At 57.2% G+C, this 67,901-nt stretch overlaps 1 protein-coding gene across 2 annotated transcripts; it reads left to right on the top strand.

The window, feature by feature from the left end:
* The first annotated feature begins 21,909 nt into the window (after positions 1 to 21,909).
* ITGA3 (integrin subunit alpha 3) lies at positions 21,910 to 66,171 on the top strand. 2 transcript variants are annotated; one of them, XM_074941030.1, is made up of 26 exons: positions 21,910 to 22,181; positions 41,517 to 41,644; positions 42,273 to 42,355; positions 46,173 to 46,416; positions 47,038 to 47,121; positions 48,214 to 48,418; positions 48,992 to 49,185; positions 49,987 to 50,075; positions 50,465 to 50,601; positions 51,449 to 51,535; positions 51,766 to 51,833; positions 52,571 to 52,707; positions 53,048 to 53,194; positions 53,878 to 53,975; positions 54,249 to 54,414; positions 55,219 to 55,287; positions 55,648 to 55,727; positions 56,437 to 56,514; positions 57,038 to 57,140; positions 57,218 to 57,394; positions 57,843 to 57,950; positions 58,526 to 58,639; positions 59,466 to 59,564; positions 60,196 to 60,321; positions 62,062 to 62,216; positions 63,739 to 63,880. In XM_074941030.1, exons 1-25 carry the CDS (start codon positions 21,937 to 21,939, stop codon positions 62,170 to 62,172), a joined length of 3,177 nt encoding a protein of 1,058 aa, XP_074797131.1. In that variant the 5' UTR covers positions 21,910 to 21,936; the 3' UTR covers positions 62,173 to 62,216; positions 63,739 to 63,880. The 2 variants fall into 2 exon arrangements, with proteins under 2 accessions (XP_074797131.1, XP_074797130.1); XM_074941029.1 differs by lacking the exon at positions 62,062 to 62,216 and having other exon boundaries at positions 63,739 to 66,171.
* Positions 66,172 to 67,901: the final 1,730 nt, after the last annotated feature.

Raw genomic sequence — 67,901 nt, 5'->3', positions numbered from 1 at the left:
GGTATGTCTATACGGGTCTGTAGGAGTGTCTGTAGGGGGCTGTGTAGGTCTGTGGGGGGTGAGTATGTCTATAGGGGTCTGCGGGGGTGTCTGTAGGGCTATGTCTAGGTCTGGCGGGTGTTTTGGGGGAGGGTGTGTGCCGGGGTGGGTGAGGGTAACCACCTCCACGGGGTGCCAGTAGTTAAAGCTCTGGGAGGCTTTGTCCCTACCCTCTAAACCCCCCCCCCCCCAAATGTGCCCAAGTTTCCAACAGCAGCAGCCCAGGCAGGTGGCCCCTTGCCAGGCTGGCCGCTGCACTTCTGGGCCCCGCTGTGGGTTTGCCCCTCGCTCCTGTTTGCTCCTCTCATGAGAACATCTGCTCCTGGAGTCCTTTCACCCAGGCCGGCCTGGCCCTGCCGCAAGCCCTGCAGCATCCTTCAAGGGCAAAGCTCCTTGTCCTGCCACTCCCAGTACTGGGGATCCTTTGGTCTCTCCCCACCACCAATCTGGCACCTGAACTTTCATTTTCCCCTCCAAAATCAGATAAACTAGAGCTAGTGGGCTTCACTCCGGCCTTCCCTATGCCCTGCTTTGAATGGGCCGTACTCCTCCTATAACGCCCTGGCTTGCTAGAGGCACGTTCGTTTTGCGGTCGGAACTCTTGGGGAAGTCCTTGCATCCCCCCGTCTCTTAAAAAGGGGAGGGGGCATAATGAATGTGTTTCTCTGTTAATTCATGTCCTTGTTTCGTCATGTGGACTCTGAATGGCCCCGGGGGGAGGCCGGTTCGGACACTCACTCGTGGTCCATTTTATTTCTCTTTCCAGAGAGATCTCCCCGTTTTTTTTTTTCTCTTTAAAGTCCTTCTCTCTATTCCCATCCGATCACACGCAGACCTTCAGTCTCTACCTGCTTCAGAGCAGCAGCCGTGTTAGTCTGTATTCGCAAAAAGAACAGGAGGACTTGTGGCACCTTAGAGACTAACCAGTTTATTTGAGCAGAAGCTTTTGTGGGCTACAGCTCACTTCATCGGATGCATCCTGTCTTTCCCTTCCCTAAAACTCTCCCTAAAACTCTCCTGGTGAGGATTGGCCCTGCAAGATACAGGATGCACAGTGCAATTCCGCCACCTGCTGGGCACTCGGGGGCACTGCCGAACGTGTGTTCTCAACAGGTCGCACCCACCTGGGAAGGAGGGAGGCACAGTATCGCCCTCCATTCAAAACCCACCCACGTTTTGTCCTGGCTTTTTACAAACAGGCTCCAGGTGAGGAGCACAACCAGGAAACAGCAGAGGAAGAATCTAGCAGGGACGTAGGATTTTTGTTCTCTCTCATCACACAATCAATAGGCACCACCCCGGTTTCAGGTATTGAATAAACGGAGAGATGGGAATAAATAAGAGCTTCAAATGAGCACGGAAACCGGGGCTTGGCGTATTTGGCTGATCCAAGGGAAAGTTAAGAGGTGACGGGACTGAGGTCTATAGCGGGGGGGGGGGTCCTCAACCTTTCTCTTTCCGACCCTCCCACTGCCCCCAATGTGCTGTAAAAATTCCACGGCCACAACTGGCACTAGGGGGTAGCACGCAGGGCAGTTGCCCAGGGCCCCACGCCACAGGGGGCCCCACAAAGCCACATTACTCAGGCTTCAGCCCCGGTTGGTGGGGCTCAGGCTTTGACTTTGTGCCCCAGTGAGTCTAAGGCCAGCCCCTCTCTGGTTGGCGGACCCCCTGAAACCTGCTCCTGGCCCGCCAGGGGGGCCCCAGACCCCCTCGTTGAGAACCACTGGTCTACAGCTAACTCCCCGGGGAAGAGATTACAGAGAATAGCAGAAAAAGCCATAAGGAGAGCCTATGGCTGGAAGGTGAAGCTAGACAAATTCCAACTAGAAATAAAATGCATGTTTTTAACGGTGTAATTAACCACTGGAACAACTTGTCTAGGGACATGGGGGATTCTCCATCTTTAAAGAAAGCCAGGAGCTCTTTCTAAACAGTATGGAGGCTTGGCAGAATTCAGGTTTTGTTTTTTTATAGCTTTGACGGCTGATACCAATGGTTATTTTTAAGCCTTTTTTTATTTTGATCTAGTTACATTTTCACAGCTGTGAGAAATTATGGGGTTTAAGCATTTTTCTGGCCAATTTAAATGTTCACAGTCGCCGGTAATTACCAAAGGTGGAGGGGGTCAGACAGTGGCGGGGGTGGGGGGGAACAATAATTATTGTAGCAGAGATTCAGAAAGTTAAAGCTTTGTAACTATTAAAACAGCATCAAAATATACAAAGTAAATATCCTTTAATCCCTAATAACTTCTTAGGAAGCATTTTGCTTACTTTGCCTGTCTGTACTTTTAAATGATTATTGATGGGGAAAAAAATTCATCAGTTTGTGTGTGTGTACAGTGACTTTTACGGATACAAATCGAATCCTTCCAAGCCTAGTGATATGCTATAGGTCAAATGGAAGTTAGGGACTTGATGCAGGAATTACCGGGTGAGATTCTCTGGCTTGTTATGCAGAAGGTGAGACTAGACAATGGGCCCATAGATAAATACATCTAGCTGGGATCAGAAGCACTTTTCCCTACTTTGTATTCCAGTTTTTACTCTCTGTATGGCAGTAACACCCCAGAGCCCGAGTCATGGCCCAGGTGCTCCCTGCGCTTGGTGCTGTACAAATGCAGAACAAAGACATGGTCCCTGCTCCAGAGCGCGAACGATCTAAGTATAAGACAAGAGACAACAGGTGGATACAAACAGACGGGGGAGTACAAGGGAAACACATTTCAAAAAGTCAGACATTCTCATAGGACAGCAGCAATTCTGTTTTCTGGCCCAGGGGCTGTCATGATGTGCGTGGCCAGTAGTTACAAGACTGCAGCACGTGTAGTCACCTGTGTGCACAGCAAAAAAACACCCGGCATGTTACATCTTTTGACCAGCAAAGCAGTAAAAAAAAATCCAGCCAGGCCAGTTAAAAACTGGCCAGGTGGCAACCGTATATGTAACTGTGACTACCTAGAGATGCCAAGGGGCAGCTCATTGTAATGCCAGATGCCAGCCTGGCGGGACTAATACACAATCTATTCAAAGGGATCCATCCTCAGAACAATGGGTCTGCCACAGGGAATGGTCAGTGCAGGGAACTGGACTTCCCAGTTTGGTCTGGGGTTGGGGGGGGGAGTAGGGTGGGGAATAGGGACCCACCCCCCAGCTAAACCACCTGACTGAGGTTCTGAAGCTGACCAGTGATGTCACATGACAGAGGGGACTGAAACTTTATTTAAGGGCCCATTCTGCTTCACTGCCTCTCAAGGGCCAACCATCAGCCAATGATAGAAGCAGGACTGGCTTCCCACCTGACACTTGGCCAGAACTCCTCAGCAGAAGGGGTGAGTAGTTTCTCCCTCAGGGGGCAGAGCACATGGGGCCTTTGATGTTTTACCTAAAGATGTGTAACTCCTGTGTACGCTCTGAGAGGCAAAGTGCCTGTGGTTTTAGGAACCTGGTGTTCCTTACCTGGCCTGCTATGTGGTCACCAAAGGGGGAAGTTATTAACCAGAGCAGGGACGCCAGGGGGATCATGCAGAAGTGTCTAGGGGGGCTTGGGAGGTTCAAGCCCTGGTTTCAGGGCCTAGGACAGCTGGTCAAGGAAAGGGGCCAGACAGGTGGTCTGCCCCCCAGAAATGTGCCGTGGAGGCCCAGAGTTACAATGTTTGGAGCTGCTCAGACCCGGCTGGCTTGGAAGCATGTGAGCTCCAAGGTGGGTCCAATTTCAACAGACTGGTGACTGTCCACTAGAGGAACTCAGCCAGGTCTGTATCACATGGCCTGAGCACACAATGCCAAGAGGGGGTGGGGAGCTGAGAAGGTGCATGCTCATTGCATGCCACAGATCTACAATGCAGAGACCAGGGTGAGGAGCTGGGAATGGGCATGCTCCCTGCCTGGCACAGTACAGAGCACTTGGATCGTAGCTGGCAGCTGAGAACAGGTACCCTAAAAGCATGCACCAAGCACACGGTGCTGAGACAAGAGGGAGGAGACGAGCACGAGCAAACTCAGTGCATGGCACAAGCACACAGGTGCTGTAATCATGGCTGGGGGAAGGGGGAGTGAGTCCACCCCCAGAGATGGACAGAGAAAGCCAAGCTTCTTGGAACTATTATCAGCTCCACGAAGTGTCCTCAGTCAGGGGACAATCTCTCATGGAGATGAATGGACCACTTCACAATGACGCGCAAAGGTATGTAGAGCCTTCTCCGTGTACAATAGGAACGGATTTGGGATTGGGTCTCTGCATCTCCCACTCTCCTGGCATTGCCTGCCTCCGGCTGGGGCTACAGGTTGAGACGGGCCTCATCTGAGCTGTGGCCGGGGCCGGGGAGAGCCCAGGAGAGGAGCAGCCCTGGACCAGAACAGCAGTGGGGTTGCAGGTTAGGGCTGAAGTCTATTGTCCAGCACACACGCGAACTAAGACTGGCTTTCACTGTTGCTTCCACTTCCCCACTCGCATGAGCTCCAATGCCAAGCTGGAGTTTAAAGGTAAATAAACAGGGCGTGGAGCAGCGAATCCATGTGCCAAGGAGTGTCCCGTAATCCAGGTTTGAAAGGAGCACAGGATGGATCTGGTGGCCCTTGACTACAAGCCTGAATCCCCATAGGACAGGACACAGGTACCCGTGTAATTTATAAAACGGGAACGTAACGCCGCTTACCCCAGTGTCAATGATTGGTACGGTCAAAGCAAGAACCACCCTGCCAGAGCCCTGTGCGAAGGGGCAGCAGCCAGGTCCTCAGCTAATGGAAACCAGCAGATCTCTATGACTTCATTGGCGCTATGGCTGATTTATACCAGCTGGGATCCAGCCCCATTGACTTCAGTGGAGCTATGGTGATTTCACCAGCTGGGGATCTGGCCCAAGATTTTCCCCTGTGTCCCTCTGTCCAAGCAGCTGCTGCTCTGTTTGTTTCTCTGTCCCTGCGGTGGAAAGGGATCTCTCAGCTCAGTAACTCTCCCACCAGCGACCCAGCTGCCAGACGCCCATGAGCAAGTCCCCGTGGGCCAGAGCAGATAGGATGCCAGCAGGAATCCCCGACACTCATCTGCCTTTCTTGGGATCCTGCCTTCTGGCAAGTTTTGTGCCTGTGGATCGTGGGGAATCCCTGGAGGATGGGCAGGACCTGGCAGGTTCGGGGCCAGTGGGACTGCATCCCTCTGTCTGACTTTTGTGTGTTGCTCGGGGAACCAGCTCCATCTAGTGTCCTCTTTGGTGCCACACAAGCCAGGGACAGCTCCTCATCGGCCCCCTTCGCTGAGAGCTGCCCACTTGCGGCGAGTGACGGGAGAGGCATGGGGGTGCCTCTCAGGACTAGCAGGATCAAACCAGAACCTCACCTCCTAGCTCTGTGGCTTGGGCTCATCCTTGCTCCGAGCCTCCGGGGCCTGCAAAATCAGACCGGGATTGTCCCACGAGCAGGCTGTTCTCACAGTCTGTGGCATTCCCTGCTGTAGGCTGGGCTGGAAATAGCCTTTCTCGGAGCGTCTCTCTGCTCCAGACCTAGGGCGGGAGCTGGGGGCTCAGAAGCAGCTTGAGGAATTGGTTGTCAAGAGGGCAGGGGGAGAGAGAGGGTATTTTAAACCGATCAGGGTGCCCAGGGAGTTTGGGATCTGGTTTGAGTTTGGGCCCATCATCCAGTCTGGGTTTTAATCTCCTCAGAAGGCCCGGTTCTTCCATTGCGATTAGAGCTGGGCCTGATGATGATTCCTTTATGGCAGTAATGCCCCAAAGTCCCCAGCCATTCTAGTCTCTCCTGCTCTAGTCGCATTCTTACAGGTGGTATCTGCGTGCCAGGATACTACACTAATGGGTGTCACTCCGAAAAGCTGGATAAGGCAGACAGGGGCCCCATCGCGCTAAGCTGGGGAAAGAGACAGCCCCTACCTCAAAGAGCTCACAGTCTAAACAGACAAAGGATGTGTGTGTGTGTGAGAATACAACATACAAGCAAAGGGCCTGATCATGCGTGGTGCTGAGTGCCCTGTAGGCTCATAGGAATCAGTGGAATAGAGGATGCTCAGTGTATCATAAGCTAAGGCCCAAAGGAATCAAGAGGGTGGTGGGCTGCTGACATGTTAGCCCCATCTCCCTCTCTCGCTCTAGATTTGTTTTAGTGAAATCACAAACACTTAGTTTTAGGGGTTTTGTATATTTTTAGAGGGTCAGTTTGGGGTAAAGGAAAAGGGAAAGAGTCAGGAAACCAAGAGTGAGACGTAATGGGTGACTGACACAAACAGATGAGACAGAGAGAGAGTTAAGTGGCTGGAGGAATATAAAGGGTAGAGCTGGTTTTAATTAAAAAAATCAATTGTTTTTGTGGGGTTTTTTTTGGGGGGGGGTCTTTTAAGCAAACCATGAAAAATTGTCCATTCACAAAACATCTTGTGATTTTTAAAAAAAAACAAAGGTAACTGGATACAATTAACTTAGGCTTGAATAAAGACTGGGAGTGGATGTGTCATTACACAAAGTAAAACTATTTCCCCATGTTTATTTCCCCTTCTACTGTTCTTGTAAAGTGCTGGAAATGGCCCACCTTGATTATCACTACAAAAGGTCCGTCCCCCCCCTGCCCCGGGCCCTGCTCTCCTGCTGGTAACAGCTCACCTTTCCTGGTCACTCTCGTTACAGTGTGTATGGTAACACCCATTGTTTCATGTTCTCTGTGTATATAAAATCTCCCCACTGTATTTTCCACTGCATGCATCTGATGAAGTGAGCGGTAGCTCACGAAAGCTTATGCTCTAATAAATTTGTTAGTCTCTAAGGGGCCACAAGTACTCCTGTTCTTTTTCCATCCCTTTTCTTTTTTTCTTATTCATTCTTTGACAATCATTTTTTTTCTTCTAAAATTAAAAGGGGAGTGGGGGTGTGTGTGTGTGTGTGGAAAAAGACCAAGAAAAGATGGGAAAAAAAGAAATGAGAATGGTCTTGGAGGGAGACAAACGATCGGTCACTCTCAAACTCTGCAAAAGGACCATGTCAACATGTCGAAACTTGCCCCAGAATTTTTTACCCGTTTTTCCAGGAGCTCTAAGAGTGGGACAGTGACAACTCAAAGTTCACATACCCAATATGCCATCGCCACCGAGAACTTCAGGCTGTCTGGGACTAAATTTGTTTGCCAGAAGCGGGGAATGAGCGACAGGGGATGGATCACTTGATGATTCCCTGGTCTGTTCATTCCCTCTGGGGCGCCTGGCACTGGCCACTGTCGGAAGACGGGTGACGGGGCTAGATGGACCCTTGGTCTGACCCAGTGTGGCCGTTCTTATGTTCTTAAATTAATCCACTACTGTACTGTCTTTAGGAAGCTATGGCGTATTTATCTGTAGGAAGCCACAGCAGCCACGAGGGGGCGGTAGAAAGAACGCTTTGCACTTCGATAAATCATCCAAGGATCTGAAAGACTTTTATAGACTCTAATCCTCCAGCTGTTCCCATGCAGCGGGTTAGGATTTTACAGATGGGGCAGCACAGAGAGGGGAAGTGGCTTGCCCACGGTAACACAGCAAGTTAGCAGCAAAGCAGGGATTAGAAGCCAGGAGTCCTGACTCCTCGTTCAGTGATTTAATCACAAAATCATCCTTTCTCAACCAGCAGAGAGAAAAGGAGAGAGGATTAAAAAGGCAGCGGGGAAGGATGGAGCGATAACAAAGGGTCAAGAAAAGTCTCTTAGTGGCAGTGTTGGAGGGGAGAGAAAGTTAAAGGGAAAGTGTCGGGTTGATTTATTATTTAATTGAGGCTGCATGGCCTAGTGAATAAAGCAGGAGGCTGGCGATCAGGTTCCAATCCTGGCTCTGCCACGAGTCTACTGGGTGACCTTTGGCAAGTCGCTTCACCTCCCCATGCGTCAGTTTCCCCATCTGTAAACCCGGGATAAGGATACTGCCCATCTTCATAAAGCACATTGATATCTACTGAGGAAAAGCACTCCATAAAGGCAGGCAGTATTCTCGTTAATTACGTTTATTTGTATTACAGTAGCACGTCCTGGCCTTACGCAGGATCAGGGATCCCTTTGTGTCAGGTGCAGCATAAACACACAGTCCCTACCTTGAGGATCACCCCATTTAATTTTAAGGGACATTTGGTAAAACCATCCTTAAGAACAGCTATAAATGTTTCCATGATTCTAGTAAAATCAGTTTGGATCTAAACATCCCCCTCCTACCCACCCCCACCCTTGACCCTGCAGGGAGACAGACCACCTTGAGTCCAAGGAGGAGAAGTGGAAAATGAAACTGACTAGAAATGGAAAGTGAAACTCATCATCCTGCTTTATATTCCTCCAGGGAACCAAGTGACAACCAGAAAACAAGCTTCAATATTGTAACTGACGCTTACACCCACTGCCAAATGTCACTTGATAACTGTGCAACAAAGGGTCCTTCTGCTCAGATTGGATTTATGTCTTGACTCGATTTCTCCCTTTTACACATTCATTCAGATCAGAGGCCCGGGTCACCTGTAAGAGCTATTGGGAGCCACTTCCAGGTGAGACTGGCCAAGCCACTGGGAAACTTACTGTCGTCCTGATTGTCTTGGAGGAAATGACTCAAACTGAGACTGGCTCAGCACAGCTCCGGATGGCTTGGCCGGAGGGGGGAAGAACTCTACGGGGACCAGCTCCACACCTTCCTCCTTGGCCAGGGGGCGGCTCCTTCCTGACTTGGCATGGGAGAGCTGCAAGAATTGGCTGTGGGAACACTTAGGACGAACATGCAGTGTAGACCAGGTGGGGTTGCCTCTGCCAACATTTTGATCTTCTTTGATCAGCAGAGATCTCTGAGCCGGTGACTGTCCCAGTTGCTGGGTCAGGTGCTCACGCCATTTGTCCCATGAAGTCATTGTCTCCAGCCATGCCAAAAGGCTGCATTGTTGTAAATGCTTCTTGCTAAGACTTCCTGCCTCTGGGATGCAGCCTCCTTCGCGGAGGGACGCCTAGGCCAAGAGGTGACGTCAACAGGGAAGGAGAGCAGGATGTGCTCTGGGGATCCGCTGTGCAGTTAACAGATCCTTCAGCATGGACTAGGGCACAGAATGTCCTGCATCGTGGGATAGGTTTCCTGGAGCCAGCTGGGGTCACAAGGAGGTAGAGGATGCTGTGAACAGCCAGCTCTCTAGCGACCCAGAGCAGGGACTCAGACCTGAAATCTTCGAGGCCAGGAGCTATTGCAGCCTGGCTTGTGAGCCCATCAGCTTGCAGGACAATGAGTTTATTCCAGGATGCAAATATGATTGTGGTTGGGACTGGATCCCAGGCCAGGTCCCTTTCTAGTTGCAACATAACTTTGACTCCTGGATCAGCTGCTGTGCAGAGTGAAGGCAGTTTTCAGCTTGGCTGACCTTACCCCCTGGGAAGGGGCTGTCTCTGGGCTTCCCCTCTGCCCTTCACAGACACCCCCGCTGACCCCACCCCTCCCAAGCAGAATCCAGGATGCTGCGTGGAACAATAGCATATGTGGCGAGCCTGCTGTGGGCTGGGCCCCAGCCCTGCAGCTCTCAGTGGTCCGGAGCTTATGGATTGACAAGGCTTTCCACGCTCAGCTCTTTGTGTGTCTGGCCGGTCCTGGAACCAGTAACATAACTACCCCTGCAGGTGGGATCCCAGCCTTTGGCTCTAGGCTCCTGCAGCCAGCCTCATTCTCAGCCCCGGAGCTGTGAGTTCCTGGGCCAGGTGCCACACAGAAATCACAGCCCAGGGAAGGGGGGAGGGTAAAGGTGGCTTTAAATCACCTGAGTGCTCCCTGGATGCTGGGCTGCTCCAGAGTTGGTCATAGATTTGGAGGCCGGAAGAGACCATCAGATAGTCTAGTCTGACGTGTATCTCGCAGGCCACTCCTGCATACCAAATCCAACAACCCTGGGTGTAAGTTAGACCCGCCCCGAGGCTGCTCCAATTTACAATGGTCTTGGGCAGCTCTGCAGCCCAGGGCGCACCAGCCATTCCCCCTCACACCAGGGGCAGCAGTGCAGGGCTGAATATCTGATGCCGGGCCTGCCCTGCACTGGGGAGTTCCCCTGGGAGCTGCTCCTCCCCCGCTATGCCCTCTGTCCACTGTGGAAGCAACACACCGGCTCTCCGGCAGCCGGCAGGGAGCTCCTCTCGCAGCATTTGGGCCTGACCCTGCAGCCTTCCACTGTACACGTAGAATCCCTGGATTTGATAGCTTCCGGGGCTCGGGGCTGCAGGATTGGGTCTGTCCCAGCTTGTCACACCAGGCTCATCAGTAATAAGCCGGCAGCTACTGGGCATGGCTGGGTCTCTGCTTAAACAAAGCTGGGGCCAAACAGGTGCGGAGAGGCTGGACATCGCAAAGGCCAGTGTCTTCAGTCTGGGCATGGGTCCCTTTTGGCCCTAGGCTTGGGTGAATGCCCCTTGGCTGCTGTGTAACCATCCCCTTCCTCATCCCTGCCCTGTCACCCGAGCTCCGTGCAACCTCCCCTTCAACCAGAGCTAAGCAAGGGGGGGGGGGTGTGGGACGGGGGGGCATCACCACCTTGCCTAGTACCAGGTGGCATCAGGTGGGGGGGGCAGTTGCACAGCCTCCCGCCAGGTGGGATGGGAGTGGGCCTTATCAACCCATCGCATTCCTGACGTTCCTCCCTGGGCAGGGGAAGGGAGGCGCCAGCTTGGGGTGTATTTTTAAAGGCTCTTTAATATCCTGTGATGTCGGGTCGTGGCTCTCCCACCCCGTAAGGCCATGCCCGCGGCCCTCCCCAGTGCACAAATGCCGCTCTGCACGGCAAGCCCTGCATGCTGTGGCCGAGACCTGTCATGATTTGGGGGGTGACTCAGTTTGGGGGGGGGCTGGAGAGGTGTCTCATCTTGTATAGGGGGCTGAAAAGCTCCCTGAAAAGCAGGGCCGATTGGGCCCCCCGAGTCATTAATCGATGCTGTAAATCATAGTCTCCGCTAGCGAGCCGGGTGCGAACAGCGTCCTGGGTCTTCTTTTGGTCAGTGTCAAAAGCTGGGAGCCTCATAGGGCAGGCACTTAAACCCCCCTCCCCCTGCACTGCCTGGGGCTGCCTCTCTTCTGCCTTCCAGGCTGCTGGGGGATTTCGTCTCAAGAGGAAATGCCTGCCCAAAGCGGAGTTAAAATCAGTGTTTATTCCTTTGCGTTCTCAGTTAATATTTGGCGTCCCAGGCCTCTGTGCACCGGCTGGGGGCTTCGTGAGCATCTCTGCTGTATCCCTGGCTGGGAAGGGTGTAGGGAGCAGGAACCTGGGTTTGATTTCGTGAATTGCATCGTGGTAATGCCCCGAGGCCCCAGCCGGAGGATCAGGACCTTGCGGTGCCAGATGCTGTGCACACACATAGGGATAAGATGGTCCCTCTGCTGTATCTCCAGCTCCGCACCATCGACTTGCCATGTCACCTTCAGGCGCTGGGAGGGGGGGCGACGGAGAAGGCGGACGCGTGTTAGTCCAACAGCGTGAGGGCTGGAGGGGCTACAGTGCAGCTTGGCGTGCCGGCTGGTGCAACAAGCCCGGCGCCATGCCCCCCTCTCAGCGCTGCAGCTCGCCCTTTGCAGATCCCGCTGAGCTCCCCCTTGTCAAAGATCTCGGCGCTCCCGGCTTGTTCTGCAGGACGGGGCCTGCCACCTCCTCCCGTGCCCCGACACGTCTGGAGTGGGGGCGAGATGAGCTGTTTCCTGGGGGGGGGGTGGGCAGAGGGAGGGGAGAACAAACTGCCACTAACTAGCTGAGTTGGGCTGTGTGGGCCTGATTCTGCTCTCCCTCAGGTCAGCGTCAAGGGCTGGCTCCAAAGCCCATGGAAGCCAGTGGACAGATTCCCATGGAGTCCAGCGGGCTTGGGATCCGGTCCCAAATCAGAGCAGCTGCAGGGGAAGGCCATGCCATCACCTCAAAGACAATTGGGCCCGAGACCTTTACGGAAGGGACGGGAGCACACCAGAGCCTCAGCGCCGAACCCCCGCAGCCTGCGGCCCGTTAGTTTATAATAGGCCAGGGAGGGGTGTTTCTGGGCCCTGGCATAGAGGGATTTGTTTGATCATACAGTGCACAGGAAAGAAATCAAGCGAGCAGGTCAGAGCAGAGGTGGCAGGCTGCATCCTGGCTCCGATGGCTGTGGCTGCTGCTTCCCTTCCTGTCCTGGCTGAGAAATGCCAACCCCCCCCTCAGCTCTGACTCACTTTGGGACTGGGTCCCAGTCCTGGCAGCAGGTGAAAACAAAACCTGCCTCTGGGTGACTCAATAGCTCAGGGTCGTTCCTGTAGGTCGTTCCTCCCCCCAGCCCCGTGTGACACATCCCAGCCCTGTTTTTCCAGGCAGCTCTGTGCCCAGCTGCTCCCATCCCCAGGTGAATCAGGACTGGATGCCAGGCAGGCTCAGCTCAGTGGAGGGCCCCCAGGCGAGCACAGGCACGGAGGCTGTCTTCTAGCACAGGGGCGTGAGCACCAGCACGGGGCAGGGAGGTGACAGACAACCAGCTCTGCAGGCTGGTCGCTGGCCTAACCAGCCTGACCAGTTCAGCAGCAAGAAACAGGTGAGAGGCTTTCATTGTCCTCTGGTGCCCGACTCCCGGCATGATCCGGGATGCGGCTGACGTATTCCATCACCGGGGTGGTGAGAAACAGGATCCATTTTGAAATCCCCCCACCTCCCTTCCCCCCAATTCTGTTACTCTCAGGCCCTTTTAATCCACTCTGGCTGCACAAATGGTGTTAAAGGAGATGGAGAAGGCCCGCTGGGCCGGGGCCCCCCAAGCCGGTGGGAGGGCTCTGCGTTGGCCCTGCTGGAGGCCAGAGGTGTGTCTTGGGGGCACTGAACTATGGCTGTTCTCTGCAGGGCCCTGACATGCCTTGTGAGCACAAAGTTGGCTGAAAGCCGCCTTCGCCGCTCCCTCCAGCCCTTCCCCAGCAGCTGCGCAGGCGAGAATTGGGCCCCGAATTTCAGCAAGCTCTCGCTTAGCTTACTCCAACTGTGCACGAACTGTCCCAGCCACCGTTGGATCCAGCCCTGGGAATTTCCCAGGGGGAGGGTCTTTCGTTCCTTTCCTCCCCCCACCCCTCCTCTCTCTCCCTCTGCTCTTACATGAGGGATCAAAATCTGCCTCATAGCGGACTCTAGGTGCAACCTTAACTCTGCCAGGAATTATACACCAGCAGAGCTGGGGCTAGACCCCTTGTCCTTCTGCTCTGCAGCCCGAGGCCTTGCCCACTGAGCTAAAGGAGAGCCTCACGCCACACGTGTGGCCACAACGTTCACAAGAGTGCACTGGGCACTCCCTAAATGGGGGGTCTGGCAGGTAGCTATTTAATGCTACAGCAGCATTGTGGTGCTGGTTTTCATTGCCTCGTCCCCTCGGTGTTTCCCACAGCCCATCCCCGTCTTCCTCGCATCCTGCACCCCCACCCCCAAGGGAAACTAGCTCATCTTTTCCATCGCCAGCCAGTCCCATACCCTCCTGTCATTCTCAGTAACATCCAGGAGCGCTCCATAAACACAGCCCGGAGAGGCTGCTACTGTAAATATCCTTTGCAGATGAGCCCAGGATAAGAAACAGGAGCTGGGAGCGATGCCAGGACGGGGCACTGGGGATGATTCCCAATAGGCGGGGAAGATCTGTCAATTCCCAGCTCCCGTGCCACGGAAGTGAGCGGTATCCGGGAAGCCTGGTTTATCCCGGTGGGACTGCAGCCTGGTTGCTGGCCATTTTGCAGTCCCCCTGGGCTGCTGAAAAACTTTGTACAAAGGTTGATCCACCAGATATAATGTGGCCCTTTAATGCTTTGGCCCCGGGGTGATGCATCTCCCTGCCCCGCAGCCAGGGCTTCTCCAGAGCTTTGGGGCAGGTGCGATTCTGCTTCCAGGCTGTCTGGAGTGGTTGGGTGGCTGGGGTCTCCACTAGTGCCAGGTGGTCCATGGACAAAGGAGGGGGAGGGGAGCTCAAAGGGTACAACCTGCTTTCTTTAGCATTCAAGGCCAAGAAGACAATGATGGTCCTAAAGGGCATCTCCGGGGCTGCTGGAGTTGGACGCTTGGGGTGCAAGCACAGGGGTGGGCAAATTTTTGGCCCAGGGGCCACGTCTGGGTATGGAAATTGTATGGTGGGCCATGAATGCTCACAAAATCGGAGGTTGGGGTGCAGGAGGGGGTGCGGGCTCTGGATTGGGGCCAGAAATGAGGAGTTCAGGGTGCGGGAGGGGGCTCCGGGCTGGGACAGGGGTTTGAGGTGCAGGGGGAGGGCTCTGGCTGGGGGTGCATGTTCTGGGGTGGGGCTGGGGATAGGGGGTGTGGGGTGCATTAGGGTGCTCTGGGCTGGGACCAAGGGGTTTGGAGGGTGGGAGGGGGATCAGCCCCTGGGGCACGGGAGGAGGTCAGGGTGCAGGCTTCGGGCAGTGCTTACCTCAAGCAACTCCCGGAAGCAGCGGCATGTTCTTCTCCAGCTCCTACACGGAGGCACGGCCAGGTGGCTCTGCGGCTGCCCCGTCTGCAGGCACCGCCCCTGCAGCTCCCATTGGCAGTGGTTCTTAGCCAATGAGAGTTGTGGGCTCAGCACTTGGGGTGGGGGCAGCGTGCAGAGCCCCCTGGCTGCCCCTACGCATAGGAGCCAGAAGGGGGACATGCTGCCGCTGCTTCCAGGAGACGCACGGAGCCACGGCACGCACGGAGCGGGGCAAGCCCCCAACCCTGCTCCCCGCTGGAGCTTGGGGGCTGAATTAAAACATCTGACTGGCCAGATGCGGCCCACGGGCCATAGTTTGTCCAACCCTGTGCTAGCACCTGCTTCACGGATGGAGTTACAGAACCCTTGTTCTTTTCAGTTCTTTGTCCTACCAGTCCCTGGGCACATTTCTTCCACCAGCCTCTCCCAGGGCAATCTCCTCCTGCAGCTGATTATATCAAAGACCCCCTGTGACTCTTTCTCAGGGCAGCCAGGACTGAGAGTCACCTTGTTATGCCCCATCTTCACCGTGAGGGAGTCCTACTTGTGCTTAGTTGGGTGACGGCTCCTGGACACCTGTTGCCTGGCAGCCACCCCAGCACTCTCCGCGGGGCTATGCCAGCCCTTACTTTGCCTTGTCGCTTAACAATAGGTGAACCCCAGTCCCCGAGTTCCTCTGATATCCAGCCCCTGTCACTGGCTACTCACAGTCATGCCTCCTGTCTCCAACGGGACAGTAAACACGGGAGCTTGGAAGATTCAGCGATAGATTCAGATAGTGAAAACAAGGATAAGTTTAGTCCCAAAGATTCAAGCTCGAAGGGGGAGTGAGTCAGGCTCTTGGAAACAAAAGGTTCCGTATAAAACAAAATCGTAACACGCTTTCTAGCACCTTAAACGGAACGTAGGCTAACCTCTCATCTAAAGAAGTTTTATCTCAGCCCCAACATCTTCCATCGTGTTTCAAGCAAAGATTTTTGTTCTCATGAATGAAAACGCACTCCCTATTTACTTCCTCGGTAGAGGAGGGGGGGTGTCTTCTTTGTCTTCTGCCCCCACCGTCTTGTTGTCTCAGCTCAAAAACGGGACAGCCGCCCCGCCCCGTCGCCACCCGGCTTGTTTCTCTGTGTGCTGCTCCTCTGTTGACTTCTCACCTCCTTGTGACCATTTGAGTCGTGTGTAAATGGACACCCCATTGTGTTAACTTGCAATGCTTAATTTACATCCAACAGAGGGGGACAGGTAAATAAATGTCTCCTGTTTGAAAGAAAACCATCTTGTCAATGACTTTTTTGCAGGCTTTCCAACTATATATACATAATTTCTTACATAGTTTCAGTACCTAGACTTCACAATGATATTAATGACTGGAGTGACCTCAGCTTTCATTTAAGACCTGAGATGACGTTCTTGGCTGAGCCAGAATGTACGTGCCAGAATCAGGACAGTCCTGTGACACCCTCTCCCCGCCCTCCCGCCCTTGCCAGCTGGCATTAAGGGAGTCTTGGGTCCCACCCCCAAATAGCCGTTGCTTTTGCTCCTGCTCCACAAGGCAGATCCCGGCACACGTCCCCATTCCAGCGCCTCCCGGCTGATGTTGGCTGGGGACGGTTTAGCCCTGCTTGGAATCGCTGCCTTTTCCCAACTTGCTCCCCAAGGTGTGAGGCTCACCTGAGCCAGAAATTCCAGGGATTGTTTTTTGGGCACTAGACCCAGCCCTCTTATAGGGGTGGCAGATGGGGAGAGGCAGGGCTGGATAGATCAACAGCCCAGACCCTGCATGGCAAATCCTGCAGGGTCTGGGCTGCGTTCACCCGAGGGAAACCAGGACTCTCATCTCCCTCCCACACCACTCAGGTCCCCATTGACTACAGGACCGGGATCCCAAGCACCTGCTTCCATGGAGGTCCCCTTGTTCCCTGGCACTTGACACACAGGCCCCCACCTTAATCTGAGCACCCCACCACAGCCACACCCCATTCAAGACCCAGCCTTGGTGCACGGTGCTCATGCATTTCAGGAAGGGCATCTCTTTCCTGGGGCATGAAGTCATCCAGGAGTTTGCTGGGGGGGGCTTTGTGTGCAGGTGGGGGAGGGGGGGAGCCACTGCCAGGCAATTACAGGCCTGTCCTTTCCAAAGGGGATGTGTGGATGGAGTGATGCTGGCTACATCGTGGGGGAAGTGAGTCACTTTGTTACAGGCCCAGGAATGCTGGGCATCATCACTTTCCTTTCCTAGGAAGCCAGAGAGGAAACGGATTCATTGCAGGGTGGGGCACCGAGGTATCTGGCAGGATATTAAATGGGCAGTGTGCCTATTTGTATTGGCACATGGCAGCATACCTGCCATAGCGTTCAAGCCGGCTTTGATTGGCTATTAAGCCTTCTGCTAGAGCCCTGGAAGGATCCCAAGGCCAAAGGCTTTGAGGCATCTTTACCTGCCTGTGATTTTTTTTGCCTTGTGGGGCTCGGGGGGCCACTGACTTGCTAACACGCTCTGTGGCCGTTCCCACAGTGCCTGAACTTGGGAAGGCAGAGAGCTGCTGCATGCAGGCCAGAGCAGATGCTGCATTGCCCAGCTCCTCATTTACACCAGTTCAGAGTGAGTTCACGGCCAGGTGCTCTTTGCACAGGCGTAGATGACTGAACAAGGCACAGGGTGCTGGGGAATCATCCCAGGGACCTGCTGCCCAGCGGGGCCGAGTCCTAAGTCCAGCTGAATTGCAGGAGCTTGGTACTTCTGAGAATCAGGCCTCACTTCCTTGGGGCTCGATCGCCTTCCCCTTCACACATTTCCTTCCTTCTTTGCTCCATAATTCAAGCAAGGGCAATGCTTTAAATCCACAAAGGTGGGGCCAACCAGCCAGCCCTCCCACACCCAATGGCATGGACAAATATTTGGAAAAGCGGGGAAGAGATAATAAAGACATAGCCCTAAAGGGCCCTGGCGGCTGTGGCTGGAAATGCAAAGTCTCCAGCCGTCCCCTAATGAGGAGACTCGAAGGGTTGGGCCGGGTGTATGAAACACCATGCAGTGGCTCCAAAGAGAAGGAGGGAAGAGCGAATGAAAGAACGGGGCTTGGCGCCTGCTCCTGTGGTCTGTGCTACCTCTGTCACCAGTGGTTTCAGGCAAGTTATTTAAGTTCCATGCCTCAGTTTCCCCACCTGCAACACAGGACATTGTGAAACGTGACTGGTAGGTGCAAAATGCTTTAAAATCCTTGGATGAAATGGGCTAGAGAGGTTAGCCAAAGCCCTGGTCATCTAGGACGTTACACGTGTCGCGGAACGACATTCAGAGCTATAGTGGAAGTAGAACTCAGCTCCGAAAGCATGAGCCCCGAATCACTGGAGCTCAAGGAGATTCTCCATCAACGTCTGTCAATATAGGGCATATGACACACAGTCGAGCAGTTCTGATTCTATCCAGTGAAGGGCAGTGGAAGCATATACACCATAGCCAGTTTTCAGAGTAACAGCCATGTTAGTCTGTATTCGCAAAAAGAAAAGGAGGACTTGTGGCACCTTAGAGACTAACCAATTTATTTGAGCATAAGCTTTCGTGAGCGACAGCTCACTTCATCGGATTGTAGGGAGAATCCGATGAAGTGAGCTGTAGCTCACGAAAGCTTATGCTCAGATAAATTGGTTAGTCTCTAAGGTGCCACAAGTCCTCCTTTTCTTTTTACCATAGCCAGTGTTACTGTTATTAGAGATTGGCCTCGATTGCAAAGTTCAGCTCCAAACTTGCCCTGTTTCTGTTTCAGGCCTAGCTTACTATTAAGGACACATCAGCTGTGCCCATGTGGCTCCCTTTTCCTAGCAAAATATTATGATGTAGTATTTGTATTAACATAGTGCCTCGAGCCCTCGTGGTGGACCAGACCCCCTTTGTGCTCGGTTCTGTACAAACCCAATCTTGGGTCCTTCCAGGTCATAGAAAATCTGCCTTGCAGCAGTGATTTGAGGGAGACGGAGAATGAAGCGGCCAGGGCCAAGGTCCAGGAAAGATTCTCGTGAGCACCAGACCCTCCTGGGTCCCGTTCCATGTAGCTGCTGCTGTTTTGGTTACAAGAGACAGGCCAGAGGGCGAGGGCGGGGGTGTGTGTGTGTGTGTGACAAACTAAACATGACTTCGCCTTTTATCCCTGTCACTGAAACAATACGCTTCGACTTGTACAATCAAACCGCACGCTTCAGTGGAGCCATACTCTCTGCCCATGTGCTCGTCTGGAGCAGAGCAGATGTGATGCAATCGTACCTTAGCGCCGGCTGTTCAAGGATGCTGCATGCAAATATACGAGAGGTAACGCAGTCGTGTCTGAATGCCGGAGACAAGAAGCTGTGTTATCATGGAGGAGATGCCGTCACGTCTCAGGGCTAAGGAGGGTGCTGTGGTGATGCCGTCACCGTGTGCAGTTACAGTCTCTAGGCAAACACCCAAACACAAATTTTTCCCGTGTGGCATGTAGTTTAGCCTGGCAAAACTGCATGCCACCCTTTCCTCAAAGCTTGGTGTTAAACACACTCTTGCCCTAAAGCAGCACAGTGAACCGTTCAAAAGCCAGGGCATGCTGCCTGTTTACCCTTAACTCTGCCCCTTGTGTGTGGGCAAGTTTCTAACCACGTGACGTACTGCTAGATTTCAGCTCCCCTGGTGCTTTGAATGAGGCAGGGGTGTGAATGAGGTAGAACAGCAGGGAAGAAGGCAGATGCCCGCAGTGTGATTGCGGTCTCGCTACCCACCATGTACGAAAGAATCAGTTCTGTGGAAATTAAATTCCCTCCTGATGACTTTTCATAAATAGAAACAATTGTTTGCATATCATTCTTTTGGTCAACGCTGGGCCACGCGTGCACCCACGGGGACCATTTGGGAGTCCGTGCAACCAAAGAGGTCTGTGAGAGATGGTGAACTCTCTGTCTGTGTCTGTCTTTCCCAAGCTGCAAACTCCCATTTGCCTCCTCCATGTGTAAGTGGGTGGCAAGGGGCTAACAGGAAAGGGTCGTTGGGTTTAAGTGCTCACGCCGCAGTGTGTTACGTGCTACGCCTACCACATGCCTTGTGAGAAAGCTGAACTGTAACCCAGAACGCTCATGCCTTTGGGTGGTGGTCAAAGAGGGTGTGTTTAAACTACCTGGGGTTCAGTGTTGGTCCTGGGGGCTGAGGCAGATGAGCTGAGGAGGGGCTCCATTCACTACACACCCTCCCACCTGGATATTGGAGGAGGCTGGGGTCCTGTGGAAATAATTGTATGTGATCATTCAATTAAAGACTGTAGTATAATGCATACACACCAGGGGATGCAGTTAAGGTTATGTAAGCAACTTTAGCCTTGGTGTTTCCTGGCTTTGTTGAGCAATTAACTTTGCATGCTTAATGCTCTCCCGAAATCGGTTGACAGAGGAGCTACTTTTGTATGCAATTTTGCATTAATTTGCCTTACTTAATATTTATTAATCAGCGTTCAATGCAGCGCGGTAGATGTATAGGGTATATTACAAAACAAGCTGCATGGCTTGGCAGGCTGGTCACGGGACTCAGGGTCTGGTTTTCAAAGATCTCAGCTGCAGGCAGGTGCCTAGGGAGATTTTCAAAACTGCCCAAGCTGTAGAGTAGGTTGGGAATTGTCTGATGAAATGACAGATTTCAGAGTAGCAGCCGTGTAGCATCCGATGAAGTGGGCTGTAGCTCACGAAAGCTTATGCTCAAATCAATTTGTTAGCCTCTAAGGTGCCACAAGTCCTCCTTTTCTGTTTGGTAAAATGTTTTCCATCCAGAACCACTGATTCATGAGAACTGAGACTTTTTGCGGGAAAGCGTTGGTTTTGACACATTTCTCAACTCGAAAAAAAAGAAAAAAAAAGGAAAAGTGAAAGGAAAAAACCATCAGAACGGCCCGTGGCTACATTTTCTGAATGAAACATTTTGGTTTTCTGGTTTTAAATGTTTTTTTACTTAGACATGTCAGCGAATTTTAGTACAATTTTTAAAAGGGGGTCAAAATCAAAATGAAATGTGTGGCAATTATCTAAATGAAACATTGATTGACACAAACCAATTCCCCCCCACACACACACACCAAGATTTTTGCAAATGGTTTTGAGATTTTTGACTTTTCATCTTGAGTTGGGATGGGAAACGTTTTCTGAAATCTTAAACTTTTCCCAGGACTGGAAAACTGCTTCCCACCCATCTCAGCAGGGTGGGAGATGAACTTGGGGGACTTTCCCTGATAGGCTGCCAGTTTGAATTAAGGTCAGTACGGATGGAACGTTATTAACAGACGAGCGGCCATATTGGGTCCGACCGAAGGTCCATCCGGCCCAGTGTCCTGTCTTCCGACAGCGGCCAATGCCAGGTGTCCCGGAGGGAATGAACAGAACAGGGAATCATCAAGTGATCCGTCCCCTGTCACTCATTCCCAGCTTATGGCAAACACAGGCTAGGGACACCATCCCTCCCACCCTGGCTAATAGCCATTGATGGATCTATCCTCCAGGAACTTATCTAGTTCTTTTTTTTAACTTTTTTTGCCATCTGAGGGCTGTTCCATGGTGTAGGGGAGAGGGACTTGGTGGGTTTCAGTTCAATCTTCAGCACAGCAGCTTCCTTCTCACAAACACCAGTACATCTGGCTTCGATTAGCCCACCCCGCAGCGGCCTGCACTAGGCCGAGGGCTGAATGGGACCAAACCTCCCTTCCTGCCCCCAGGGGCTAGCCTGTTAAGCCAGGCTTGGGTGCATGTTGTTGGAAATTGCGTGGGGATCGCTTGGTCTCAGAGCCCTATTTATTCTCGGTGTCTCCGGGGCTGTGAACCCGACCCCAAGGCCGCCAGGCCAAGATAAAACGTCCGGGGTTCCAATAATTCTGCGTCCTCCGGCTTTCGCCACAAAACCCAGTCACAGCAGAGTTGGACTAACCGCACGGGGCGACTTCCTTTTCCCTGGCAGGGCGAGGGGGCTGGTGCCCGAGGGCCTGATCGCGGCGAGCCTTGCCCCGGGCTGAGAGTTGTCACTGGCCCCTGAGGGCTTTGCTCCAGGGCGGGGGGGGGGGGGCAAAGCATCCCTCCAGGTGGTGGGATGGAGCAGGAGGCGCTTGCAATGGCCACCCAGGGCTGAAAGCTTGTGTCCAAACGCCTGTATCCGCCTGCAAAACGCCCTGAGCATGGGGGGTGGGGGGAGACACACACACCAGCCCCCCCCCTCCGGCCCTCCCCTCCCACCTAGGAACCAGCGCCCCTCCCCAGTGGCACGGCCCCTTTAAGAATTAAACTCTTGGGCCGCCGCGATCGTGCCTGTTCCCCGGAAGAAAAGGGCCGCGCAAGGTGGGGACGGAGGAGGCGGCCCGCTCGGCCCCCGCCCGCGCCGGCTGGAGCCCGGGGACGCGCTCGGCGCAGGGGCGACCGGAGGCTGCGGGCTGCCGCTGCGGACCTTGCCCCGCGGGGGACTGGCCGGGAAGCCGGGGACGAGCCCGTCATGGCTCCGGGGGACCTGCAGCTTTGCCGCCGCGGCAGGGCTGGCCCCGGGCCCCGCCAGCAGCCGCCCTGGGGGCGCCGGCTGGTGCGGCTCTGCCTGGTCTGGGGGGCTCTCTGCAGCCCGGGCGGCTCCGCCTTCAACCTGGACACCAAATTCTTGGTCCTGAAGCGGGGGGCGACCGAAGGCAGCTTCTTCGGCTTCTCGGTGGCGCTGCACCACCAGACGGACGGGCTGGACAGATACCTGTGAGTACCCAGCCGGCAAACCTGCCCCCGATCCTAGCTCATGGGGATCCCCCCCCCCCGCTTAGGGGAAAGGCGGGATGTTGGTGGGATCAGCTCCCCCCCCCCCGGTCATTCGCAACCGGGGATCATTGCTGGGGGGTCGCATTCGAGCAGCTGCTGGGGTGGGTGCAGCCCCCCTTCAGCCTGCTTTGCTTGCCCGCCCCGGCTTTGCTTGGGAGGAGAGGGCGGGGGGTGGGCTGTGAACTGGAAGTCTCGGCTGAAAGGGGATCCGAAGCGTTTTGGGGGGGTGTGGAGGGGAGAGGGGGTGCCAACTTTGCAACTGGAGCAATGGTGCACGACTTTATTATTATTTATTTGCAATTTGCACCCCCCACCCCTCCTCCAGCCTGTGGTTGCATGGGGCTGCCCAATCTTGCAAACCGGGGGGGGGGGGGGCTAACTTGACTCACTCCTCATTGAAATCCCTGGGTCACCGTGAATAAAGTTTACACACCTGGGTAAGGTTTGCAGGATCAGCCTTAGCAGCTGGCTGCAGGGGCATCCCTGGAGGCCAGCTGCCGATGCAGACCGGACCCTGTTCCTGTGTGACACAGTCAGCTTTGCCCTCCAGAAAGCTTTCCCGGGGTAAGGCAATGAACAGGAGCTGAAGTCCAACCTGCACCCAGAACCTCCTAGCCCAAGAGGGTGAATAAGAGCTCTCCGGCTAATCTTGGCACATTCCCATTTTAACCCAGGCTGCCATGGGAGCAGCCCTGGGCCTTTACCGTGTTCGTCCCGGATCTCTCGGCAGAGGGAGGGTGGATGGAGCTTTTTAATGGTTTCCTCTGTGGTCCTTGCCCTGGAGTATAACTGCAGGGCCATGAACCCTAAAAAATCCCTCCAGCGTCTCTGGAGATGTATGAATGGGTGAGAGGCTGGTGGCGAGGGGAGGAAAATTTCCCAGGGACCTGTTGAACATTCCTGTGATTCTTTACTAAACCCTTGCAAAAGAGCCTTTCAGTCAGTGGATTCTCTCTTGATTAACTAGCTCCCCCCTTACCCTGGACCCCCAGCTCTCTTGGAGAGCTCTATTTTGTGCTCTCAAAGGCCTGACTCCCTTATCCCTGTGTAAATCAGGACTGGCTGATTAGAGTCTGTGAGTCGTGGGAGAATCCAGCTGTAGTATTTTTGTACAGTCGTGGCAGCTTGATTGCATTGCACCCATGGGTGCTGGAACTGCTGTCGCACCCCCTGGCTTGAAGTGGTTTCTGTTATATACAGGGTTTACAGTTTGGTTCAATGGCTCTCAGCACAAACTGTTCCAGCACCCCTGCCTGTACCTTGGCGGGGGGGTCACCTTCCTCTGCAGTGTGTGGGTGACGGTCGCTTGCCAGGATTTCTGGGTGTATCTCACTTGGTCAATTCCCTGCCGTTATGGGGGCCTCTGGCGCTGGTGCCCCTCACTCCTTCCTAATCTCTGCCTGTCGCACATAACAGTCTAGGCTCCTGTATCATAGAATATCAGGGTTGGAAGGGATCTCAGGAGGCCATCTAGTCCAACCCCCTGCTCAAAGCAGGACCAATTCCCAATTAAATCATCCAACCAATTTTTGCCCCAGATCCCTAAATGGCCTCTTCAAGGGTTGAGCTCACAACCCTGGGTTTAGCAGGCCAATGCTCAAATCACTGAGCTATCCCTTGGTCTATCTTCAGTTGTTGGGTTTGGGGTGCGGATGCTGGGTGGTGGTGGCCTGTGGCAGACAGGAGGTCAGGCTAGATGACCCAGTTGGGTCCCCTCCACCCTTGAACTCTCCTGGTGGCCTTATGCTGTCATCGACACCAGTGCAAAATGCTCCCCTGATTCCGTAGCGTGGCAGGGTCATTTTGCACCGGTGTAGATGTCGGCAGGAGGTGCGGGGCAGCGAGGAGTCAGGTTCCCCCGGCTTTTGAAGTTGGGAGCCAGCTGAAGGGTCTGTTTCCATTGCACGAAGCGGGGATTGGGTGCCCTGCGGAGAGCTCTCACTGCAGCAGCTGCATGGGCTGCAGGCATCCGCTGTGCATTCCAAAGATTCATTGGAAATGCTCTTGATGAAGTGTGGGATTTTTATTTATTTTTTTTAAAGGGGGAGTGAAATGGTTTTCTCTCTCTCTCAAGAACAGCTGCTGGGGAGGAGGAGTACACGGGTTGCGGGCTCCGCGCTGGGAAATGTTGGCTCACAAAGTGTGTTGGGGAAGCCTGGTGATTGCTGGGCTCTACCCCGCTTGGGAGGGGTTGTTAGAGAGGAAGGCTGTCCCAGTGGTTAGGGCCCTAGCCTACGATTTGGGAGAGGTGGATTCAATTCCCTGCTCCGCCACAGACTTGCCTAGGTGGCACTGGGTGAGTCACTGAGGTCTAGCTCCACAAAGGTATTTAGTCACCTCGCTCTGTTGTGGATCTGGGCCTTCGCCGCTCAGGACACTGATCCCTGCCCTGCCTCACCAGGGTGCTGGGAGAAGAAATCCATTAAGGACTGCAAGGGGGTGGGGGACAGGTGAGTACTGAGAAACAGCTAAAAGCCCAGAGGGATCGAGAGCGGAGCTAAAATCCAGACTCTCGCGAGGTTCTTCTCTGCCTCTATCCCCCTAGGAGTCCATATGCTGCCCATGATTCCATCACCCCAAATCCTCAGCCACGCCCAAACCTTGGCGACTCGGGCCTTTCTGCGGATAAAGTGATGCACCGAAGCCAGATTCCACAGCAGCCCCCTTTACGCGGCTCACCCAGGGTGAGGATTTGGAAGGTGGACACCGGAGCCTTCTCCATGTTCTGCTCCGGGAAGGTCCCATGGGAGTGGGCACTGAGGGCTCTGGAAGGACAGAGGTGTTGTAACTGGGGCTCTCCAGAGAAAGGCAGCAAAGAAAAGTCCGAAGGGCAACAGCTGCTTTTGCAACCCTGACCCTGGGGCTGAGCTTTTCTGTCTCACCTGTGTTAGCTTTGGGATAACAAGACTGAGCAGACTGCAGGCCAGAGGACATGCTTGGGGTGCAGAAGGGGTGGGCCAGTGGTGGCTGTTTGCACCCCATCTGCTGCATTGCACACTTGGTGAGGGATTCGTGAGTGCAGTTTGCTTTCCAGTGAAGCATCCGGTGTCAACCACGCTCCAGTCACCTAGCTGCGCTGGTCGTCTGACATGAACGCACTTCCCCCTTTACGCGAAGAAGCAAACTGACCACCTGGGTCCTCTTCCCTAGTGCTCGGATACAGACAGACCCTGTGGGTCTCTCTGGCTCCCAGCCTGCACTGCCCACGGGCACCACAGAGGGTCTCCTGAAATCCTGGCTTGGATTCAGTGGGTGTGGAAGGGACAGCTGGTTCTGCAGCTGGTGGGGCTGGGCTGCCAGGAGAGCAGGGTGACACAGATGGGAGAGAGCGCACTGGCTATCTGAATCATTAAGGAGCTGGATTTCCAAGTCAGCTCATCATGTGCTTAGCAGGAGCATACAATCACCAGGCCAGATCAGATCAGTGGTCTACCTAGTCCAGTTACCTGTCTCTGACCATGGTTAGCACCTGCTGCTGCTTCAGAGGATGAAACAGTATAATGGATAATTATGGAACAACCTGTCCATAAGGGAAGTTTCTTCCTGACCCCTGTCAGTTTGCAGCCAGCTTATGCCTTGAAGCATGAGTATTATGGCTCTGATCCAGCAAAACACTTAAACACATGTATGCTTCTTAGCTCAACTCATCTCAATGAGACAACTTGCGTTACTTAACGTTTCACCTGTGTTTTAAGTGGCTTGCTGGATTGGGGCCCGTACTAAGATGTGCTTTCATCCACTTGCATTTTATCTCTTGAATTTCATCTGCTGTCCTCTTTTCCTTTTGTTGGGGAAGAGGGAAGGGAGAACTGACAGGCATTTTCTGCACCAGGCATTATTTTTGACGCTGCTGCCATGTCTCTTCTATTCCCACATTAAATAGCTCTCGGGGAAAATTTTCCAAAGCGCCCGAGTAACTTGGGAACTAATTTTAAAAGGGACATTGGTGTTTAGAACCCTGATGTTTCACTGACCCTGTGAGTGCAGCGGTAAGCTCACTTTTGAAAGGGACTTTCATAGATGCCAAGGCCAGGATGGACCAGTGTGATCATCGGCTGACCACCTGTAGAGCACAGGCCGGAGAACTTTCCCAAAATCATTCCTACAGCAGATCTTTGAGGAAAAACATCCAATCTGCATTTAAAAATTGTCAGTGATGGAGAATCTACCATGGCTGACCCTGGGTAAGTTGTTCCAGTGGCTAATTGCTCTCACTTAAAAAAAAAAAAAATTATGCCTTATTTCCAGTCTGAATTTGTCTAGCTTCAGCTTCCAGTCACTGGAGTGTTATACCTTTCTCTGCTGGAGTGCAGAGCCCGTTGTTAAATGTTTGTTCCCCAAGGGCCCAAGTCACTTCAGGCACTCTGGAAAATGTTACTTTTCACCTTTTCAGTCTCTCCTTTGATCAGTTCAGCTGCCTATCGCTGGACCGCTTTGGTTTCTGAGTGGCCTTGTGGTTAAAGCACTGGGCTGGCATCCAGGACTCCTCGGTTCTCTTTCTAACCGTGCCGCCGAGCTGCTGGGTGACCCTAGGTAACTCACCTCGACCTGTGTTTGCAAACGTGTTCACCAAGTCTGGTTGTGTCCACTTCTGGGCGCCCGCTCTGAGACATTTAAGGGCTGGATTTTCAGAGGTGCTGGGCACCCCCAGTTGCAGCTGAAGTCAACGGGAGCTCCAGGAGCTGAGCCGCTCTGGAGATCGGGCCTTAAGCATCCCAAGCTGGGCGCCCAGAGGTAAGAGGCTACTTCAGCAAATCAGGCCCTTGTTTCCCCTGCCCAGAGCGGGGGGTGTCTCACTGACCCTGAGCGTGCCTCAGGCCCTGCCTTGAAAGACTAGATTGGGCAGCAGCAAGGTTAGGTCCTTCCCTGTGCCCAGCTGCATAGGGCACAGCGGCGTTGCTCCTGTGAGCGCTAGGCCAATAATGTGTGGGGAAGGGCCCGTCTCTCAGGGAATGCATATCTGGACAGCAGGGCTTAGAGATGATCTCTTGGCATTCCTGGTGCTCAAGGCAATGACAGCCTATGCAGGGGAGAGACTCCTTATCCATGGCGGATGCCTGGCTGGTATCTGGAGGGTGCATTGGCTCTGTTACCCCAAAGCTGTGAGAAATTACGCCTGTGGACTGGGGCGGCAGGAAGGAAATCCAGGAATTGCCCAACTGATCCATCCCAGCCTGTCTACAACACTGGAGGCTACAAAGGAAGGTGCACCAAAGAAACCACAAACCCTAGCACGCCTGGCCTGTACAATGCATCGGGGGGGAGGGGGCGCGGGGGGATTCCTGCCTGACTCCATGCCCTGAAGCATGAGGATTGACACCCAATTTACTGGTCGAGTCCAATAGCTAAGCTCTTAGACATTAGCTCCTTCTGGCAAGACGATGTAACCAGTGGGTAAGACAGTGGGGTGGAGGAGACCTGGCTCTGCTGAGAGACACTGGACAACCCATTTGTCCTCTTTGTGCCTATGCTCTCCCCGCTCTTGCCTTGACCATGAGGTGTCTCAGAACGGATGCCCAGAAGTGGAAGCTGCCAGCCTGTGAGCTCTTCAGGGCCATCTCTTTCTCTGGCTCTGTATGGCACCTGGCAAGCTGGGGCCCCGCTGTCTGCTGGATACTGTAATGTAAATAATAAAAGTGAGCATGGGGACGCAGTGTCTGGTCGTCTCAGAGATGTTCTTTTTTGCATCTGGAGTAGCAGCAATTGTTTAATTTCTCCGGTACCCCCCGTCCCCCCTCCCCCAAAGAGGATTTTGCTAATTCAGGAAATTCTTTTACAAGCCTTTTGCAAATAGCCAGAATTCATGCTGCTGTCAGTCATTAGCTGCCACTTCTCACTTTCCCTCTGCCCCCTCCCACCTCTTCTTGGGCTGGAGCCCTTCCTAAAATCTCTAGGTGTTTAAAAACCTGCCCATCGCCTGCCTTCCAGCCATCTCCTGGCTCGCTGGCAGGCCAATAATGCGTCCTTTCCAGTAATTACAAAGCGTATAAACTGATTCACTCTCTTTATCGTTGCTCTGGGATAGTGACAAGGGATTGCGAGCTTCAAGGAAGATGCTTTCCCTTTTAGAGGAGAGTGGATCCGTTTGTTTCTTTAACGGGATCGATGGTAAAAAGCCCCAAGTAAAGCTCTGCAATACAGGGATGGGTCTGCCACAGCGTTCAGGGAGGAGGAAGAGAGTGCGGGTTGGGGATGAGGGGGTTGGTCTGGATTTACTGTCTGGACAGCAGGTAAGAGAAGAAAAAGAATTGAGAAGCTAAAATGCCAACTCTATGGGTAAAGCAGCCCTGGACTGCTCAGGGTGCTGTGATAACGGGGACCAGAAGGGTGATAGCTACAGAGTCCTAAAGCACATGGATGGTGAGACTAAGGCCTGGTCTACACTAGAAGATTAGGTGGTCATAACTACAATGCTCACGGGGGAGGGGGGGGGAACAATCCACAGCCCTGAGCGGTGTAGACATTGCTTGGTTAGAACATAGGAATGGCCATAGTGGGTCAGACAGCCCAGCCCAGTGCCCTGTCTTCCGACAGTGGCCAATGCCAGGTACCCCAGAGGGAATGAACAGACCAGGTCATCATCAAGTGATCCATCCCCTGTCATCCACTCCCAGCTTCTGGCAAATAGAGGCTAGGGACACTCAGAGTATGGGGTTGCATCCCTGCCCACCCTGGCTGATAGCCCTTGACGGACCTATCCTCCAGGAACTTATCTACGTTGATGGAAGTGGGCCGCTGTAGTGTTTTAAGTGTAGACAAGGCCTTAGAAAGTGACAGGAGGGCAGACGCGGAGCGGCGAAAACGAACCAGGGTGCGGGGTGAATCACGCAAGATTCTGGGTGGGTTCCGTGAAGCAACATTCATCCGAGCATTTGGGCTGGGGACTGTGGGGGAGCGGCCGGGATGGATCAGGAAGGACAGAGGCTGCTTGTAAATCTGCACCGGTTCCAAACGTAAGAGAAACGTGTGTGCACGCATGAAGTTTTGCGTTGGTTTGACAGCCCCACGGGGCAGGGACCCCGTGTGTATTTGCTCAGCAAGGCCCCGATCCTGACGGGGTGCTGGGCCCAAGTCAAGACCTCTGGATCTAATCCCAGGCCAACACTGGGGGAAGTCTGTATCCAAGCTGATCTAGGGCCTGTCTCAGTGCCCTGTGCGGTGAGGTCTGTTGCATCCTGGGAGCTGAAGGGGAGCTGAGCGCTGTTTGATGGGCAGGCACTAAAGATAAAGGAGGCTCGGAGTGGGGCCGCCTCCCATTCCTGTTCTGCCTCCTTGGCAAAGGGGAGCTGTTGAGACATGTCACATGGGTCTGTCGTCACCTGGACCCGGGGATGCAGGGGGCAGAGTCCAGAGTAGCTGGAGGCCTCTTCAAACGGGGACTGAAAATTGCCCAGACGGCTGCTAGGGCAGGGCCATCGGGGCCTACTGCATGGGGATGGCAGGGATTCTTGGGGGGGCCCCGTTGCCCCATTGTGCACTCAGCCCCATGGCTTCCTGCCTGCGGGAGCTGAGGCTGTGCACGGTGCTTCCCTGCACCGGGTGTCTGCGGAGGACACCAGGGGTTGCTTTGCTCTGGCTTGTGCGTGGAGGCTGAAAGCCGCACAGTGCAGGGATTGTGTCATGTGCACGGTCTCCACTTCCTCTTTCCTCCGGGCCCGGGCTCTTGCCAGGTGGGCAGATGCTGGGCTAGCAGCCCAGAGGAGCTGGAGATGATAAGGGGAGAGAGAGAGAGAGAGCAAGACAAGTTAAAGCACAGATCAGGGTGTCCAGGCCAAATCCCGGCTGGTTCACTTGCCGCCACCCTCCCCAGTCATTCTGAGTGAATACAGCACTGGCCCAAAATGTAGTGCAGCATAGCTGCATGCTGGCGAAAGAAGCTGCCACGTCCCACCCCAGAGGTGGCTGCATCTTGGTGGTGGGATTGCTGTTTGTAAAGTGCATCGGGGTGAAAGGTGCCCTGGGGGGGTTGGATCTTAGCATTAGCAGGGAGTGCTCTGTCCCTTGGGTGGAGGCGGCTGGCTCTGCTGAGAGCCCAGGGCATGACAACCGCCTGGCTGAGGAGAGCCGTGCCTCGTGTCCAACCCATTGTCCTTCTGCAGGAGCGAGGCCAGTACAGCCGGCACGATCCACGCCCCTTTGGCTGCTCCAGCGCCCACGTGCTCCTGGCTTTTCTGGCGCTCCCGACGCTGCCAGGTATTTGGGATTTTTTTATAGCCGGGAGCTAGGGGGAATGTCAGCGGTCGAAGCGTGTGCTGGCCTGCCAGGCGAGCAGGGGCAGCGCCCAGCCCGTGCCTTGAGCGAGAGATGGGAGAGAATTCCAGGGGCTGGGGCCAGATGGGAGCCTCTCTGCCTGCATCCCCTCCCCACCTTGCTCCCCTCCCCCAGCCAGGGCCTGTGGGGGAGTCACCACCGGTCCCTGCCGTACCAGCCAACACTGGATCCAGGGCAGCGGGGAGGTGGGGGCGACCTCTTGCATTCCTGCCTGCTCCCTTCCCCGCCCCCCGCTTCCAGCGTGCTGCAGCCCTGCCTGCTTCAGGGTGTGGGCAACCCCCCTTCTCCCCTGGCTAGTGAATCCTTCTGCAGCCTCCCCGAATGGGCGCCTTCCTCCAGGAGGATTATCCCCCGCCTGAGGGATCTGTGTTTACCCTGACAAAGCCACCAGCTTTGTCTGCCCTGATGTCCCTCGGTGCTGGAGGGATTCCCAGCTGCGTCACCCGCCCTGGGAAAGCAGCTCATGCAGGAATCCTGCCCGCTTTAGGTGGTCTGTTAATTCCTGGGGAGCAGGGATCCAGAACGGTGGGGGTGACCCTAACTGAAACAAACTTTCTTCCCCCTCCCCACCCCAAATATCGGAGGCTTTTTGGACTGATTGGATATGGGTCCAAACTCTTCAATTGGTCCCGCACCTCCAGAGCCAGGAATAGAACCCAGGCGTCCTGGCTTCTGTCCCCACTGCTCTAGCCACTAGACCCCACTCCCCTCCCACAGCCAGGAACAGAGCCCAGCTCTCCTGCCTCGTAGTCTTCTGCTTGGAAGAAATCAAACGAAACCCCTAACTCTGAACTTGGGGCCCAGAGGTTGAAGGGGGCTCTCCCCTACATCAGGGCTTGTCATCTGCTTACATTTCCCCGCCGTCCACTTCCTCTGCACCCCCACTCTGCAGCTGAGGCTTCCGCATTCCCGGAAGGAGACCTACAAAAGTCTGGGGTCGGGGCAGGTGGGAGGACAAAGCTTTAACCACCCGTCCTAAGGAAAGGCAGCTGGATTTTTCCCAGAACGGCCTCACCGGGACCAGAGGGGAAGAGCATCTCCAGGCCTCCCTTGGCAGGGGGAAGCCTGAGGCTAGAAGCGCTGCTGAAAGGGGAAGTGGGGGCGTACTGTCCACATCCACCCTCAGAGTGCTCTGTGGGGGTTGCTAGTTTGGCTGAGCAAACCTCCCTTTCCTCCCAGTGCTGGTGAGCGTCGCTCTGCCGTACGGGGCTCAGCCCCTTGTCCAGCGTCTGGGCGGCAGGTGGCCTAGCAGGCAGGGAAGCCGGCCTCGGAGTGGCAAGGGGATAGTTCTCTCTCCTGAAAGCTGTGCAGCAGTGGCAAGGATCAGGCGGTTGCTCCCGCTGCCGGCGTCCCGGCAGGCTGGGGGATATGTTTATAATGGGGAGAAGAGTGAGTGATAGCCCTGCAGCGGGGAGGAATGCGCTCGCTCCACGCCGAGATTCACGCGGCTTTAGTGCTAGATTTCCCCCCCCCCCCCCCGCCCCAACCCTCCCTCTGCCGAGCCAGGACCACCCACTTCGGGCTACGAGGGGAAGTCAGTCCCTGCCTTTGCGCAGCCTGGAGATTCCTCCTCACTAGCTGCCCCCCACCCCTTCTGCAGGAGAAGAATTTGTTCTCTGCGACCTTTTGAGGCTAATGTGGGAGCCTCCGTCCTCAGCCAGGCCCCCGCTGTGTTAGGCGCTGTACAAAAAGCCAGCCCCTGCCCCAAGGATCCAGTGCCAGAGATGGCTGAAACCAGATCAGGGAGCACAAGGAAACAATGAGTCAGTAGCGGTCCCAGATCACCCCACTGCCTAGGTTACCTTTGCCTTGCTTCACAGATGGACACCCCCAGCTCCACCCTGCCCCCCTGCTCTTGGGGCTGGGAGGCGATCCACGTGCATTCAGTTTTGTCTTCCTCTGCGGGAAGATGAAGAGGCTCTTCTGAAGTAGGGGGACCAGACAGCAAGTGTGAAAAATCAGGGGGGTGGGGAATAATAGGTGCCCATATAAGACACAGCCCCAAATATCGGGGCTGTCCCTATACAACTGGGACCCCTGGTCACCCTATTCTGCGATATTCTAGGGCCTCCATCAAACCATCCAGTTGTCACGTATTTATCCCCCAGCCCACTTTGTGGGGCAGGGCAAAGCTGGTATCATCCCCCCCATTTCACAGATGGGAGCTGAGGACAGAGAGACTGAGTAACTTGCCCAAGGTCAAACTGGGTGGCTGTGGCAGAGCCGGGAATTGACGCCAGACCTCCTGAGTCCCAGGCTAGTGCTCTAACCACTGGACCATCCTTCCTCCTTCAGTTGCTTTCTGTTGAGGGTTAGTTTTATCCCTGTTTCTGTAGCCCACCTCACCCCTGAACTCCACCCTTGCCACCTTCTCCTGGGGACGGGAAGCGATCCACGTGCATTTGGGCTTGATTGGCATTGTCTCTCTACCCCACTTTCCTAAGGGATCTAGTCCTGCTCTGGAAAGCCCCCCCTTCTGTGCTCCCCCCGGGATCCTACACCACCTCCTTCTTGGTCTCTCAGCTGCCTGAGGGATGTGCACGCCCCCATTCCCTGTTTGGAGTTGTTATTGTCCTTTGCCGGGTGCGGGTGCATGAGCCCTAGGAGGAAGGGATTTGCTTTATCTTGCCCTGCCAGACGTGTGCCCGCAAGTTCCTGCGTGGATGGCGCCCATCCCCTCTGACATCACGGCCGCTGCTCTCTAGGCCCCGCGGCTCCTTCTGCTGATGAACGCCCCCTCCATCTGCTTGTGGCGATGATGTTCGTGTCCTCGATGCCCCGACGTGGGGCTAGTGGTTAGAGCAGGTAACTAGGACCCTGCACTCTTGGGTTCTGCTTTTGGCTCTGGGAGGGGCCGTTGTCTAGTGGTTAAAGCAGGGGACTCCAGGACCCTGGGTTCTAGTCCCAGCTCCGCCACTGACTGGTTGTGCGACCTTGGGTGAGTCCTTTCCCCTCTCTGTGCCTCAGTTTCCCGTTTCGTAAAATGGGGATAATAATGACTTAACTCCCACAGAGGAGGGGTGTGTGTGAAGCTGAATTCCTTAATGGCGGCAAAGGCGATTCCGGTTTGGAAGTAGCTGGAGATGGACAAACTGCCCTCTCGCCTCCCCGGCTGCCACCTCCCATCTCGCCCCAGGAAGGGGGTGGGTGGCACCTCTTGCCCAGCGGATGTGGGGCCGATCTGCAAGCTGATGTGCTGTTAACTACTGACTGCTGGGGTGAGGCTTTGGCCCAGCTCCTCTCTCCGTGCCAAGGGCTTGGCCCGGCTCCAGGGCTTTATTTGAACAGCTCGCTCTTGGCTTAGCTGGCACAGGGCAGCTTTTTCAGCCCGGCTCTGCCGAGCAGTTGCCTTGGAGCCGGGTTTTCTTCTTGCTGTGCAGGAGGGACCCCCTGACTCCTGCAGGCTGGTTCCCACTCAACCTGCTTCTCCTGCTCTGGGGGGCAGCTGGCACGTGGGATGGCTTCCCCCAGGCCTCGGGGGATGAAGGCTCTGTGTGGGCCCCTGGCCCAGGTACTTTGGCCCAGGCACCTCCTGGCTGCTTGGTCCTGCTTGCCCTGCGCCAGGCCACTTGCCCTTTGGCAGAGCCGCTCCCCCGGCCTGCTCTTCCACGACTGCAGCCCCCTTCCCACGAACCCCACCCCACCTCCTCCCCACAGGAGGCGCCTGGGCCTGCCCCAGGGTCCAGGCCAGCCTGGCACTGATTCCCGTGGGGAGGGGCGGAGAAGAGGCAGAGGGAATTTGCTCGGGGGTTGATAGGTAGAGAAAGGGGCAGTGCAATTCTGGGCCCACCTGGCCTGGGCTGAGCCTCCAGACAGGGAAGGGGAGTCTGATTTCTGTGATGGGATGGGTTCCTCCTGCTGGGAGGTTCCCCGGATGCCTTGAGATGGGCCAAGCCCCGGCTGGGGGCGCATGACGGAATCTGACGGTGCGATCCCTGAGCGCTGCGGTCCCACCGCTGTCCAGCAGCCAGGGCTTCCTTCCTGGGCATGCCAGAAACCACTTTCCCGCAGGGCCCCTCCCTGCGTCAAGGTCACGGCGCTGGTGCCCGGGCTGCTCTCGGCTCCCAGCGGGCTCCCTTTGGTTTCGGCCCTGGCCGCAGTGGGCAGGAAGCCCGGGCGGTGGCTCCTTCCAGCCCTCTCCCCTGTGCTCCACGCACCAAGGACGCAGGGTCTGGCGTTCACGGGTTCACTGCGGATGCCGCCCTGGGGCGCAAACACAGACCACTCAGAGACTTGAAGGCCAGCAGGGCGCATCGTCGTCATCTAGTCTGACCCTTGCACGTCGCAGGCCGTAGCCCCTCACCCGCTCAATCCTGCGGTAGGCTGAGTTGCTGACCTCCTCAAATCATGACCGAGAGACTTCCCGTTACTCTGGTTCAAACCAGCAGGTGACCCGGGCCCCATGCCACAGAAGAAGGCGAAACCTCCCCAGGGTCTCTGCCAATCTGACCTGGGGGAAAATTCCGTCCCGATCTGAAATAGGGCGATCAGTTAGACCCTGAGCACGTGGGCGAGACCCACCAGCCAGACACCCGGGGAAGAATTCGCGGTAGTAACTCAGAACCTTCCCCGTCTAGTATCTCTAATGGCCGGTGATGGCACATTGGCTACTAGCAGTCATGGATGGGCTGTATACCATTGTAGGCCACTTCTGCACACCGTCCCCTCCATAAACTTGTCAAGCTCCATCTTGAAACAAATTAGGGTTTGTTTGTTTTTGTTAGTTTTTTTTTGCCCCCACTGCTCCCCTTGAAAGGCTGTTCCAGAACTTCACTCCTCTGATGCTCAGAAACCTTGGTCTAATTTTAAGACTAAACTTATTGATGGCCAGTTTGTATCCATTTGTTCTTGTGCCAGCCGTGGTCCTTAACTTAAATAACTCCTCTCCCTCCCTGGTGTTTATCCCTCTGATGTATTTATAGAGAGCGATCAGATCCCTCTCAGCCTGTGTGTTGTTATGCCAAGCTCCTTAAGTCTCCTCTTGTAAGGCTGGTTCTCTGTTCCTTCGATGGCCCTAGTAGCCGTTCTCTGCAGCTGTTTGCCTTTTGCACCCGAGTTGTTTCTCGGTCCGTCGCGGGGAAATCTGTCCTCAACCCTTGTTTCACCAGCGTGTCTCATTCCAACCCACAGGGACAAGATACGGGGCTCAGTTTCCCAGCCCTCTCCCCTGGGCCTGACTCCCCAGGAACAATTAATCCCAGCTGCAGTGGCCGGGGGGGGGGCATATGCATGTGGGCACTGGCCCAGCATGGGTTGGACTGAGAACCCCCAAACTCCTATCACCCAAGAGCCATCAGACGGGAGCAGCCAGCAGTTGCTACCTATGTGGGACATGAATCTGCTGGGGAAGTGATGGGTCGTTTAACCCTTTATAGCTGGGGCTAGAGCTCCTCGCCCTGAATGGCAGCATGTTTCCTGTAACTGCCAAGAGCATCGGGCATATGGACTTGTCCTGCCAGGAGGGCTGATCTCTGTGAAGAACCCAGCTTGCCTGCCGCTGTCCGGTGGCAGGGTCCGCGTTCGTGGGCCTGCCTCCTGGCCGTTGATTCGGAATCACCCTGCTCTGCCTGAGCTTGCAAAGTTGAGTTTGGGATCTGAAATTCACCTTTGGCAGGGGTGGGTGATTCAGGCCCGTCCCGAATCCCTCCTACGATACCTCGCTCTCTTGGGGAGGCCACCTCAGCGCTCCGACAGACCCTTCCCGGGCGCAGGTACCAAATATTGCGCTAAAGTACCCAGCTTGGGGAAAATAAAGCAAGATCTGCGCTGGTGCATCTTGGAACAAATTCATTATGGACTCGGAACTGGCCGCTCCCCATGATGGTCAATTTCCCCTGCAGCTGGGGTCCTGGGCACCTTCCTTAAATGGCTCTCTGCTGCTGATTTGAAAAGACTCCGTTGCCCCTGGATGCCCCCGCCCCTTGCCTTTGCACTCCCTGTTGGCATGAGGCCCTGGCACAGGGAAGCTGACTCACTCCCCTCTGACCCTGGCATCCTGTGTGAGTGAAGCTGGAAGTGGAGTGACTTGTCAGGAAAATATTTCCCCTCCTGAGCCGTGGGCACCTGAGTCACTCGATAAGCAGGCTGCTGCTATCTGCCTGCGCCTTCCGGCGAGTCCGCAGCCCCATATGCACCATGGACCTGCCGAGACTCGCCCAGGAAAGGGAATGGCAGGTGGGTGAGCGGGGGAAGGGCTCACCTCTTCCATCTCAGGCAGCCAGCTCTGACTCAGAGCTAACTCGGCTTGGCTGCTTTCCACCCTCGCAGTCCCGGTGCTCTGGGAAGGTTTAAATTCATACCGCAGATGTGTGTGTGTGGGGGGGTGTCTATTCCAGGCTCTGCCACAGCCTCCCTGTGGGACCTTGGACAAGTCACTTAATCCCTCTGGCTTCTTTCCCGTTGCTCCAGCAGGGCGGGTCTGAGACCCTTCTCCGCCGCAGTGCAAGCCATCCCAGTATCTCCCAGCCCCCTTGACTCTGCATCTCAGCTGGAAACGGGTTCCTCTCCCTCCCTCCCTCCCCCACCAGCAGCTATTATCAGCCCTTTCTCCGTCTGTCTCTTGTTTGGCAGCTGTGTGGTAGGGAGAAACAAATCGACACCAGGCAGCACATGTGGTACAGAGCCAGCGTGTAATTGAAAGACACACACACACACACACATCTAGGATATTAAATGCCGTACGTCGCCGGCAGCCGTGCAAATATAACTGACCAGAGAGCAAGGATGGGCCAGTGGGCCCTAGCCTAGGACTTGGGAGACCCAGATTCCTGTTCCATTACAGCCTTGGGCCCAGATCCTCAAAGGTATTTCAGCCCTTAACTTCTGTTAGCCTCCCTGGGCCTCGGTTCTGGCCTGTAAAATGATAACAGTGGTGCCCAGCCTCCCTGGAGTCTCATGAGGGTACGTACAGTGACGATTGTGAGGTGCAGATGATATGGCACCGGGACCCATCTAAATACCTTAGACAGACAGGTAGAATTTCAATAACTACCCTCCCCCCACCCCCAGGCTGCCATCCGTGCCCTGGGATTGGAGTAGATGAGTGTGCTGTGACAGGCGGGCAATGGGTGAGACATGGGTTCTACTCCAGATTCTGCCACAGACTCCCGATGAGACCGAAGGCAAGTCACTTAATCGCTCTGTGCCTCAGTTTCCCCATCTCTGCACGGGTCTAGTAATATTTCCCTACCTTGCAGAGGGGGCTGTGGGGATCGATCCATCTGGGTTCAGGAGATGCTCCGACACTTACTGATGTGGAGTTAACTGGACAGAGAGAGAGAAATTCCCCTGGTCTTGGCTGGACCGGAGAAGATGGGAGTCGGATCTAATTCCCACTTGGTTTTGGGCTTGCAAACCCAGAGTGAGATTCTGCAAAAGCCAAACCACCCTGGGTTTCTTGGCATAAGCTTTTGATCTCCATCCAGCTTCCAGGCCAGGCTGTGTGGTCTTCCCACCTTCCTCCAAGTTGGTGGAAAGTTGCTGGAAGCTCTGGAGAGCCGAGCTGCGGAAGGAGCCTACTTCTGCGCAAGAATGTAAAGAAAGCCGCAGCTGAAACGGTTGAATATTGGGGGGGGGATAAATTTTGCCACAGTGCGGTCCCACCCTGCCCTAAACAGGGCCAGATTAACCTTTTGTGGGTCCGGCGCCAAATATATTTGTGGGCCCCCATGGGGTCAGTGGAGCAGGGCGCGGGGAGATCAGTCCCTGGAGCCAGGGGCTGGCCAGGGGCATGGTATGGCAGGAGCGGCCCCGCTCTGCCCAGCCTAGTATAAGGGCACTACTTTTTTGCCAGATGCACAGTGTCCTGTCCTGCCCGGCCCTGTGCTGCCAACATTCCCCTTCCTGTCGGGGGTGGGCCTATGGCACGCCACACAGCCGCCCAGCCCAGCACCCCTCTGACTCCCTATGGCCAGAGCCCCCCTGGACTTGCTCTGCCCAGCACCCCCCACAGATCCCCCACTCCCTAGTGCCCCAGCATACACAGATCCTCCCTGCCCCCTTACAGCCCAGCACCCCCCACCCCCAGACTACCCACTCCCTGCCTCCTGGCTGCACTCCCTGGCCCTGCTGGGAGGCAACTGTGTTTGGCGCGAGGGTCTGCCCCGGCCGGGGTCCCTCAGGACCCACTTGCCTGGAGGGGCCCAGCCAAGCCCCCCACACTGTCCCCCTGCCCCTGACTGCTGAGACTGGCCAGGCTTCTGCTCCAGTCCCAGGTGGCTCAGCTCCGGGGAGACAGGTGGGGCCCCACAGGTGGTGGGAAGCAGAGACAGCACAGAGCCGGAGGTGCCCTGGGGTCCAGCCAGGGGGCAGAGAGAAGCTGGGGTGTGGGGCCAGGGGGGTGGAGAGGAGCCCTCGGTTGGCCAGTGGGCAGGCCGAGAGGAGCAAATGATGGGGCATGGTAAGCCAGTGGGCTGGCAGGGTCTCAGGGCAAGGAGAGCAGGCTGGGGCCCCCTTCTGAGCATGGGCCCGGCTCTATGGGGCCGCTGGTGCCATTGTAAACCCGGTACTGGCCCTAAACACTTAGGCAGTGATTTGCTGTTTAAAGTGGAAATCTGCCTCCCGAGAAGTGACTGTAAAACCAGCCACCTAACCTGCGTCATCTGCCCCACCGCTGTGTGCATCGGAGGCCGACAACAGAAAGTTTGGAAGAGATCTTAACTGTGGGGCTAGGGGGCTTCAGCTGATCTCTGTCAGAGGTCAGGCTGAGACCTTCATGTGGGGCAGATATTACCCCACAGCTGCCGACTCTGTGGATCTTGCACCTTCCTCTGGTACTGGCCACGGTCAGAGATAGGATACTGGGTTAGCTGGACCTTGGGTCTCATCCTGTTCCTGCGCACTGGTCTGCATCGGGGTTTAGTGCCAGCTCAGAGAGAGCGGTGCAGAAATGGATCCAGGGAGGGCTGAGAGCGCCTGTCTGTACAAACCCTCGCTGTCCAGCCCGGGGCTATTCCACCGACTCCTTTAGGGGGTGCCCGGTGGGAGGGGATGTGTGCTTTGGCTTCTGGTGGATGGATGCCACCTGCTATCTCGCACAGCAGAGGGGCAACGAACTCCTCTGGGGGGCCCAGGAATCCAGATGGGACCAAATCTCGGCTTCTTCCCTCCCTGATGCCTTGTCCCTCTCAATCATACGCAGTCTCCTAACGGGGAGACATTGAGTGGTGGGGGGAGATAATTTTGTCATGGTGATACCCAGCTGCCTCCCCTAGTGGGGCCCCATTCCTGCATCACCTGGGAAGTGTAGCTGCTAGGAAACGCTTGCCCTGATCTGTTCCTTGAGGAGGAGGAGGAGGAGGAGGGTGCGAGGAAGGTTGACGTTTTGGGGCGTAGCTCCCTGTCCTGTATGAAGACATCTCGGGGCCGGCTGAAGTACTCTCCGGTGCGACCTGGCTGACTCTCCGTGAGCGGTAGCAGGCAAGGCGCACAGCCGGCAGGAAGCGGGAAGGGAGACGTTAACTGCAGTGAATTAATATTGAGATGGGCTCTTTGGCACCCCACCCCTACGCGCGCACACGTAAATAATACCTATCCATGGCAATAGAGCTTCCTGCTGCTGCTCCCACCGAAACAGGGAACGAGTGAAATTATGTAAACGGATCTAGAGTGTAATAGTAATCTCAGCGCTCGGTGACAGACAGACCGACTGATGCGGGAGCCACGGGATTCAGGGGACGAGCCCTCGGTGACAGACAGTCCGACTGACGTGGGAGCCATGGGATTCGGGGGACGAGCCCTCGGTGACGGACAGTCCGACTGACGCGGGAGCCACGGGATTTGGGGGACGAGCCCTCGGTGACAGACAGTCCGACTGACGCGGGAGCCACGGGATTCGGGGGACGAGCCCTCGGTGACAGACAGTCCGACTGACGCGGGAGCCACGGGATTTGGGGGACGAGCCCTCGGTGACGGACAGTCCGACTGACGCGGGAGCCACGGGATTTGGGGGACGAGCCCTCGGTGACGGACAGTCCGACTGACGCGGGAGCCACGGGATTTGGGGGACGAGCCCTCGGTGACGGACAGTCCGACTGACGCGGGAGCCATGGGATTCGGGGGACGAGCCCTCGGTGACGGACAGTCTGACTGACGCGGGAGCCACGGGATTCGGGGGACGAGCCCTCGGTGACGGATAGTCCGACTGACGCGGGAGCCATGGGATTCGGGGGACGAGCCCTCGGTGACGGACAGTCTGACTGACGCGGGAGCCACGGGATTCGGGGGACAAGCCCTCGGTGACGGACAGTCTGACTGGCGCTGAGGTTCGGGGAACGAGCCCTCGATGACGGACAGTCGGACTGACAGTGGGGCAATGGGGCTCGGGGGTCGAGCACTCAGTGACAGACGGTCTGACTGACACAGAGATGAGCTGTTGACAGGAGAATGCCCAGCTGATCAACGGGCAGAGCAGGCTGGCTGGCCCGATGCAGCTCCGGCTGCCCTTTCCCCCGGCAGGCTGCATTCAGGATTAGCTCCTGGTATGCTGGTCCCTGGGGAAAGGCCAGTGCGGGCTTTGGCGTGGATTGCTTTGGGGCCTGCGTGCAGAGACTGCAGTCTGCCTGCTGCCGCCACGGCCAGCACGGCCTTGTGACAAACAGCTCTCCCGCTGGTGAGCAGCCGTGTTCCCTCCAGGCCTGTCTCTAGCTAGGTGTTTGTACATCCCTAGCCCAATCTCAGGGCCTTCAGGCACTACTGTAACGATAACAACGGGGGTCCGAGGCCCCCTGTAAGCTTCTTGCCCGTTATGGTACATTGCTGTGTGCTGTTAAGCAGCAGCCACGTTCCACCCCAGAGGTGGCTGCATTTTGCTGCTGAGTGAAGTTGATTCTCTTTTTGCTGCCTCTGTGTGTGTGGTGGGGGGTGGGGGGCGTTGCAAGGAAGGATTTAACACTTGCACAGCACTGTGAGATACCAGGGGGGAAGGCTGCTCTAGGGAGGGTGCAAAGCACTAGGGTTACGATTCCCAGGCCTCTGAGCTCCTTTGCTCCCTTGTGTCTTTGGCAGGCTGCTGGCTGGAGCGCCCCAGGACGTGGCAGCTGGGACGGAGAACGCCACGCGGACGGGGGCCATGTACTCCTGCCCCCTGAGTGTCTCCACGAACGACTGCAAGCGAGTGGACATCGAGGAGAAGAGTATGCCAGCGCTTCTCAGCCCCCTATGCCCCACCCAGGGCAACCCACCCTCAGCCAGCCTAGCAACTCGGGAGGTGGGGGTTAAATACCACCCGTCTTGGGTGATGCTCCCCCTCCGGGGATGTCGCTGTCTTCAGATGCCTGACCCCATTCTGTCCTCTCTCTGCTGGCAGATGGGGGAGCAACGGGGTGCAGCGAGGGTCCTGTTAACCATTTAAGAGCTGAACCCAAGCTGGATAACGGGCTGTCCAGGGCAGGGCTTCCGAAAGGGAGGAGAGAACAACCCCGTTATCACTGCGTACATGTCCCCTTCTCCACCCCAAGCTCTGTCTGTTCCCCCAGTCCTGCCCCACGGTAGCATGCTCTCCTGGGCAGGCAGCCCCACGTTTTCCCAGTCCTGGGCTTTCCCTGTGCACTGTCCCATGCTCTTCTGTGGTGACTCACTCACAGCAATGACATGCTGCAGAGGGCTGGGGGACTCCAGCCCTGCCCGGGAGGGTCTCTTGCTGGAGGGATCCATGTCCCGATTGCATTATTCGAGGGCAGGCACATGAGCGGGGGAGGGGGCTACGCATTCTCGTGCCGTAACTGCTCGTGCGTCATTGTCTTCTCTGCTCCATGTGCCCAGGTGAACCACGGAAGAACATCATTAAGGACATGTGGCTGGGGGTGACCATCGCTAGCCAGAGACAGCCCTCGGGGAGAGTGCTGGTGAGTGTGGCCCGCTGGGATACCTTGAGGGGCTTTGGTGGGGGAGCCTGAGCGTCGCACCTAGGACATGATTCACCATTGCACGTGCCTTGCACAGCATTTACACCAGTGCAAAGCAAATACAAAACGAGAGGGAAGGGAGCATGGCCTAGTGTTTAGAGCAGGGGACATCAGGCCTGCTTCTCCACTGCCGGCCTCGGTGTCAGGCATCACGCCCAGGCAAAGTGGGTGGGAAATGCCCCCAGGTCACTCGCTGGTGGCACTTTGCTCAGGTGTGTAACTGGCAAGACCTGGTGCACGGCAGTGGGGAATCGGACCCCTGTGCATCAGGACTCCTAGGTTCCATTCCTGCCCTGATCTTGACTATGGTCAAATCACTTGCCTCAGTTTGCCCATCTGTAAAATGGGACTGACGATACTGACTGCCCCCACAGGGTGGGGGAATATGAGGGTGAATTAATGAATGGAGGAGGAGGGGCTGCAGAAGAGCAATGTAATGGAGCAGGTTGCAGCTGCAATTACACTTAGTAGAGAGGTGCGGCCTGTGGAGACTACAAGTCCCAGCATGCAATGCGCCAACTTGCCGCAGAGGGCTTGCTGCATGGAGCATTGCATGCTGGGATCTGTAGGCTCTGTGGGCAGCCCCTCTGCATTAAAGGAGAAGGCAAGTGCCTGTTAGTTGCAGAGGTGTAGCTCTCTCTAGGGCTTGAAACCATGCAACTGCCTCCCTCTCTCTGCGCCACCCCTCCCTCACCGTCTCGTCGGCTTCGCTCCCATCCGTTCCTTTTCGCTGGGCTTTCACCGAGCGAGGGTCCGGTTTCCAGCTTGCAATGGCAGCCTGGAGGAAACCAAACCCCGGCAACAGCCTCGGTGCCAGCTGCTCAGCCCGTTGGCCTCTGGCTGAGGCCGCGTGGGAAAGAACGTGAAACAATCCAGAACTAAAAGGGGAAGGCAGCCCCTGGGGGATTCAGAGCGGAGCGGGGCTTAACCGTTGCCGGCTGCAGTTCTGCTGAGTGGCTGGCTGCAGAGTTCTCTCTGCTCGGTCTCTGGGAGATCCATGGCCCACCCCGGTGATAACTGGGCTCTGCGGGAATCTGTGGGTCTGGCCGTCCGTTGCCCCGTTGTTTATACCAGGCAGATGGTTCACCGTCTGCTCCGTGGTAACGTTTGACACCCGCTCTGCCCTGTGTAGTTAACGTCTGAGGCGCGGGGCGATGGAGAATCAGCTCCATAGATGCCTAAAGGGCCCAGTTACCTTGGTGATGGGCTATGGATCACTCGCTCTCTCTCCGATCCCTTTGCTGGCAGGGGTCCCAGGCCGCTCCTGAGCTCGCGCTCTCCGTCCGAAACCCCAATTCAGAGGCTCAGGAATGGGGGGCAGACCTGGCGGAGGTCAGGGGAGGCTAGCGACCCCGCAATGGAAATATTGTGGGGGCTCCCCCGACTCCTCCTATTCCTCTGCCCCTACTCCATTTGCCGGAAGCTTCCCCCTACCGCCTCTGTCCCCCCTTTCCCCAGGGATTCTAGTTCCAGACCCATCTGCCTTCTTTAAAGCACATTTGCGGCTGGTGTCACGGCCCTGGTGCCTGATGTCTGTGCCGTATCCACAGCGGGCCATGTTGACCCCTGGCGTAACTCCATGCGCTCCCCTGAAGGTGACTGAGCCCCAAGAGGGATCTGACCCAGAGCAGAGAGAGCGGAGTGTCGGCTTCACCCGCAGGCTCCATGCCAACCCCCCTCTCCCCCCAGCAGGTGTGTAACTGGCAAGACATGGTGCATGACGGTGGGGAATCAGACCCCTGCAGTGGAGTGCATCAGGACCCTGATCTTGACTATGGTCAAATCACTTGCCTCAGTTTGCCCATCTGTAAAATGGGACTAATTATGTTCAGCGTGTTCAGACTCCATGGTCCTTCTGTCCTTGGCTTTCCAGCTGCGGCTGCCATCCTCGCAACTACCCAGCCAATGTCCGTCCACGCTTCCCTGCACGCAAGTGAGCATGCTTAGGTACGCACGTACCCCGATTTTTGCATAGGCATTCACACCTATGCCATGCCCACTGACATCCAACCCATCCCCCCTTGTACATGCACGCTCCGATACGCATGCATCCACTGGCACTGCTTCTAAGCAGTGGGCTCTTGGGCTATGGGGACTGCTGCTCTGACCTGGAGTGGTAGGAGTGGGATATCGGGGGCTATATGCACTGAGCACCCCAGCTTGCATGCAAACACCCCTGTCCTTGCCCCTGGCACCTCACAAGGCAGATCTTTGCCTGGCTCGTGGAGCTGCAGTTTCCATCTTCCCCCTCATCTGCCAATCCTCAGATTGGTTCAAAAGGCCTCAATTAAATTAGCCGAAAGGCAAGACGGCACTTTGGGTAACAGGAGCTGTATCTCCACAGCTGTGATTGGGAGGGCAGGTCCCCGAGGGGCGGAACGGGGATGTCTGCGACTACTGGCGCTGAGTGAAGAGCAGACCGTTCCACCCAGAATGTCCCACAACCAACCCATTGGCTCCTAGGGGGCTACGGCCAGGGAACAATCTCATGAGGTGGGAGAGGAGAGGAGAGGAAGGCTGGCCAGTGGTTAGGGCTTGGGAGACCAGAGGTCATGTCTCTTCTCTGCCACAGACTGTTTGTGTGACCTTGGGCAAATCACTTAGCCTCTGAGGTCCTCCTCTGTTTTTCGCTGCCCTACCTCACAAGGATAAATAGACCAAAGGTGCTCAGATAACGCACTAATAGGGTTATGTAAGTACGATTGCTAGAGACAGCCAGCGTTGCTGGTTCTGGCTGGATCTCTCACTCTGTGTAACAGTGCTTAGCTTAGTTCTGCCTTGAGCGCAGGGGGCGGGACTAGAAGACCTCTCGAGGTCCCTTCCGGTCCTATGATTTCTATGCCTTCGTCTGGCTGGGTGCGGGGCTCGAACCTGGGAATCTAAATGGATGAGCCGGCACTGTTTGAGCCCAAAGGGCCACGCTGGGTTAGCATGGCATACGCGTGCTTCCCCTTCCCAGCCCAACAGAGAGGGGAAGAAGGGTAATGCAGCTTTTGCTTCTACCTGGGATGCATTGGGCTGAATGAGGATAGCGTCTGCAGTTACACTTCTTGTTCTGCTGCAGACCTGGCACGGTCGGGTCCGTGGCTGGGACTGTGGGAATACAAATAATAGTAATAAATTAATTCCAAGGGCCTGGTGATTGCCAGGCGCCAGGGCTCATGCTGATTGCCAGCTGGGATCAGGAAGGGATCCCACCTTACGCCAGGGTACAGCATTCTGGAGTCTCACGAGGGTTCAGGCCTTCTTCTGAGGTATTGGCCACTTGAAGAGATGGTGGCCTTGACTCAAGGGTCTGATTAGATATGGCAGGAGCCAGGAGGAGCTGTTGGTCTGATTTCTGGGGGCAGGAGGCAGGACGTTGGAATAGGTGGGCCCGAGCTATGGTTTGATTGGAGGTGGGTATCAGGTTTGCCGTGCTGTTGGTTTGATCTGGTACAGGACAAAGTATGACACAGCAGAGGATGGACAACTGCTCCAATCCAGTAGGGCAAGAGGTGGGGAACTGGAGAAGATTGACCTTGGTCTGATCTGGAGTGGCAGGAGGTGGGATATGGGGGTATATGGACTTCTGCTTTCCCACGGTCTGGGTAGTAGGTGGGATATCTGGGAATACGGACTAGTGTCCCTGGAGGTGGCTAGCTCTGGCCCATTGGGCTGACCCAGGATACCAACCCCTATGCGGTAGCCCCAGTGCCCCGCGAGCCCCAGACAGCAGCGTGCTTGGCACTCACCCCGGTTGCTCCTGGCTCCCCAGGCCTGCGCTCACCGATACACCAGGGTCCTGTTGTCTGGCAACGAAGACCAGCAGCGCATGGTGGGGAAGTGCTACGTCCGCGGCAATGACCTGCAGCTGGAGCTGGCTGACGACTGGCAGACTTACCACAATGAGATGTGCAACTCCAACACTGAAGAGACTGGCATGTGCCAGATGGGCACCAGCGGTGGCTTCACCGCCAACACTGTTTACTTCGGCGCGCCGGGCGCCTACAACTGGCAAGGTCCGTGCTGGCGCCGGCTGCTTTGGGTCTCCCGCCCCCTCACCCCGGCACTGCCCTTCCCCCGGCCCATCTGCCTGGACCAATGCGGCCTCTCTGGGTACGTCTACACCCCGAGAAAGACCCACGGCACGGCCGCAGCTGGCCCGGATCAACTGACTCGGACCGTGGGGCTGTAAAATTGCAGTGTAGGTGTGTGGACTTGGGCTGGAGCCTGGGCTTGGAGACCCCGCAAGTGGGGAGGGTCCCAGAGGCCTGGCTCCGTCCCAGAGCCCTGGCTCCAGCCCGAGCCCAAAGGTCTACACTGCAGGTTCCCGCAGCCCGAGGCCAACCTAGCTGATCCAGGCTGAGACTCGGGGCCGCAGGGTTTTTATCGCAGTGTAGACGTACCCTCGATGTGGCCGCAGCTGCCCGAGGGATGCTCAGCCGGCGACACCACGAGTATTGAGTGGCTCGGCCAGGGGCGGAGGGCTGATGGGGAGGGAAAGGGGCAGGGACTGTGCCAGGGAGGTAGCACAGGCCAGGAAGCGGCTGGGGATGGGGATGGGGATGGGGAGAGATTCCTGTGTCTGCTGCCGCCTGCCTCTGGCTTGAACTATTCCATGTTTCCCTCCCCGGCTGCAGGGACGAACTACGTTCTGCAGCGAGATAGCTGGGACCTGGTCGACTTCTCCTACCCCAACCATGACAACGGCAACATCTACATAGGTACCTTCCGCTGCGTCTGGAAGGGACGTCCTCACCCCCCCACCTTACCCTCCCCATGTAACAACGCTGGGGGCGGGGATAGAGAAGGGCACAGGGCCTCAGGAGACCTGGGTTCTAGTCCCAGCTCTGCCACTGTCTCCCTATAGGACCCCTGGGCAAGTCAGACAGCCGCTCTGTGCCTCAGTTTCCCCAGGTGTAAACTGGCTGTCTGGTTTCCTCATTGTTCCTGCGAGGGAGTTCCGATGCGGCGCGGTGGGCCTGGCCTTCCTGCTGGCAAGCCCAGGTGCTCCCGGCATCGGAGTCATGCCACTCAGGTCCAGCCTAGCGGGGTGCTTCACCCATTGCTGTTAGTGGGCTGGGAGCCAGAGGGAATCCCGCTCTGATGCCCCTTTCCCCACAGACACATGCTGAAATGGGAACTGGAACAGGGAAGCACCTTTAAAGCCCAGACGCTTCCCTGACCCTCTGGGGCTGGCAGTGAAATCTCCCCCGGGCCAGGAGGATGCTGGCGACGGTGTCTTTTGTGGGGGCCTTTGCAGCCTCCGTGCCATGAGCTTGCTGGGCCTCGGTCCACTTCCCAGCATCCTCCACGCCAAACCCACTGCTGCTAATTGTCCCCTTGGCTGTCAGCCTCAGCAGGGAGGCCAAGGGCTGCCTGGACCAGAGACAGCTCATGCCGAGGGTGGGTCCCTCTAGGTCAGGGCTAGGGGGGCAGCTTGCCCTGCCGCTAGGCAGCCTACAAGTGCACTGGTGATACAGAGAGGGCATCAGCTTGCCAGGGGATCAGTCTGGCGGGTCTAAAGCCTGTTTAAGACTCCAGTGGGCTTTGGTGCTTTGGCCCGCACAACCCTGTCCCCTCCATGGGTCCGTTCAGGTTTGGGACCAGGGTTGGCACCAGTTCTTTGTCCATGCAAAGACACTCACTCTGGGCAATGCGGCTGTCCGTAGCTGCTAGCTAGGGTCCGTCCCAGCTGTGCTTTGCCTGGGATCCCCACTGCACTGGATCCCCCCAGGTTGTGATCCCCCCCTGCCCCTCCCAGCGAGGGGCCCTGCAGCTCCCAAGGCCTGACGCCTGTCCCCACCCTGCTCCAGGCTACACAGTCCAAGCCGCCAGCGCCGTCCTGCACCGGAGCCAGGTGACCCTTGTGACTGGAGCTCCCCGCCACCAGCACGCGGGTGCCGTGTACCTGCTAACGGACACCCGCAACACCCTGGAGAAGAGCCTGGTGCTGCCTGGGGAGCAGGTGGGCTCCTACTTCGGGAGTGCCATCGCCCTGGCGGACCTCGATAACGATGGGTGAGCTCTGCAGCCCCGCGAGCGGGAGCGGCCTGAGGAGAGGGGCTGCTCTGCATGACGGAGACCTGCATGGGGTGGTGACTCCACGGGTCCATAGCTTTGAGGGGGCTCCATAGCGTTGAGGGTGTCTCCACAGCCCATAGCTTGGGGGGGCCCCCATAGCTTTGAGGGGGTCTCTGTAGCCAATAGCTCGGGGGGATCTCCGTAGCCCATAGCTTCAAGGGGGACCCAGAGTTTGGAGTTGGGGGGGCTCCATAGCTTTGAGGAGAGGGATCCCCATAGCTTTGGGGAGATCTCCATAGCTTCGAGGGGGGCCCAGAGCTTTGGGAGATCTCCATAGCCCACAGCTTTGAGGGGGGCCCATAGCTTTGGGGGATCTCCATGGCCCATAGCTTCGAGGGGGTGTCTCTGAAGCCTGTAGCTTTGGTGGGGGATCTCCATAGCCCATCTCTTTGGGGCGGGAAGGTCTCTAGAGCACTGACCGGGTCTGATCCACCATCATAGTCGTCCTTGGCCCCTGGCCCTGCTGTTACCCCTTGGCCCTGACCCCGCCCTTCCTGTCCCCGCTGGCAGGTGGCAGGACCTGGTGATTGGGGCCCCGTACTACTTCGAGAGGAAGCAAGAGGTGGGCGGCGCCGTCTACGTGTACATGAATGAGGCCGGCCGCTTCCAGAACTGGTCCAGCCTGGTTCTGAAGGGACCCAGCAACTCGGCCTTCGGCTTTGCTGTGGCCAGCATCGGGGACGTCGACCAGGACGGCTTCCAGGGTGCGTGGGGCTGCCCCTCCCACTCAGGGGGCTTGTGATGGGAGACCTCACTCAGTGTCCGCGGGGCACTAGAGTGCCATGGGGCCAGGGAGGTATAAGGGTGGCTCTTGGAAGAGGTAGCGGGGAGGGTGTGGTGGGGGGGTGGTTGCAGGGTTTGGGGTGTGGTGGGGTTTGGGGGTGCGCTGGGGGTATGAGAAGGCTCTGGGGTGCGATTAAAGGACTCTGGTGTGTGTGGGGGTTGTGTGGGTATGGGGGAGCTCAGGATGGTGTGGGGCTTGGGAGCTATGGGGTGGCTCGGGGTAGTGTGGGGCTTGGGGGATTCAGGAGGTGGTGTGGAGTTTGGGGGTATGGGTTGCTCAGGGGTGGTGTGGAGGTATGGGTTGGCTCTGGGGTGGGATCAGGGGGCTCTGGTGTGCGTGGGGTTTAGTCTGGGTGTGCAGTGGCATTGGGGGGCTCTGGGAGTGGCACAGGGTTTAGTCAGGATATGAGTTTGTATGGGGTTGGGGGGTATGGGGTGGCACTGGGGCAGATGTGGGGCTTGGCGGGTATGGGTGGCTCAGGGTGGTTTGGGGGATTCAGGGGGTGGTGTGGAGGTATGGGGTGGCACTGGGGCTGGTGTGGGGGTTGGGGGGCTCAGGGTGGTCTGTGGGGTTGGGGGAATGGGGTGCCTCTGGGATGAACTGAGTTTGGGGTGGCTCATGAGTGGTGGGGATTTAGTGAGGTGCTGGAGATGGCTTCTGTGGGGCTGGAGGAGCTGGGGTCTCTGGTGGAGCTTGTGTGACCCTTTGCCTCTCCCCACAGATATCGCCATTGGGGCTCCCTTCGAGGGCCCTGGCAAGGTCTACATCTACCACAGCAGCTCAGGGGGGCTGGTGGCCGAGCCCCGGCAGGTAAAGGCACCTTGCGCGCCCCATGTCCCCCCTAGGGGGCGCTTTGCAAAGGGCGAATTCCATTGGGCAGAGCCAAGTTCTGGCCAGGGAGAGAGCTGTGGGGTGGCCCCACCTGGCACAGTCCCTCCCCACTCCCCCGCCAGGGAAGCTTTAGCATCAGGAACAGGCTGGAGAATGCTCCCCTCCCTAATCTGTGGGTGGATGATGGCTGTGGGATGGGATGGTCCTAGAAGGGTGGTGGGACGGGGCAAAGGCAGTTGGGATTCCCAGGATGGCCCCAGGGTCCTGCCCCAAACCCCACTGAACTGCTGGCCCGGGGGTGCGGCGTGGTGGTGGTCCTGGAGTGGCCACAGGTGACTCCCTTTCCTCCCCCATCCCCCGCCCTGCAGGTGATCAGCGGGGCAGAGCTGGGCCCATCCGGCATCCAGACCTTCGGGTACTCCCTGAGTGGGGGGCTGGACGTAGACGGAAATTCCTACCCGGATCTGCTAGTGGGGAGCTTGTCAGAGCAGATAGCTCTGCTCAGGTAAGGGGCTTTGGGGTTGGGACAGGGCATGCTGCCAGGGCAACCTTTCCCCTGCAGGGGTAGGCCGGGGGTGGCTTCTTAGGGGCAGGTGCTGTTCTGAGGCTGGTCTCTGGACCCACAAGTACAGGGGGATTGTGTGGGGCTCAGCATGGGGTGTAGTGTGTGTGGGGCGGGAGGGGGCTCTGGTGGCATCAGTGGGGATTGAACCGGGGACCTTCAGCGGAGGCACCGGCTGCTCCGCTTGAACAGGAGTCAGAAGCAGGTGTAGGTACGGGGTGGGATTGGGGGGGTCTGGGGGTGGCGAAAGAGGGAGACTCAGGGTATTGCACAGCTGCCCCCTACAGGCGCCAGTGGGGCGTTCGCCTCCATGGCCCATTGAGCCCTTCGCCAGCCATCAGTCCGAACAGGGACAGGGCTGGTGCCCCAAATCCCTCCGTGCTCACGTCACCCAGGCCCCCTGACCAGACAGCGGGCCTCTTTCAGCCACTCCTGTCTTGGGGTGCATTGAAAGCAGGGGAAAGGCTCAATATCTCTCTGCCAGCTCCCTGAGCCGTCTAGCCCTGTACCCCAAGATTTTGGGTCCCCTGAGCCGCGGAGGGGCCTTGCGCTGAGAAGGAGCCATGAATGGTGTGATGAGAAAGGAGAATCCCAGCCTCTATATGGGACAGAGACTGCCCTCACCGCCACCCAAAACCCTCCACTGTGCCCCCCAAAGCCCACCCCCTGCTGGGAGGTGGGAGCACTGGCTGCTGCAGAGCAGGGTGGCGTCGGGCAGCTCCTGGCGCTGGCGGCGGTTCCTGGTGGGAGGGAGGCTCGGCTGATCTCTTCCCTTTCTCTGCCTGCCCAGAGCTCGACCTGTGATCAACATCTTGAACAAAACCTTCACGGTGAGCCCCAGCCTGGTGGACCCGGCCAAGTGCACTCCAGACTCCTGGTAAGGGTCCCCCCAAAATCGTCGTCCGTGCCCCCCCGGTTGGCAGGGCCCCTGAATAGCGCCCCGGGGCTCATGGGGCTAGCTCCACGTGGGCAAGGAAGAGCCCTGCAGTCCCTGTTCCCGTAGCATCCATGTGGGCTCTGTGTCTGCGGCCAGAGCGAGTGGGACGTGTCTGGGATCCTGCCCCATCCTGCTGTCGCTGACCCCGGCCTCCTCTCTCGCCCCCGCAGCATCCAGGTGCAGATCTGCTTCTCCTACAACCAGAGTGCTGGGGACCCCACGTACAAGGAGCAAATCAGTGAGTGGGCTGGGGCGGGAGGGGGTGGGTGAGTGTACGTGGCCACACACACCTGAGTGAGAAGCAATGGCGGGTGTGCGCTGCAAAGTGACCAGCGGGTGTGCACACGCACTGTGTGAGCAATGGTGTGCATGTGCAATGGTGTGGTGGGACAGCAAGATGCATATGGAAAAGGCGATTGGGGGAGGGTTTCCCAGGATCCAGGGGGCTGCCCCAGCACCACTGAACTGTAGGAACGGGGGGGGGGGGGTTGCAGCAGCAGTGGGTGTCTCCCTTGCATGCAATGGCGGGTGTGTTCACACAGGAGCACTAGTGTGTGGATGTGTGCAGTGGTGTATATGTGTGTGCACATGTGCAGGTCATGCCGTGGTGTGTGTGTGCATGTGTGCAACGGTGAGTGTCTTTGCACATGGGCACTGGTGTGTGTTTGTGTGTGTGTGTGTTCAGTGGTGCAGGTGCACGTTTGCGTGCCTGAGTAATGGGTGTGGGTGCGTGTGCACCGGTACGCACGTGCACTTGTAATGGTGCACGCACTGGTGTGTGCATGTGCGATGGGGGGGTGCGGGGGTGCACGTGCACTTGTAATGGTGTGTGTCTGTGCGTGTGCCCGTGTGCAAGGTGAGCATCCATGTGTGTGCATGGCCAGCGTTTGCCCTGTGTCTCCATGGGGCCTGGCTGCCCTGCTGCGGGCGGGGGGGGGGATCTCTGAGCCCCCTCACCCCCCCTGCTCTCTCCAGACCTGCTGTACACCCTGGAGGCTGACAAAGACCGGCGCCCGGCCCGGGTGAGGTTTGCCGGGACGCACTCCGCTGTTTACAAGGGCGTCTTCACCATGCCAGCCGCCAAGTGCCATGACCTGCAGCTCCTCCTGCTGGTGAGCAGAGGGCAGCGCAGACCGAGCTTAGCACAGGGCAGCGCGGGGAGGGTGTGAAGTTTTGGCAACAGGTGGGAGACAGCTGAGTACCTGGGGCTAGCTGTCCCCTGGGGCTGGGGCGTGGAGGGGCCTTGCAGGATCTGGGAATAAAGAGCCAAGGGAGGGGAGGGTCTGGCAGCAGAAAAGCCAAGAACCCCCTGTCTAAATCGGGACTCAGTGTGCATGGGGGGGGCCTGGAGGATCCGGCCCCCAGGGAGCCCCAGTCGCTGGGTCTGATCTGCACCGGCCGGGGCGGGATCGCCATTATTGCCGGCAACGAAACCCGCCGTCCTTCCTGCAGGAGAACATCCGGGACAAGCTGCATCCCATAGCTCTGCACATGAACTACTCCCTGGAGGAGAAGCCCAGGCACTTCCAGCTGGGGCCCCGCTCTCTCAGCGCCTTCCCCGTCCTGAATGAGGATCAGCCCCGGGAGAACGACACCGAGGTGGGCCGGAGCTGCCGAGCGACAGGGAAGGGGGGAGCTGGGCCGGGCCGAGGGGAATGGCACCTATGCAGCGCCTGCTTTAAGGGCTTTGAACTTGTTTCCGCTGCAGGGTGTGGGAGGGGGAGGCTTGTGGGGATGGGGTCTGAGCAGGGGAACTGGGCGCCAGGACTCCTGGGTTCCATTCCCGCCTGTGGCACTGGCTCTGTGTGAGTGGGGTCTGAGCAGTGGACTGGGTGCCAGGACTCCTGGGTTCCATTCCCGGCTGTGGCACTGGCTCTATGTGAGTGGGGTCTGAGCAGCGGACTGGGCACCAGGACTCCTGGGTTCCATTCCTGGCTCTGACACTGGCTCCATGTGAATACGAGGGAGGCGTCAGCTGCTTGGGTATAACCGACCTGCCCCCAACTCTGAGGTCCTGCCCCTCCGTGGGGAGGTTTCTAACGGAAACACGTTTCCATAATCCACACTAGCGCCGGGGTGTGCCACATCCCTGCGAGTAGCCAGGACAACTACAGGATAACGGCCTACTGCTGCTGCTGGTTGATGGAGTGCCTCCCTCAGCTCAAGCGGCCGAGGCCCCGTGCTTGAATGCTGATGGTCTTGGGGTCAGAGCCCGCCCAGCGGGGTGGGTGGCCCCGTGCTGGTTGGGGGCAGCCCGAGTGAATGACCAATGCCGTTGTCAGATTAACTTCCAGAAAGAATGCGGCCTGGACAACAAGTGCAACAGCAACCTGCAGCTGCAATTCGCCTTCGTCAACGAGCAGAACCAGCCGCTGCCCCGGTGAGAGACGGGCGGAGCCTGCCCGGGCACCCTGCCCCCTTCCCGGGCACACGGAGCCCGCTCAAGGCGGGGAGCTGCCTCGGCCTAAACAGCCTCCTGGGGGGAAAGCATCCCTGCCTGGGCCCCGCTGGCTGGCAGGGGGAGGGGGCGGGGGTGTCTCTTTCCTGGTGGGACCCCGAGAAGTTCCCCTCTTGTCGGGGGAGGGCCACCCCCTGCCCGTGTGGCTGGGGGGCCGGTGCCCCCGGGCTGAGCGCTGTCCCTTCTCCGGCGCAGGCTGAACGGGACCCAGGTGCTGCAGTACAGCCGGGACGTCCGGAAGTTGCACCTGAGCGTCAACGTCACCAACGCCCCCTCGACGGGCACCGATGGCGAGGACGCCCACGAGGCCCAGCTCAACATCACCGTGCCCCCCGCCCTGCTGCCCTCATCCGTCCGGCCTGTAAGGAGCCCCCTTCCCCTGCTGCTCTCCCCGCTCGCTCCGCGCTGAGAGGGACGCTCCCCCTGCTGCCATGGCATCCGCCCCTCCTCTGTGCCAACCCCCCCCTCTTCCCCTCCGGCAGCCGCGCCCCGCCCAGGAGCGTGCTGGGGGGAGAGAGCTCGGGACTGGGCCCAGCTGGGTAGGATGCAAAGTGTGTGTTGTGGGGGATTCACCAGCCGTCCCCCCAGCCCTGCAGGTGGAGGAGCCCTCTGTCTGTCTGTCCGTCCGTCCGAGCCCCAGGTTGGTTTCTGTCCCGGTTTAAAGCCCCTGGGGAGGGCAGGAGGGACGTGGCTTGTGCCCACCGCTGTGAGGTGCCGTGCGACATCGGGGCTGGCGAGGGGCACCCGGTCGACGTGCAGTGGAGAGAGGGGGCCTGTGCCCCCAACTGGGGCTAGTTAGCACTGGGGTGGGGGGGGCAGGCAGCCTGGAGGCCAACACCCTGGGTATGGGCTGGGGGGTGGGATATGGGGCTGGCTTTCCCTTCTCTCCGTGCACTGCTCCCAGGATGGGGTAGGGGGCACCCTCGGGGTTGGCGGGTATCAAGGTCCAGGGTCGGCCCTCTGGCGCGTCCTGCTCCCAGATGGGGCAGCTGCTTCTCAGGTAGAGCTGGGCGGCTGTGGGGGGTGGTGTCCTTTGTGGGCTGCGGGGGTCGGCAGGGCACAGGGATGGGGCAGGAGGCGCTCGGATGGGGAGGTTTCTCTGTGGCGGGGCTGGGCTCAGGGGCCGAGCGGATGGTGACGCCCCCTTCCCCTGACCGCCCCACAGAGCGGCGCCTGCACCTTTGAGAAGACGGTGCTGTGTGACCTGGGAAACCCCTTCAAGAAGAACCAGAGGGTGAGCGGCGTCTGGCCCCCCACACCCCAGCTCAGAGGGCAGAGTCCCATGGGGGAGGGGGAAGGGGGCACCGCCAAGTGGGGCGGCCGGTGGGGCTAGGACAAGAAGCCTGGGGGAGGGCATGGCAGCCTGTGGGCACCGACCGCCTTAGGACTCTTGCAGCGTGGGTGGGGGTGGGTGCCAGGTGTCCACGGCCCCCATGGTGGGTGATCACTGGGCGTTTCAATGAGATCTGAGCTTCCCCCACCCCAGGGGTCTGTGGCAGGAGGGTGGGGGGGCCCCAGTTTGATTGGTAAAGCCCGTGCCAGGCACGGCCCCACGGGGGCCTGGCCTTGCAGCGCTCTGTCCCCTCTGGTGCAGGCAGAGCTGATCATCACCTTCGAAGCCATCGGCATCACCCTGGACACCCGCGAGGTCACGGCTCAGCTCCAGCTCTCCACGTGAGTCCCCTGGAGGGGCGCGGGTGCTGGGGGGTCCATCTGCAAGGGGGAGGGGTGCTGGATGAGTGAGTTAAACCAGCTTGGGAAGCAGCTCAGCTGGCAGGAGAGAAAACAGGAAGCCAGGCCAGGCCTTTCCATAGTGAACAATCCACCCCCCCACACACACACCCCTGCAGCACTTTGCCATCGATGCCCAGGGATTGCTTCGCCTGCTGCAGAAAGGCGGCCACCTCTGGGGCGGAACGGGGCAGTTAATTAACAGCACGTAGCAACGTCACGCAACAGTCTCGGAAAGGAAAGGAAAGCGAATGCTGTAGCCAGCTGACACCCCAGGCCAGGTGGAATGCAACTCCCTGAGTTATGCCGGGACACGGGGCGTCCAGAAGTGCCATGGGGCCCTTAATGAGCACAAGGAGTCAGGACCAACTCTGAAAAATCGCACCTACAGCGCCCCCTATCCCTGTGCTGGGGAATTGGAGTCCGTGCAGAGCGACCCCTTACTGAGCCACCCACACCGTTCCCTGCAGCGCAGCGCCCCCTAGCACCGCTCTGGGGTCAGCATTGGCTCAGGGCTCAGCGAGCGCCCCCTACGGGCTTTGAGGCTGATGGGGTCTGGCTGAAGAACCTCGTGTATGTCTGTAGCTCTGCTCCAGGGCAGGGAGCGAGGTGCAAACTGCCCCGTGCTGTTATTTCTGCCCTGTCCCGGCAGGCTGAGTTACCAGGAGGATCTGGAGCCAGTGTGGGCCGAGCTACAGGTGGACTACACCGTCCAGGCGTCTCTCACCCTGTGCGTATCTCTGGGGCTCGTGCCCCCCTCGGTTCAGCGGGTTCTTGGGTCCCCGAATTCCAGCCCCCGGGAGGCACCTCTGTCTCCAGTGAGAACTGGGTGCAGGGAGTGTGAATTGGGGGTGCTAGGCCCCACATCTCGCCCTGCTCAGAGGCTGGCGCCCCATAAGGAATCTGGGCAGGGGCTGGGGCTGCCTAGAACCGAGAGGCCTAGCCCAGGAGTGTGTTTCCTCTACAGCCATTGATGAAGAGACCCTGTGTACCCCCAGGCATTGCTCCCATCTACCCAGCCTGGGCTGCTCCTGGGTCTAGGCCCTCTATGCCTGGCTTGGGCCCACTCAGGGCCCCCCAAGCTCAGCCCAGCCCAGCCCAGGGCCCCCCAAGCCCAGCCTGCCACTTCCAGCTCTGAACCTAGTTCGTGCAGACCCCAGCAAATCACCCCTTCCTACGCCCCACGTCCCCTCTCCCAGCAGCAGTCTCCCCACCCCTGCCCTGCTGACCCCAGCTGCTCTCCTCCCTGGCAGGATGTCCCCGCCCCTCCAGACATCCTTCAGCGGGAAGGTGATGGGGGAGTCCGCCATGAAGAGCGAGCTGGATGTGGGGAGCCCGGTCAGCTTCAGTTTCCAGGTACGGAGGCTCCCGATGGGGAAGCGTAGCCGGGGGAGAAGGCGGTGGCCATGTCCCAACTGGGTTTTGCATTGCAGGTGAGCACCAAGGGGGAGTCTCTGGGCTCTCTGGGCACCATCGTCCTGGGCTTCGAGTGGCCCTACGAAATCCACAACGGCAAGTGGCTGCTCTACCCCACGGAGATCCTCGTGAGCGGCAACGAGGGCCAGCACTGCCAGCCACCGGGGGGCGTCATCAATCCCCTCAACCTCACCGTGAGTCAGGCTCGGCGGCCCCTGCTCCCTGCCCGCCGGCGCGCCCTCTCCCTCGCCTTTCGGGCCTCTTCTCTGGCTCGCCCTGCCCTGCCCCACCTCTCCCCACCCCGCAGCTAAACTTTGCTGCACTGCACCGGCACCCACCGCCCCGCGGGGAGCAGCGCCATCCCAAAGCGCCGGTGGGCAGCAGCTGAAGGCATGGCCTGCAGCCAACACCACCCTGGAGGCTCTGCCCTGGAGACCTCCTGCGGAGGGAGTCAGGCCAATGGTTCCTGTGTCCTCTGCCCCAGAGAGGTGGGGGGCCAGGTAGGTGGACTCTGAGCCCTGGTGAGGGGTCGCCAACCCGTGCGCCCTCTGCCCTGCTTTGCGTCCTCAGGTGCGGGAGCGTGCTCAGCCCTCCATGAGGTGCAGACCCTGGAGGCGTGTAACCGACTCCCTTCCTTTTCAGCTCCTCTCCAGCTCTGCCCGGCAGAAGCGCGACCTGGAGACGGCGCTGCAGGCCGAGCCCCCCGTCATCCTCGCCACCTCCAAGAAAGCCAAGTCGGAAACGTTGCTGGTGAGTGCTGGTCTTGTGGCAGCTTCAGCCCGGCCCCGGAGGAGAGCTGGGGTCCCTGGTAGTGTCTCACTATTCACACACCCAGCGCAATCCATAGTCTGTCCTTCACGGACCCCAACTCCAGAGACAATGACCCTGGGATAGACCCCAGCTCCACCTGCTCCAGAAGCCCAAGAACTCAGGGGGAATCTCCGCTAGCTGGTGGCAGTGTGAGACCTATGACACGTGGTTGAGTAGTTCTGATTGTGCCCACTAGAGGGCAGTTGTCTCCCACAGCCAGTTGCCTGGGTTACAATGGTGTGGTGTCAAAGAGTGTCAGCTGATCAGGCCTGTAACTGATCGATATTCTGCACATGGTGTTGGGGGCATAACCATCCAGCATTGATTCATTTCAGAAGCTCCCCCCCCCGCACCCCGACTTCTCTTCACAAGCTCCTAGCCCAGCCTGGAATGGGCGTTACTGTCTGGGCGAGCTGCTCTGACACAGAGACGCTTCCCCTTGGCAAGACCCTCCTATGTACATCCGCCTGGACCCGCCCACTAACACGCCGGCTTCTTTTGTTGCCCGCCCCCAGAGCTGCTCTAAGGGGTCGTCTCGCTGCATCTGGTTCCAGTGCCCCATCCAGGACTCCAGGCACACGACGACTGTCAGCGTCCGAGCACGGGTGTGGAACAGCACCTTCATTGAGGTCAGCACCAAACTGCCCAGGGTCCCCTACCGCTCTGGGAGGGCGGATTTTATCAATGGGGGGGGGGAATCAGTGATGAGATATTTAAAATTCACGAAAGACAGATTCACACTAGGCACAATTAGTCGGCGGAACTCATGGCCACAAGATAAAATTGGAGCCAGGAACTTAGCAAAATTACAAGAGGGCTCGGCTATTTATATGGATAGCAGGAGTATCCCTGTAAACGCTAACAAACTCAGGTTTAAGCTAATCTTGCACTATCAGGGTGAGAGCAGGGTCGCCCGGGCAGATTGCTCCACATCAGCCCGCTGCAGGGGTTTCTTGCACCTTCCCCGGAGGCAGCTGGTGCTGGCTGCTGTCAGAGATGGGGTACTGGGATGGATGGTTGGTCCGGCACTGCCGGGGTCCCTGTGGTGCCAAGCCCCTCTAGGCTGCTGGCTGGAATATGATGGAGGGTAGGCAGTGACCAGACACTGCATGCAATGAGTTGGGAGGTCTCAACTGGGTTCCTAGCGGCAATGGCCACCCCTCTATCCCGTACTCCAGCTGGCATCGCTCGTCCCCATTCCCAGCAATCTCTGCAGCGGGGCCGAGGGCAGAATGAGCCAGAGGGCCTAGCTTGCCTCTCGCCTGGGCTTGGCCAGGCAGTATCTGCTCCAAGGACGACACTGGGCCTGCAGGGCCGTCGGGGTTCATCAGCACCAAGGTGGGGGAGAAGGATTGGGGGGGGGCTGTGTTAAAGTGGAGATACACTCCTGGCCCAGGTTACAAGCCACCGCATTTCATGCTCCCCACCCTCGTCCCCCCACCCCGGCCTCCACAGGAGTTCAGTGACTTTGACCGTGTCAAGGTGGATGGGCTGGCGACGCTGTTCCTCAAGACAAACGTTCCCACCATCAACATGAAGAATCACACGGTGCGGGTGAGTCAGCCCGGATTGCTTCCTTCTCTGGGTGCAGGGCGTGTGTTTGCCTGCTCTTGCCTCCAGCGCCTCCTGCTGGAAGTGACTGGAACTGGAGTAGCTGGGAGTTCCCCCCCCGCCCATAGCCAGTGCTTCTACACCATCCCCGACAGCGCCTCCAGCTGGAAGTGGCTGGAACTGGAGTAGCTGGGAGTTCCCCCCCCCCCCCCGCCCATAGCCAGTGCTTCTACACCATCCCCGACAGCGCCTCCTGCTGGAAGTGACTGGAACTGGAGTAGCTGGGAGTCCCCCCCCGTCCCCCCCCGCTCACAGCCAGTGCTTCTACACCATCCCCGACAGCGCCTCCTGCTGGAAGTGACTGGAACTGGAGTAGCTGGGAGTTCCCCCCCGCCCACAGCCAGTGCTTCTACACCATCCCCGACAGCGCCTCCTGCTGGAAGTGACTGGAACTGGAGTAGCTGGGAGTCCCCCCCGTCCCCCCCCGCTCACAGCCAGTGCTTCTACACCACCCCCGACAGCGCCTCCTGCCGGGAGAGGCTGGGACGATAATAGCCAGGAGCTTCCCCCCAGCCAGGTGCACAGTTGTGCAGCTGCCGTCCCATCCTGTCTGTTCATTGCGTTTGGCTCCCAGTTCTTCGTGGACATCGACTCGGAGCTGGTCGAGGAGCAGCCGGTGGAGATCGAGCTGTGGCTGGTGCTGGTGGCGGTAGGGGCAGGGCTGCTGCTGCTGGGGCTGATCATCCTGCTGCTGTGGAAGGTGAGAGGGGCTGCTGTTCCCTTCGGAGCGCAGGGCGGGGGGTGAGGGATTCCTGCTCTCTGTCTAGGCTGATACAGGAGCCGCTGGGAGTGAGTGACGGAGCTGTGGGAACAGCGCTGAGGCCTGGCATGCTCAAGACACCGGTGGACCATGAGCCTTGCAACCCGGTGACCGCATCCGTAACGCATTCCGAGGCCCCCAATTTCAGCAGCGCGAGGGCCCTTTAGAAAGCTGCTTCTCGAGAGATTCTCAGCCTAGAGAGGTTCAGGCTAGGCTGGCGACCCCGCAGCCTTTCACCGTGAAGGGTCCTGGAGTCCTTTGCAGACGACACACAGAGATCTCTTCGCCCGCCGCTGAGATGCAGCCACCTCTGGGGTGGATCGTGGCCGCTGTTTAGCAGCACACAACTAGACTGTCAGACAGGATGCAGAAGAGCATCAGAAGGGGATTTAGGGAGACTGACTGTATTTACCCCAGGTGGAATGGGGTTAACGCCCCACTTATATGAAGCATCGGGGAATGATTGGCAGTCGGGAGCCTCTGCTTTATACCAGGGCATGGCTCAGTGAGAACAGTGCCCCCTATTGAATCACTAGCATCACTCCCTGCAGCAGCATCTGAGCTGTTCCTTGGAGCTCTCCGTTCCACCCCTGCTTAGCTTGACTGGGTTCTAGCAAATTGGGATAAACTGCCATTTTTGGGAGTGGGGCTGAGGAAGTTTTGGGCTTCTCTCAACCCCTGCTGTCTCTGGGGCTTGTCCAGCGTGCATTCGGAGCAGGGAATGCCGCGAGCCTCCCCTGGGCCCAGTTGAGCTGTGTGAATACCCCCGTGGGATTGCACGTCTGGTGTTCCGGCTGTATTGTTTAAATACAGTTCAGCTTTGGAAAGCGACTTCTCCTCTCTCGGGGATCACGGCTGACGGCTTTGCAAGATAGCAGCCCTGATACTGGGCGGCATAGAGGAGCTGGAAACCCCAGAGAACACCCCAGCTTGGGGAATCCCCAACACTGCTGCCCTGCGCTCTTCCCAGCACTAGAATATGCTAGGTACATGCTCCAGAGATGGTCGGGGTGTGGCCGCATTGCTCTGAGCTCCAGCTTTTCTCGGCTGCACGATGGTTCCTTGGGGTGTAAATTAGAGCAGTCCCATGGCCTGCTCTACCTTATCCCACCAGCCCCAGAATCCTGGAGGTTAAAAGGTGGTGTAAAGCCACCTTTGCCTCCACTCCCACCCCACTGGGCTGCTCCAAATTCTGGAGGGGGCCCTGGGGAAGACTCCTCCTAACCCTGCAAGTGCCACCTGGGGATCTGAGAGTTAAGCTGGTTTTCCCCCCCTTCAGTTGCACAGTAGGAACTTAATTGATGATGCATGATCCGGAATAGAATCCGGATTGCTGCTTCCACTCCACTAGGCTAGCGGGAGCGAACAGGTATTTCAGGCATCACAGGGGAGCAGATCAGGTGAGTCAGAAGGGGCCGTCTCTCAGAGCAGAGTTCAGTTGAGCTTGTTCAATGGGAAGCCGAAATGACCCAGCTGATTAGGAAGTACGTCCATATCCCCAACCCACCTTCCCGATCCGGCCTTGCTACGCAGGGTTCCCAGAGCCCTTTATCAATCGATACACGCAAGAGATCAGCCTGTCTGCCACTGAGAAGCAGCCACCTGTGGGCTGGAGCCTTTCCTCCCAAGGGATTCCCCGCCACCCATTGCCCCTGACCGGTGTCACCTGCTTCCTCGTAGTGCGGCTTCTTCCGGAGGGCGAGCACCCGCGCCATGTACGAGGCCAAGGGCCAGAAGGCGGAGATGAAGATCCAGCCGTCTGAAACGGAGCGGCTGACTGATGACTACTAGCTCGGGGCTGCCCCTTTGCCCTGAGAGCCCACTCCATCCTCTTGGTAATGAACGGGGGGCGGGGCAACACACAAAGGGGCGGGGCCTATGGGATATTGACTTCTCACTTCCTCCCTGTCTCTGTCATGCCTTCTCCTATTAACCCTTTCCCTGTCTGGGCTGCATCTCTCCGTTGAGGGGCCCACTGAGTTTCCACTGAGTCTCTGTGTGTGGTCTGGTGTGATACCCTCGCAGCCAAGCAACAAATCATCTGACTGCACTTTCGCTGGCACGCCCCTAACCCTAATCCCACTCTGCTTTTCCCTGGCTCCCCTCCACCTGCCGCTGGACTCTGCACAGGCTCCATGGGGGCTCAGAGTGTGGTTGTGTGTGTGTGTGTGTGTGGTTGTGTGTGTGTGTATCCGCTGTTCCACTCGGTTGGCTCCAACCCACGTTTGCGATTGTCTCGCTCTTTGCTAGCTCGGGATCTGCCCCGAGGGCCCTGCCGTATAAGCCCCGATGATGCAAAAGAGGAGTACCTGGGGAGGGTACAGCACCAAACCTCGGGGTGAGGGGAGAGGAGGGAGAGGGTGCTGCACATTTGTGGCACCCCGTGACCATTTGCACGCGTTGCCCGGCTGGATTAAAAGGGCATCGCCACCCTCGTGCCTGACGCGTCACTATCCCTCACCTGTGTGGTGGCGCGGGCTGAGCCTTGTGCGTGGGACAGCTGCACCAGTGGGCAGAGTCAGAAGAAACCCGAATCGAGAGAAGGGTAGAACAGGGGCCCAGGATGCTGCTGTGACACTAGGGGGCGCTGATGCCGAATGAGGGAGTCGGGATCTTCCCACGAAGGACCAAACCGCCGCTGGCTGCCCAGGGGATAGAACTGCAGACGGGAAGGAGAACCAGCAATTCCACGCACGCCGTCCAGCTGTGGCTGTCTGTCCAACTGTGCTGCCGTTTAACTAACGCTAATGTCTGTCTCCGCCTTTCCAGCGTCACTGACCAAATGTTTCTCAGAGCAGCCTCTGGATTCTGTTGTCTCTCCTGCCAGGGAAAGAGTCAAAGTCTGTCTCTGTCTCTCTTTTCTCGTTTGCTCTTGTTCCTTTTGTTGTAGTTGTTTTTATTTTTCTGATCTTTTTCTTTCTCTCTTTTCTTTGGTCTTTTTCTCCCTTTCATCTCTCTGATTTTGCGCTCATTTTTCTTTCTGATCTCGCGTGCTCTCTCTGATTTCCTTCTGATGTTTCTCTGATTTCTGTCCCTGATTTCTCTTTCTCGTTCTGATTTCTCTCTCCCGCTCTGATTTCTGTCCCTGATTTCTCTTTCTCATTCTTATTTCTCTCTCCCGCTCTGATTTCTGTCCCTGATTTCTCTTTCTCGTTCTGATTTCTCTCTCCCGCTCTGATTTCTGTCCCTGATTTCTCTCTCCCGCTCTGATTTCTGTCCCTGATTTCTCTTTCTCGTTCTGATTTCTCTCTCCCGCTCTGATTTCTGTCCCTGATTTCTCTCTCCCGCTCTGATTTCTTTCTCTGGCCATTGAAATTTGATGTTAACCTCCATCCCCTTCCTCTCCCCTCTGCGCAGTGTGACTTCTTCAAGCGGACCCGCTATTACCGGATCATGCCCAAGTACCACGCGGTGCGGATCCGCCAGGAGGAGCGCTACCGGCCTGCTGACGGCTTCCTGCCCCGGAAGCGCAAGAAACACTGGGTAACAAATTGGCAGGAGTCGGAGAAGTACTACTGACCCCTCCCTCCCCCTCCCGCCACCCTGTCTGCTCGGCTTGCCCCGTGACCACGTCGCTGCTATGTGTAACTAGCCCAGGGACCAGCCCCCTGTCAGCGAAGGACATGTTATTTATCCTAAGTTATACCGCATAGAACGGCAACCCCAAAGCTTTCTCGAGGGGCCTGGGAGCAGCCGTGCAACACGAGACCCGGCAGTGGGAACACGAGGGGCTTTTTGTTTTGCACAAATGGATTATTTCACACATATAGACACACTCTTCTGCCTGGGCGTCATTGCTGTGTGTTCGGTCTGGGCCCCAGCCCTCACCCCGCCCCCAGCTCTCTCGCTCTCTGTCACGCTCGCGTGTACTGCAAAGTGCCTCCTTACGCACAGACAGCGTGTGGTCTCGCACAGCCCCTCGGCCTCTCGGCCGTGCACTTGTGCACAGACGGTTGGGTCTTACCCGATGCTCTTGGGTGCACAGAGCATTGCTTTGCCTGCCCTTTGCGCACGCACACACACACACACGTACACCCATACCTGCGGAGATGAGCTCTCGTGCAATCAAGTCCCCGCACACACTTGGAAGCTTACAGCATTTTGGTGTGGGTTGTGTCAAGACCCCGAGACGCCCACGAACCACATGACACCCCCACCACTGTCCCATGCTTGCCTACAGCTGACTAGTGCACGGAGCACGCTCCTCCTCCGGGATCCGTCTGCACGCACGGCCCCTCGTGCACAAACTCACTTGCACCGATTCACTCGGGTGGCGGTGAATGCAGCACACAGACACTCGCCCTGACCCGTGCGGTCTTTGATGCACGTTCAGGGTCGCTGCTTCTCCCCGGCACCCGCCAACGCCCGCGCTCAGCCGCAGGCACTGGCCCTGGCATTCTGCACCCAGACAGAAGAGGGGAAGCGGCTCCCATACTCGGAACCCCTGATCCTGTAGGGGGGTGAGCCAAGGCAACACCCTTCAGCCTCATCACAGCCCCCTCCGTGCGCCACACTGGATGTTTTGCCACTGGAATTTCTTATGTGAGAGCTACTGGTACCTTTCCCTGCTTGTCCCCTGGACGTTCTTTGTTTGGGGCGGAGAGCAGCTGTTCTCCGATTGTTACTGGGGTACAGCCCATGGAGAGCCATGCTTTTGGTTTGGGAAGGGTGGACGTTGTGGGGGGAGGCAAGGGCAGGCTTTGTCATCCCCGCGGGATGGTCCCTCCCCATCGACTTGCAAGCAGCAGGTCTCGGCTCCCCTCCAAGGATGGGACAGGTAAGGGCTCTTTTCAGCTAAGGCTTTGCTGTGTAACCAGCCGGATGCAGGGGTCAAACACTGCCCGATCTTTATTGACTCCTCTGAAGGAACAGACTCTGGGCCCTGTGCGCCCCAACTCCCTCCCCCGGCAAGGCTGCAGGCTGGGATCTTGCTTTGAGCCTTAAACTGCAGGGGCTGATTTGAGGCTACTGCAGCCTTGATCCCTGTGTGGCGCTATGCCCCACCTGCTGACACCCCCCCGCCCCGTTATCCCTGCTGGAGCCGATGCAACTAGAGAAGAGTCTGCTCTGCGTCCTGCTGAATCTGCCCTTGTCTAGGGAGGTGCTGCTAAGTCGGGGGAACCTCATGGCTCTTTGTAGCTGCAGCACCAGCTTCCTCCCCTTCATGGTCCCCACTTTCTGGTGGCTGGATCTGCTTAAGCCTAGAGCCGGTGGTCCCCTCTCCAGCTACTCCTAGGGAGTAGCACAGGGCTTGACCCCAGGGGTCCTGCAACAGGAAAGGCCTGGCAGGGGATGTTTTCACAGGGTTACCGCTGATCCTGCCCCAGTCAGCACTCTGCCCCCACGTGGCCCCCTCAGCTTGCTGCAGGCATCACCGGGCCTCCCTTTCCCATCCCAACCGTGCAGCTGAGTTTTCATGCTCCGTCGGCTGGAAGGATCCATGGGCATGAAACGTTCTGTTCCCAGCACTCCCTAGCCGCTGGGCACGTTCCGCTTGTGCGCTCTTGCTAGGGGGCGTTCTTGCAGGCATCACACAATGCTTTAATTGGGAGGTGTCACCCTGGTTTACAATAAAGGAACCTGCAAGAATGAGAGTTTCCTACGCTGACCACTCTCTGACACTCCCTCTGTGCCCTCGGCTGGGGGTATTAAATTATTAATATTTGGGGGTATAATATACCGTGTATTTGGGGGTTTTTTGCTGTTGATCACTGGAGTTCGTTTCTTTTATGGTACTGGAGGGCTGGAGTCACTGCGCCTTGATGTGAATATGCTTGAGCGGTTATGATGGTGTCAAATAAAAATTGTTCCTTGATTTGTAACATGCAGTTTCCTACAGTCCACCTTCCACCGCCCCCGCCACCCCCACCCCCAGGGTTAAACCACAGATGCACACTCCGGGTATTCACCATACATAGCACTTTTCATCAGTAGATCTCAAAGTGCTTTACAAAGGTGGTCAGTTTCATTACCCCATTTTACAGAGAGGGAAGGTGAGTTGCTAGGAGCAGGGCTGGGACTAGAACTCACCACTCCTAGGTGCTTATTCATGGTGCTCCCTATTGGGCCATCCTGCCCATCCCTACCAAACACCTTCTGGACTATAAATGGAGCTTCAGGTTGGGGGGTAGGGGGTCGCAGGACACCAGGCCTGATACTTCTCTCGCTTCTGCCAGCACAAAGCCAGAGCAACGGTGTCTAATTTACAGCCTCTTTCGGAACTGGGTTCTAGGCCAGGACCTACATGGTAACACTGGGCAGCAAAGGTGGGTTGTTGATTAGCCTGGGAACCAGGGTCCGTTAGCGGCCAGCTGCCTCAATAAGGAATCCTCCTTTGGATTCGTTACAGCCAAATTGTGGAAGACACTTCACCAGCATCCTGGGGAACAGAACCTGGCCCGCTGGGTGCTGACATTAACCCATTTGCAAACTGCAACACCTAGAAAGGAAAGATGCATTTTTTTTAAGCATGGTGCAGTGGGGGCTGGGCTGCAGGAGGGGGGCAATCTAACTAATAATCTGTGTTTGTACAGCACCTAGCACACAGGGGTCCTGGTCCGGGGCGGGGGCTGTTAGGGGCTGCCCCAATACCAATGATGATAATCTGGGTTTGACCTCGGGAGAATCTCGGCAGGAGCGGTCATATTTTCTTTGGCCGCCAGATGTCGCTGCGGTAGTGAGATTTGGAAACCCCGCGGGGAGCTGCAGCTGTGGAAGGTTATTGCCCCAGTCAGGGCAGTGATGTTGTGGGGTGAGGCAGATTGGCCAAGAAGACATGCGCTGGGTCAGGCCCAGGGTCCAGCTAGCCCAGTGTCCTGTCTGCCAAAAGCGGCCGGCACCACATGCTTCAGAGGGAACGCAGAGACCAGACAACCAACCACCCAGTGATCCATCCCCTGTGGTCCATTCCCAGCTTCTGGCAAAGAGAGGCTAGAGACGCCCAGACCATGGGGTTGCATCCCTGACCATCTTGGCTGATAGCCAGGGGTGGACCTGTCTTTCAGGAACTTCTCTAGCTCTTCTTTGAATCTGGTTATAGTTTTGGCCTTCCTAACAGCACCTGGCAATGAGTTCCACAGGTTAACTGCCTTGCGCAAAGAAATGCTTCCTTTGGTTTGTTTAAAACCTGCTGCCTATTCATTTCTTTGGGTGACCCCTGGTTCTTGCATTATGTGAAGGAGCAAGTAACACTTTCTCCATGCCATTCATGATTTCATTCCTTCAGAACTCGCAGGTGAATACCATCTGGTCCTGGTGACTTATTACTGTTTAATGTATCAATTTATTCTAAAACCTCCTCTACTGACACTTCAATCTGGGGCAGGTCCTCAGATTTGTCACCTAAAAAGAATGGCTCAGGTGCGGGAATTTCCCTCACATCTCCTGCAGTGAAGACCGATGCAAAGAACGCATTTAGCTTCTCCGCAATGGCCTTGTCTTCCTTGAGTGCTTCTTAAGCACCTCGATCATCCAGTGGCCCCCCCTGATTGTTTGGAAGGCTTCCTGCTTCTGACGTATTG

Source organism: Natator depressus, chromosome 27 (assembly GCF_965152275.1).
Source record: "Natator depressus isolate rNatDep1 chromosome 27, rNatDep2.hap1, whole genome shotgun sequence".
NCBI lineage: Eukaryota > Metazoa > Chordata > Testudines > Cheloniidae > Natator > Natator depressus.
Note: the sequence above shows the minus strand (reverse complement) of the source record. Positions and strands in the feature narration are given on the sequence as shown.

Coding starts and splice junctions, on each gene's coding strand:
- ITGA3 (XM_074941029.1), top strand. CDS start 21,937: ATGGCTCCGGGGGACCTGCAGCTTTGCCGCCGCGGCAGGGCTGGCCCC. Junction 48,419..48,991: donor GCGGACCTCGATAACGATGG/GTGAGCTCTGCA, acceptor CCCCGCTGGCAG/GTGGCAGGACCTGGTGATTG. Junction 55,728..56,436: donor GCTCAGCTCCAGCTCTCCAC/GTGAGTCCCCTG, acceptor CTGTCCCGGCAG/GCTGAGTTACCAGGAGGATC.